This window comes from Cupressus sempervirens, chromosome 11, assembly GCF_028749045.1.
Source record: "Cupressus sempervirens isolate cs-2001-9-10 chromosome 11, ASM2874904v1, whole genome shotgun sequence".
NCBI lineage: Eukaryota > Viridiplantae > Streptophyta > Pinopsida > Cupressales > Cupressaceae > Cupressus > Cupressus sempervirens.
Window position 1 is genome coordinate 171,123,289 of NC_143128.1, and position 72,089 is coordinate 171,195,377.

The window sequence follows — 72,089 nt, forward strand, 5'->3', positions numbered from 1 at the left end:
AACAAGTTTTTTAAGTTTTGTATATATGTTGAATAAGATGTGTGTTATACTCATAGAGACAAGATCCATAATGCTTAGTTAAATGTTTTTGCCACTCATGTCAAAGGGGGAGATTTTTGGTCTCAGATTGGTTTTGACAATTGAGTGTCAACACACTTAACCAATTTCCAACATGATGACAAGTATAATATAGATACCGAGCTATGGTATGTGTCGAGTTAGAAATTCAATAGGTGCCAAGTGAACTTTAGATGTCGAGCAAGATTCAAATGCCAAGTGATAAAGTGATGTCAAGTCACTATAGGTGCCAAGAAAAGTATAGATGTTGAGCAAAACAGAGTTGCTATAGGAGTTGAGTGAGACAAAATTCCTATGTGTGTCAAGCATCAGCAATCAATAAGTGTTGAGTAATACATAATTAGCATATGAATTTGTGCCTTCACAAACTTAGATGTAAACCATTTTTGATACAACTTAAGATGAATCTCGAAGGATCTAAAAGATAAGATCCAATCTTTTACATTCCCTATGTACTCAGCATGCAAACAATAACAAAAATGGAGAAAGCATGCAACCAATAGGAAAAGTGTAAAGATTTGATCGAGAAATAAAGGATGAATATTGATCATAGATTCATACCTAACCCTAAGACTTTGAAGCCTTTAAAAGGAGGACAATGCCCCATAATTCATGCAAGTGTAAGAGAGTTATATGGGAGAATGCTAGCAAAGTTTAGAAGAGTGTAAAGATTTAGAAAAGTAATAGAAACATTATAGAATTTAGTTGGTTAGAACAGAGTATTAGCACTATGAGTAGAGACATATCGAATCGGGAAGGATCATATTAGATTGAGTAGAACAAGGATCTAGAATCAATAATTAAAGATTGTAAATTATTAGGTCAACACATTCTAATACTCTCTAGCCATTGTATTAGGAATGAAAAAATCTATGATGATAGTATGGTCTAACAGCTATGTTGTAAGCCTTTCAACAAGGTGCTAAATCCTTTAACAAGGTAACATTCCAAGAAAGTGTTTGTAAATCCTTTAACTAGGTCACTTTTAATAGGGTGTAAAGCCTTTAATAGGGTAGGCCTTTCACAAGGCAGACCATTGGAAGTGGTCAAACTTTGTAACCTTAAAATAGTTACATATTGTTGTAGTGATAATTTGTGGGTATCATCCCCACCCCAATTTTACCTGAACTCATTTTGGAGGGTTTCTAGGTATGGTAGATGCATATGAATGATCTCAATTAAAAGGTTTTAGAGGTTAAATACTATTACTTCTAATTCACCCCCCTACCCCACTGCCCCTCCCCCACCCTCAAAAGTTATAGTTCCACCTGTAAATTCCAAAATCTCCTTGTGGGAACTCTGAAAACTTTTATTTTTTGTGTATCAATTAGACTCTGAGACTAGAGGGGACTATTTTGCAATTCTAGATGGACCTCAGTTGATAGTCATGACTAGGGGTTAGAAGAATAAGAATCAAACCTCCAATTTTTTTCCCTCCAAAAATGATTCACCCTCAAATAAAGAAGGCAGAGATAGTGGCATGGTACCTTCAACTTTACAAAAGGAACACAAAGGTAAATTATCTAATTCATTTGATATAATACAATATTGTGAAGAGGTGAGAATTCAGATATCTCCACTAGATTATTTGAAGTCTAACCCTGATCAAGTCGAAAGACTTTTTTAGTACTATAATAATAAAGATGAAGTTCATGATAGTATGAATGCTAATGTTGATTATCACAGTAAAGCTAGCATGAATGGAACCCCTTTGGCTAATGAAGATCTTGTACTACCTAAGTTATTTCAAGAGGAAGAGTTGATTTTCTTAGCTACTTCTACCAATAAAAAACTAGACCCATTTTATATTTCTTTTTTTATTAATGAAAATAGGTTGAGTAATTGCATCATAGACTCCAGGGCTTCTGATAATGTGATGCTTGCCTCTATAGCTACAGCTCTAGGTCTACTCCTAAACCTTTTGGTTGTTGTTACTCAATAGATGGAAGACAAGTACCCTTGATTGGACAAATAAAGGATGCTCAAGTTTCTCTAGCTATGTATCCTTCTAAAAGGATAAAACTCACCATCCTAGTGGTAAACATCCCTGCAAGTTATGGATGTTGAAAATATAAGGTATGCTAGGTTACTAAGAGGGGAGGGGTGAATAAGGAACCAATAAAATTTTATCTTACTTCACCAATAAATCCTTCATATAATATTATGATCTAATTGCATGCATGAAATAATCAAAGCAATAAAACATTCATAACACTTTGACACAAGATATGGTGACCCAGAAACCTTCCAAATAGAAAGTAAAACTAGGGTGGGGATGATACTCACAAGCTTTAGTACTACAGTATAAAGTTAACTTGTTAAGGCTTAAAATTGACCACTTATTGTGAACTACCCTATTAGGAGAAATAAGGACTGTGAGGTCCACCTTGTTAAAAGATTTACAAACATACAAAGAAGTATGCACCTAGTTAAGAGATTTAGAAAAAGATTGTTAAGTCCACCCTATTAAAGGATTTAATTGATACACTTGTTAGGATGAACTAGCGGCTTATCTCTAATTTGCCTCTGATTTGCTGAATGAGATTCCTTGTATCGCAATAATCACTTGAGTGTGATAGATAAATCTTTGTTGTCCCTTATACTTCTTGTAGCCTTTTTTAATTCACACTCTTACTCATCATATTCTTCTTCACATAGTTATTTGGATATGATACAATATATTACATATATACCAATACAAATCACAACTTACTCAAGTTGGCTACAATACAAATTTTATCATAGTTCACAAAGTCCACCCAACTACTATGACTTGGGTTTTGAAGACAAACTCAATAATGTTCTGATACACCAAAAAAACTATCAATTCTTAGACATCTTTGGTACTCAATTGAACTTGAATCTCGGTCCATACTAATCACTTCCAAGTAGTTTGAACTTGGTCAGCACTGTGTGCCTCAATGAACACTAAGAAACTTGGTAGTTTCTAAATCACTCAATTGACACTGCATGACTTAGTCAACAATAGATTCACATTGTTAAAACTATGATATTAGTGGATATAGTATAACTACGTTTACATACCATAGCTCAGTTAACACTAGGATCTTCTTACTTCCACTGAATAGCTCGATAGCCTCTACTGTGCTCAGTTTGTACTATACATTGTCTTTAAAGCTCAAAAAATATTGTGTAGCTTGGGAAACATTGTAAACTAACTCAAGTGCTTGTTAGACACTAAATTTTGACTACTTTTCTTGGGAACAATTGAATCACTTGGTTAACAGTGAAAACTAAATGATAGCCTCGGTAGAAACTATAGAGATTGGTAGTAATGGAACCATTTGACTAAGTGTTGAGTCACTAATAGACAAGTTGACTTTAATGTAAATAATATAATGCTCCTAAGTAGAAGCTTTTGCAAGGACATGGGTGGAGAGATAAAGTTAGACTAGTCCTATACTATCATCTTAATTGGGAATAAAAGGGACAAATTAGAACTAGACAAAAAAGCAAAGCCATGGTTCTAAAATTAGATGATCCTATGTCTCAAATCCTATATCAAGAAACGTAGTTTAGTAACTATGTGCTATTTTATGATACCTCTGATATTCAAGAAGAATTAGATCAAACAAATGGTGAATAGTTGTGGAATTTAGAATTTGATGGTAGTCATGCCAATGTTGGTTCAAGTGTAGGAGCAGTTTTGACATCACCTAGTGGAGAAACAACTTGTTTGGAATACAAGCTAGTTTTCAAGAATACCAACAATACTATAGAGTATGAATCCCTTATCCTTGGCATAGTTGTAGATAAACTTAAAGGTGTCAATATGCTCAAAGTTTAAGGAGATGCAAAATTGGTGGTAAGGCAAGTGAAGAACCAATATGTAGTAAGGAACCAAAGATTTAAAAACTATCATAATAAGGTATGGGATGAAATTGAGAGTTCGGATAATTTCTCAATTATAGTAGTACCAAGGGAATTCTTTAAGAGTTGATTCTTAGGCAGTCTCTACATCTTTGCTCCTATGGCATCCTAACTTCAAAGATCAAATCAATAAAGTGGAAGTTCTATTCAGGCCTAATGTTCCTAATAATGAAGATTCTTGGAAGGTGTTTCAAGATGAAAAAAACATACAACAATTCATTGAAGAGGTCGAACCTTTTTCAAGCCTATATTTTGAAGGAAGCACTAATTCAAGTGGTGATCCATTAGCAAATGGAAAAAGGAAACCAAAGTTAGATATGATCCAGTTGAAAGGTAACAAGTTCCACCTCATCTCATTTCTTTGGAAAAGATTTTTTATAGACATGATGCATACATTAAGAGAGAGAGAGAGATAAGAAAAGAAAATCATATGGTAAGTATGATGGAATAAATATAGGAATAGAAATCAGTCCAAAAATGATAAACATAGGAAAGTGTTTCACACAAAAGGAGAGTGTAGAAATCAAGAAATTACTCACTGAATATCAAGATGTATTTTCTAGGACCTATGAAGATCTAAAAATTTTCATGAATGGGAAATTAAAACATGGAATTCCCCTTAAACTAGGAGTACCATCATTTAGATAGAAACAAAGAAACTACAACCCTATAGTTGAAGGAGAAATCTATAAGGAGATTGATAAAATGTTGAAAGACAGGATCACATATCCTATTTATCACTCTACTTGGGTAGCTAACATTGTGCTAGTTAGGAAGAAAAATGGAGAGATAAGGATTTGTGTGGATTTTAGAAATCTAAATAAGACTTCTCTCAAAGATAACTTTGCACTCCCCAACATGGATCACCTCCTACATACTATTGTAGGGTCAAAGATGTTGTCTATGTTAGATGACTTTTCAAGGTATAATTAGATTCAAGTAGATGAGGAAAATTAGTTCAAGACAACATTCACCACACTATGGGTTGCTTTTGCATATAACAGCATGCCTTTTGGCTTAATTAAAGCAGGTGCAACATAGTTAGGTGTATAGTAGATATGATGATGGGTAATAAATATTTCAAATGGAGTGATATTGGAAAAAGGGATTTTGTAGACATCAAAGGTGCTATTGCCAAAGCCCCTATTCTTGTTCATCCAGACTATACTAAAGAGTTTATCATATATTGTTATGCATTAGAGCATACCATGTCATCCATATTGATGTAGGGAAATAAAGAAGGAATACAAGCCCCAATTGCTTTCATCATTATGCCATTGAAGAATCAAGAATTCAAATACTTACAAATAGAGAAACATGCATATGCAGTGGTGAATGCACTTAAGAATTTCAAGTTCTATGTGTTACATTCCCATTCAAATATACATGTGCTAGATACTATAGTAGAGATAGGTTTGCGCCTTGACCTAGTGCTCACGTACATATTTTCTAAAAGCCTCCAAGTTTGTGTTAGAAGAACTACTTTCTTCAACTATAATTTTTTCCCTTTTACGTAGCTCCTAAGCTTTCATTCTCATTATATTCCCCTGCTCTTTTGCCAACAATTGTATAACAGCTCTCTTCACAACATGCTTGTCTACCATGTTGTCCATGTGGGAACAAATTCATTCTGCAACGCCCAAATTCTCTACCAGAAGCTTACTATTAAATGGTTGCTTTGCAAACATTAGCCATGTGCTCATGGGGACACCCAAACTTATACCCAAGTGTTCTAGCAGAAGCTTATTGTTGAAATATTTTCTCTAAAAGCATGGGGCATGTGATCTTGAGGACACCCAAACTTATACTCTCAAGCATGCAATCCCAGATCCATAGTGGCTTAGAAAAGAACATGTAGATGGATGTGAGAGTGTGAGGAGTTGTGGTGCACAACCCCCATATGACCAATCCTCTATCCTTAGTCTACTCTTCAAACCCCTCCAAAGGGCTATATTAGGGAGCCACTTGAGAACCCATATGAACATTTGTTGGCTCATTTCTATCCCCTTTGTCAAAAGCTCTGTTTATTGTTTGTTTAGAGATGATTGGCTTCTAGAAAGTACATACAAACTATTGAATTTAGGCTTCAGTTGTCCAGCCATTGTCAGCACTCTACCCTAGTTTATCTATGACCTTTCCTTAGTTGTCATAGGTTGTTCCTTCAACTCCCTTTTCTTTGAAGTTCTTTAAAGGGAGAATATGCCCAACACTCCAAATAAGCCTCTTCATCAACCTCTTAATATAGTTGATTCCCAACGAGTCCCACTCATAAAATGTCTTCAAAAACAACATAATGTTTGAAGAGGTCATTCTATAGAGGAAAATTATTTGAAGGAATGAACACTTCTTTTATGGGATTGGTAGGGTAGACATCATGGTAATCATTGAAAGGAAGAATAACATGTCATCAAATAAATGAAATGGAATATCTTGAAGATCATGAAGAAAACTTAACGTTAACTAGAAAAAGAAGATATAAATTCTATTGAAAAATATATATATAATGACTAGGAATGAATATTTTATGTAATACAAGAGTGTAGGATGTAGTTTTTAAAAAAAAAATCAGAAAGCAAATGAAGTAAAAACAAAATAGTTAATGAAATCTATATGTAAATAATGTAAAGAATGTTTAATGCAAAAGGATAGCTAACTAGATATGTACAGTAAAATCACACGGTTCTAGCTAAGGAAAGCAATTTAACACCCAAATGTTTAGGTGAAAATGGGAGAAATAAATTTGTTAATTTAAACTAGATGAGGCGAGCTCACTAGTTAAACATCTTCACCCTAAGCCATTATATACAAGAGAAAGAATGACTTCCAAACATAATTGTCAATATAACCCAAGTGAGATGAAGGGACATCAGTACTAAACCCCAAATTATATTAAGTACACAAATAAGTCCTCTTTCATGCAATGTTCATCACCTTAGATTTATATTGTGAAGGTAAATCAATTAGAGTGAATTGATTAGATTAATTGAGATTGCAAGAAGCATAAGTGGTAACTAAGGATGTAAAAGATCAAGTTTGAAATCTCAAGGTAAGAGTTGTGGAAAATTTCATACAGTTGGGAGGAAGTAGACAAAAGAAGAGTGTTGATTTTCTACATGTCTTATAATTCCCAAATAGATCTTTGTGAATTCCCATAGAAAACCTAAAACTTTAAATTGGACCAATCTCTGATTTTGCCAAGGTATTAGTCATATTCCACAACCTATACTAGTATAGGCTAAGTTTTTGGGTATAGGTCAACTTGATCAACTTATTGGCTCCCAAAATTTTTTAGATCCAAAAACCTCTCTAACATGTGAACTATAATCTATATCCAAAACATTGATCCTGAAAATCCATATAAGAGAAAATGGTTTTATTTGTTGGGGGAGGGCTTACCTTGGTTAAGCCCTAGATTGACAAATCAACCTTAAAATTGAAATGAAAATGATAAAAGAAATTCTAGCAAGTAGTAGAAATGAATCTAATAATGAAAAATATAATTACCAATGTAGATATAATCATACTAAGTACATGATCAAGTATTTAATGTAATAGCCTTGACTCAATAAAACGAACCAAAAGGAAACTACGTAAGTTAAAACTTCATGAATTTATATGCTTGCAATTTGTCTAGATGAAGAGTTGAAGAACTTTAGATGGAAGAATAGAGTATCTCCCCCTTGAAAGTAAACCTCCACTACCACATTGATAGAAGAAGTTTGATGCAAGAAGAATGCACGAAGACTTACACTTGATGAATGCTTGAGATCTTCAATATGTTTGATGTCCTTATTATTGATATCACTTGTGTGCATATGATTTTCTTATGTGTGCGCATGACGTGAAGATGAAATGTGCAACCTCCCTTAAATACTAGTTTTTAGGTTTGAAAATAAAGTAAGTCTGCCGAAACACCAAATAAACCAAATTAAACACCTAATAAATTTCTCGTCCCAAGAAAAAAAATGACTTGGCTATAGGTTGCCCATTTCAACCTATAGCCAAGGTTATCCAAACGAGATATAGTCCTAGGGTCTCAAGGATGATGTAGAAAGAAGCACAAAATGATGAATGTGTTGAAAGATATAGCCTGAAAGGTGATAAACTAACATCTATAAGGGTCGTGCATAGAAATGGGTGATGTCCTAGAGATTTGAGCAAGATTAGAAGAAGAGAAAGGGTTCAAAACCAAGATAATGAGGGCTAAAAAGTCTCAAAATAAGTGCTTACATCTCAAGATGGTACACAAAAAAAAACATGGTGCACTAAAGTCAAGAAAAGGACTATACTTTAATGTTTTACACTTTGACACTATTCTTTTAGAAATATAGATGTAAATGGATGGTAAAAACTTGATAGCCCTAACACTATATAAATTACAATTTGCATTACCATTGCACTTCTATTACAATTACTAATTTGTTTACCTAAAAATTAGACCATAAAGAGAATAAAGAAAAATTCAACACAAAACGTGATTTGAAGAAAAATCGTCAACTTGAAGTCTAAATTATATCCACAAAATACTACTCTATTCATAAAATATTGTGAATTTGATCAATATATCCTCTATTTGTATATAAGATTATATTTTATAATCACATTTTATAACATATTACATTTTATCTTATATAATATTTTCTACCTGAATAAACTTTACACCTTCCATACAATTACCAATTATATTTGCATTGCTAGTGCAATGCACAGCAAATCACTAAACATTCATAAGTGAATTCATGTGAGCCACAAAAAAAAACTCAAAGGTAAGTCTGCATCGTGGGTTAGAAAGGTGGATGTTGACATACTTCATTTGTCATCATGTACCAGACGTTTTTTTTGGTGTTGTTTATTTTTAATAAAAAAGGTCGAAAGACTTGAAAAATGAAGTATGCAGTCTTTTCCGAATAAAGCCATAGAAATAATTGTGCACAAACTTCGATGGAAACAAAGACTCATCAAGCGTTTCATGCAAAATACAAATTGTGATTGTCGACACTCCGAGATATTTTAGCTGAAACTAATCAATCTGAAAACGATGGTGTAAAGCTGAACATGTCATCCATTTAAGTTTACATTGCTGCCCTGCAAATTTGTACTTCAAATAAAGCGAATACATTTTCTTCTCTACAAAAGAGTGCATGACTTGTTCTTTTCTGACTTACCCTTTTCTTCATTCGGTCGATGCATGAAAACCCAGTTGTCATTCTCGCCTCCAAGTTTGCGTTAGAAGAACCGCCTTTCTCAACCGCCATTTTTGCCTTTTTGCGTAGCTCCTAAGCTTTCATTCTCATCAGATTCCCCTCCTCTTCCACCAGCAGCTTTATAACCGCTCTCTTCACGACATGCTTATCTCCCACGCCCTCCATATGTGAACATATTTGTTCTGCAATACCCAAATGCTCCACCAGAAGCTTATTGTTAAAGGGCTTCTCTGCAAACATTGGCCATGTGATCATGGGGACACCCACGCTTATGCTCTCCAGCGTCGAATTCCATCCGCAGTGGCTCAGAAAAGCGCCTGTGGAAGGATGGGAGAGTATCAGGAGCTGCGGCGCCCAACCCCATATGACCAGCCCTCTATCCTTTATCCGCTCCTCGATCCCCTCTGGGAGGGCTATACCAGGAAGGTGCTTGAGAGCCCATATGAAAGCCTGCTCGCTCGACTAGCCCCTTTGCGAGCGCCAATAGGGCCAATATGGCCAACGCTTCGAAAATCTTCCTGGGGAGAATAGGGCCAACGCTCCAAACAGGTCTCTTCGTCAAGCTCTTGATGTGATCGATCCCCAGCGAGTCCAGCTCGTAAAACGTGTTGAAAGTCACGCCGCTTCCTTCCGTGACGAAACTTTGCATGGGATTCTTCTCCGGGTTTCCCATGGCGAACGTCAGATCGGATTTACGCAGCTTGAAATCGAACGGAAGGTCGGGGACCTGGAAATATTCGTCGCCTCCGTTGACATTCTTCTGCGGGGTGTTTTTCATGAAGGAATGCATCACAGACATGGCAAATGCCCCCGATGTGTGGAAAACCACTGTGGGAAGCCCAAATTTAGCGCTGGATTTGTGAACCCAGGACGTAAACATGTCGCTTATTAAACAAACGGGAGGAGACGGAGAACTCTGGATCTGATCCTCTGCGATTTTAATTTCCTGCTCCAACCATTGCTCAAATTGTCCAGCAAGCTTGCAGGACGATTTCATGAGAATTCCACTCATATGCAGCGGAATGGTTTCGGAGCCTTTGATTCCCGTCTGCAGGCCTTCGATGGGAGGCATGGGAAGCGAGACCAGCCCTATGTCGACGGTGGGATTCGAATTCTTGACCGCCTGGTCCACCTGAGGCTGCAGTCGAGCAACATTGTCCGCTGTGGTAATGTAAGAAACAATGAGGCCATGGCAGGCGAGAAGCTTTGTAAGCTCCAGGAAAGGAATAAGATGGCCCTGCCCGACATAAGGAATGACTTGCTGCTCTTCTCACCACCATTCATTTTGCTGCACATAATAAAATCCCTCAGGCACTTCTTTCAGCCAGATCATTTCATATATGACTATTATTACTGGAACTTGCATATGCATTTCCTATCAAATTACTTCGCATGCGAAGATGGAGATGGACTCGTCACAACCACAAGAAGAGTTGAAGATAAGACTCTGTCGTGAGAGTTTTGAATTAGGAGCAACCCATAAAGTGACGCTCGCCATACTTAATTTGTCATCATGATATGATTTTAGACTAGTTATTTCTATTATATTAAATTACTTAAAAATTAAAATACATATTTAAATAAAATTTAAAAGTAACTATTTCGTTTCTAAATTATCCCTACTTTATTATTGTGAGATATCTTATAATAAGATAGAAAGATTATTAGTCCCTACCTTTTAAAAGATAGGGAACTTTTTTTTTTTTCGCCCCCCCTATTAATTTCTTCTAAGAAGCCTACACCATATTGTAAAGTTTGAGAGCTAAGATTAAAAAATTCTATTTATTAAATGTTAATTCCAATTTTCTAATTGGTTTAGACAAATTTGTTGGGGCTTTTGCCTATTTTCATATATAGATTAATTTGAAAAATATTAAATACTTTCATTGTGTTCTCTACAGAAAATTAATTCATACTCCATACTATGTCGTGATGTCAAGGTGTCAGTCGCCATTACCATCATTAATGTAAAAAAATGTGTCAGTGCTCCCGCATTTAATATTTATCATTATTCTTTGTGGCATCAATACTTTTTTTTATCTATTCATTTTACTTAACATTTATTATCAGTTTTCTATAGCGTCAGTCTTTATTAAACATTTAATATTAAATAGTATTCTTGTGGCGTGTGGAATCTTGAATTATTTATCAAAATTATAACTGTAGAATTTGACTTTGACTTGATAAAAGGCATACAAAAATGACCAAGTTAGAGGTTGAGCTAATATTAGTTAGTATGTGATGTTTAGATTTAGTAATTAATTATACTTATAATATAAAATTTAATACAACTTTAATATTAAAGATTAACAATATTATATTATTATGTATCTATAGAAGAAAATAAGAAAATAAGACTTAAGAACATATTAGTAATTAGTAGTTGTTTTCAAATAATAATATGACATGACAAATTATTCATTTCTCTATATATTTTAATTCTTGTATATATATATATATATATATATATATATATATATATATATATATATATATATTCCTTCTCCATTTTATTTTATTTTATTTTCTTATTATTATTTCACTTTTAGATAAATTAAATAAAAATTTTTAAGTTGTTTCTTAAATTAGAAATAGTTGAAAAATAAATATTATAAAAATTTAATCATATATTACAGTATCAATTTCATCACATACATAAGACAATTATTTACTATTTCTTAGTAATAAAAAATGTTATTAATATGGAGATTTGCAAATGCTACTCAATCTCTCTTGGAGTCCAACCATCTTAACTCTTGTACATATTACACCTTTCTCATTATTCCCAACCCTGCCTTCATAAAGGCGGGGACACCAACTCTACAAGAACTCTTGTTATATACATAAAAAGTAAATAATTCTTACTTAGACTATATAATAACTCTATTTATATCAGTTGAAAATGTATTCAAATATACACATATACAAGATCGAAGAACATGTCAACTCAAATTTATATCAATAGTTTAGTGCCAATGCTATAATTATTACAAAATATAATACAATACCTTCTATAATTTATGTTTTTAAATTTTTGGAAACTACTTTGAATTATTTATAAAATGTTGCAATAGAACAAAACTTTACGAGATGCATAAATAAGCCACAACACAAAAATAGGTGCATTTATCTTTTTCTATGTTTTGTTCTCCAAATTTCTCTATGTATATTTGTTATCCAACTAATGCAAAAGTCTTTGTAAATCAATCATTCTAATCATTTATTACCTTATGCTTTCCACAATAGGCAGACACTCCTACTCAAATAAAGCTCTTTTTCTCAAGTTGAAAATCACAATTTGTATGTTTTAATGAGTGACATTTTGAGTTGGGTGTACAATTCTTATTATGGCTTTATTTAACAAATATTGTTTAGAGGCTGACAAACTAATCACATGTTGTGTTAAATTTGATGACCATCTTAATCATGGAGTTTAGAAGCATAGGGCACCATCAACATTAAATAATTAGTTGTTTATGATTGCCTTAATTGAATTAAAAACAATATAACTCAATGTATCATTCATTTTTGAGTCCTTGCCCATATATAGGCAAGGGGCTAATGTTTTTAGTTGCCCCTATCAATTAAACTTCATAATCAAAATTATTCCATTTCTAAAGTTTTAAAATAGATTTATTTTTAAATTAATTTTTAATTGATAATTTCTTTATTTTTATTTTTATTTTCTTCATTGCTTGGGGTTTTTATTGTTTTCCTAATTCAAAAATGTCAAAAAAAAATCTTTAGAAAATCTCTAGAAAGTTCAAAGTACTATTGGAAATAGTATTTCAAAGCCATGTCTTGGTCAACTATAATAGTTGTAGATTTTCTACCACTTATGTAGGGTTGTGGGAGGCAAGGAAGGGGAAGATGGCAAGGGGCAAGTATGATGAGTGCTAAAAAAAATCATAACACCTTTCCAACATATTTTTGGGCAAGGCTTTTGGTCCATTTTTTACACGGACTTTTCTTTCACAATCATGTGAAGCAGGTAGTTATTTATATCCATTGTATTAATTGTTAATGAAGATGTTTTTTATCTATTAATTATCATATGATGTTTAGTAGTTGCTTGATTTTGGTATTATGGTTAATAATTAAATTCTTTTAAATGTTAATATGAAAATTATTATGGAACTTGTTATTATTGTGAAAATCTTTGCACAGGTGATTGCAGGAGAAGATGAAGGGGAGAAGCATTGCCAAATGAGATCAATGGAATGGGATACTAACTTAGTCCAATGCATAAAAAAACATTTTAAAACATAAAATAATTTAATTAAAATATAATACATACCTCAAAGGGTTTTGATTGATCTTTCTACCACATAATTATAATAAATACCTATGTACGTAAACATAGATATAAGAATAAAATGACACCATAATATTATTATTTCTTTTATAATAGTATGATGTCACCTCATAAGTATATCTACATGCATATAGATAGATATAAGCCATAGTTATTTTTTATTTATAACCTTCAAATCTTTTTCCATCTTTTTATTCTTCTTCTTGCTTGAAACCAATGAACACTTGGCATAATTATTTGGCGTCCAAGAGCCAAGTCATTCTTTTTATGTTATGGCTTCTTGGAAGCCAAAGAGACATAATATCTCTTTATATTTTGAAGTCAAGGGAGACGGAAGGCATCATTTTTTTCCATCACCCAACTTCTTTGTTAAACATTTGACTTCTATGTTCATCACCTGACTTCTTCCATATTATTGACTACATTTTTCATAGCATCGATATCCCTATTGTTATCAATTTTTAACCATTACATTGTTCCTTTCCATGATTTCTTTATTATACAATTATTTTGCTAGAAATCGTGAGAAATTAAGATCTTTATAGGCAAGATTGAGGCAAGTTGTTGAGCATCCAACAAGATTCTATTATCAGATTATTCCAAGTTATGTTGATATCCAAATCCAAATATTGCAATATGATTTTATTATTCAGATGTTATAGCAAACCCGATTTACATAGTACTAAGCTACAACATTTATCATGATGCAAAATATCTTGCTTAATATCGTAGGATAGACTTTCTCTAAATTAGAATGCTTCATGGTAATTAAAAGCCAAGTAACCATGTTATGAAATCATGATTTATTATGCCATTGGAGATGAGAATTAAATGATATTTTTTGCACGTCTTAAAGAAAACCTTTTTCAAATCATAGATTGTGATAAGCTAGAATAAATATATATTATTCATGAATTAATTGATAATCAATGGACAGAGTTGATTGCTCGAAGATCTAGGCACCTAGAACTCATTGATTGTAAAGCCATCGAAAAGGTGAAGAGGTGAGATGAAATCTGTAGTGACATTAAAATAAAAGTTAGATATGATGAAATAAAACTAAAACCATTTTATTAATAGCTCATGCTCATCCCTATTATTGTTTCCCTATTGTCAAGTTGAGCAGTGGTGACTAGGTCAATGAACCCATCAAAAAACCTTGTCCAAGGTCATTTAAAGGCATGTTCGCCATCTATGATCTTAGTTGATGTCAATGGTGCAAGTTATTCAAACATGTCTATCCATAGCTGTGTGGACATTCTAAATAGCAGAATGCTCATGTGACTGGACTAAAAGTATCCCAAGCCTGATCCTAGGGTAGAGAGGGCCTTTCTAATTCAATAGATTGTATGGGGATAAGTATGGTCTAAGGTTGGGAGGTTAATCCTAAGTCAATGCTTCTCCTCTTACCAAAAGCTAAGGCTTGCACAACCAATTAAAGACTCACCAGATATTATTTGTATGTTCTTCTTTTTGTGTTAAGAAATTACTTTACATGTATGTAGAGAAAGATAGTAAATTTTGATTCCAGTTATTATAGCTGATCGTTGTTATAGCTTTTTTAGTTAATCATTTAAATAGTTATTTTAGTAAATTTTAGTTAACTGTTATTATAGTTAGTACAGTTAATCAATGATACAATCATTTAAATTGATCATTAGTAGTTAAAAATAGTTAATGTCCTATGAATAGGAATTCAGTTGAGAAAAAACTCTTTATCAATCGTCTTTATTTTGTTACAAAAAACCATTTGTTATATATGGTATTAGAGGGGTAGGTTCAATAATAAACCTTGGGTACACTACCTTCCATGTAAACTTGAAAATTATTATAATGATTGTATAGGATGCAACTACATGAAACACCCCACAAGAAGGCATGACACCCCATCTTCGTGTACTTAATTAAAAACATTCCAAACTTTGATTACACTTATTGTTCTATGCTCCAAGACAATGAAACTCTGAACTAGGCCTTGCAACAAATGAAGAAGGAAAGAGTCAGATGGATTCCTACTAGTAAAGCAACATATAGAAACATATTAATTCAAAACTAGAACGCTTGTCAGGGAAACTCTCTTATGCATTTCCATAGATCCTGGATGGTGTGGGATATGTACAAATTTGAATCATAATTGAATACTGAGAAGCAAAATTTGGAATCCATAATCTAAACATCCTCAGTAGAGGAAATTTTTGTAAATAATTCTACCATGAATGCAACAAAAAAAGTATTAAAGTTAATTAAATAAATTGGTTTATTTGTGTATTATATTCACTTGTAAACTCTTTTAATTTGTTGTAGGCACACTTAAAATAATTTATACAATAAATTGACACAAATTTTTGTAAATTTTCAAGTTAAACTAGTGAACAAACAAAATGAACAATGATGAGAACAATGCAAGTTATGACATAGTCCATGAAAATACACAATCATCCACTAATTTATTAATTTAGATTTTTTAAGAAACACAACTGAAGTTGGATAATATGGAAAAAAGAATGAATGAGATGGCAACCTAGATGGAGAAAAACCAAGAGGAAATTCAATCCTCACCTCCTCCCAAAATAGAGACTAAAGTCTTTGAACACAACAAGGAAACCTCACAAGCTTTACCCATTCAAATTGAAAAACAAAATAAACAAGAAGTAGTGAGTGATCTATTCATAGATATTAAGAAGATCAAACCACCCAAATTTGTTGGTTCTAAATTTGGTTCAAAAATCTCAAAAGCGGTTTGGGGAATATACCAATTTACTAGAGAAGCTACTACATAGTGGGGAAACACCAAGGTTGAGCAAAACATTAAAACCACCGAGATTACCTTAAAAAAAATTGTAACCATTTTTAGGAATTGTTAATTACCCCAAACCTTTTATGGCCAACAATTGTTGGATGTCCAAAACCCGAAGCAAGGAGATTTAATTGTACACAAGCACTAGGAGAAATTTACCTAATTACTAAAGTATGTACCACCATATCAACAAGGTAGAAATCTAAAAGTGAGGCAATTCATTATGGGTCTCAAATATAGAGTATGAGTAGTAGTTGATGTTCTCACTCCTTGAACCATGGAAGAAGCTTTAGATAAGGTTGTCTAACAAGAATATAAAATCAAGAGAGATGACTCAATTCAAGGTAATAAAAGAAAAAAAAAACTGGAATATAGAAAGTACAAATACTGGATATTAGAAGAAACAATTTAGGGATTATAAGTTTAGCAAGCCAGAATCAAAAGGAAATGGAGTCAAGGATTTTACAAGCAATTTTAATACAAGTAAGAATAATAAGAGCAATGGAAAGAAAGGGCCACCTTCAGGATGTTACAACTATGGCAGGAATCATTATGCTAATAAGTGCCCTACTAAGACCAACACCAATCAGCCATACTAGCCACCCCTTCCACATCAGCAATACATTTATTAGTAGAGGATTCATGTAGCCCTTAACAATAGGCAAGCAGAACAACAAATAGGCTTGATCAAAACTCAAGGTAATATCTATGAAAAAATTGTCTCTATTTTAATTGATACTGTAGCTTCTAAATGTTTTATATCACCATAACTATTAAGTAGATTCTCAAAGAGATATAGTTTTATGGAAAATCCATGGACAATTTAGTATGCAAACCAGTCAAGGGCTAAGGTAGATCTCGGTTTGATTTTTTAAGTTTGTCCACTGAATTGAATCTATATATAGCACATCTTGGGTCTTACGATATTATTATAGGCATTAAAAAGGTGGATTGCCTTGCCAAAATTGTAGATTGTTTGGATGACCAAGGAAAACTTGCAAGCATTATATGGATTAAAAATGAAATTAAATCAAAATAGATATCTGTCATGCACCTTAAGAAATGTGTAAGAAAGGGCTATGAGATTTTTACACTAAGAGTTGAAGATATGAGAAATCCTATAAACACTACATATGGAGATGACTACATTTTTGAAGATGGGGCAATCAAAGAAAATTTAAAGGAATCTCTCGAAGAGAAATATCCCTACCTAAGGAATTATAAGGATGCATTTCCCAAAGAACTCCCCGATCTACCTCTATCCCAAGTCTTTGATTTTACAATAGATTTATTACCAGGAGCAGAAGCCATTTCTCAGGCACCATATTAAATGACCACCACATAATTAATTATCTACAAATATAATTACAAGATATGTTAAACAAGAAACTGATTCAACCCAGTATATCACCATGCAGAGCCCTAGTATTATTTTTTAGGAAAAAGAATGGAACTATGAGATTATGCATAGATTATAGAATGCTCAATAAGGTTACTATCAAGAACTGGTACCCACTTCCTAGAATTGAGAACATGTTTGATCAAATGAAAGGCATTACAACATTTTCAAATATTGATTTGAGGTCAGGATATCATCAACTTCATATTAAGGATGAAGATATTCACAAAACTACATTCAGAACCAAGTATGGGCATTATGAATTCATAGTGTTACATTTTGAGTTAACAAATGCTCCAAGAGCTTGTATGAACTTAAGGAAAAGCATATTCCAAGATTGCCTGGATAAGTTTGCACTAGTCTTTATAGATGATATTTTGATCTATTGAAAGAACATCAAGAACATCTGGAAAAAGTCTTACAAAGGTTAAGAGAACATAAATTATATGGAAAATTGTCTAAGTGTGCTTTCTATCAAAAGGAAATTCAATATTTAGGACATATTATATCATCTCAAGGAATACTTGTAGATCTATAAAAAGTCAAAGCTATTAAGGAATGACCTATACCTAAAAATGTGACAAAATTCAGAAGTTTCATGGGATTGGTAAGGTTCTATAGGAAGTTTGTTAGAAATTTCTCCAAGATAGTGTACTCAATTACATCACTTCAGAGAAAGGGAAGGAAGTTTGTATGGACTGAAAAATGTCAATCAGCTTTTGAATTCTTGAAGGAAAAGTTAACAGCAACACCCATACTAATAGTACTTGACTCACAAAAGAAATTTTTCATTATATCTGATGCATTTGATGCATTAGAACAAGGAGGAGGATGTGTGTTAATGTAGGATGAGTAGGTAATTGCATATGAATCTAGGAAATTAAAGAATTATAAGCAGAATTATGCCCCTCATGATCTGGAGTTAGTAGCTATTGTTCATGCTCTTCAAATGTGGATACAATAATTGATCGGAAAACCTTTTGATCTTCAATCTGACCATCATGGCCTAAAATATATTTTTACTCAACCTAATCTTAATGCTAGACAAAGAAAATGGCTAGAATTTCTAGTAGATTATTAATTTGACATTAATTACATCTAAATAAAGGGGAAAAAAGTAGCAGATTCCTTAAATAGGAGGAGACACATTTCTGCAATGGCTACTATAAATTTTAGAATAAAGGACCGAATTTTACAGCATCTAGAGCATGATGAATTTTATGTAGAGATCAGCCCAGCTCTCATCAGAGACCCACAAGACCCCAATTATTTAGAATTCGGGATAGAAGAGGATGGATTGTTAAGATATCATGATAGGATTTATATACCTGACAAATCTAAACTTCAAAGAATGATTTTGGAAGAATCTCATTTAGCTCCATATTAAGGACACCCTGGAGCAACCAAAATGTTGTCAGATATAAAACCCCTATATTTTTGGAAAGGAATGAAAAGGGAGATAAAAAAATTTGTGGTAGGATGCCTGGAATGCCAAAGAGTAAAAGAAAAACATTGTTACCTAGCCAGTCTTTTGCACCCAAATGAGGTACCAAAATGGAAATGGTAGATAATCTCCATGGATTTTGTACAAGGATTACCTATGACATGAAATAGACATAACATCATTCTAGTAGTAGTAGATAGATTAACAAAAGTTGCTCATTTTACAGTAAGAAATCTAACTGATGGAGCACCAGAAATTGCTCATAAATTCATAAAGAAATTTTTTAGATTGCATGGAGTTTCAAAGAATATTATCTCAGATAGGGATGCTAGGATAACTCCCAAATTTTGGAAAACATTATTTTAAGCATTAGGGACTAAACTAAATATTAGTTCAACTTATCATCCTAAGATAGATGGTCAAACAAAAAGAGTAGACCAAGTATTAGAAGATCTTTGGAGAGTTTATTTTATGGATCAACAATACCAATGGAAAATTTATTTACCTTTGTTAGAATTTTCTTATAACAATTCCTAACAATCCACCATTGAAATGGCCCCCTTTGAGGCTTTATATGGCCACAAATGTAGAAATCTCATGAGCTAGAATTGATTGGAAGATAGAATTATTGTTGGACTTGAAATGCTTAAGGAAATGGAAGATTAGATAATCTAAATTCATTAAAGATTGAAGGAAGCCAATGATGGATAGAAAAGTTATGTAGATGAAAAAAGAACACCTAGGGAATTTTCAATGAGAGAAAAGGTTTTATGTACTATCAAGTTTGGTAAGAATACCAAGCTAGCCCCAAGGTATGTGGAGCCCTTTGAAATATTGGAAATTATGAACCCAGTAGCCTAAAAAATTGCTTTACCACCAACTCTTATAAGGATGAATGATGTCTTCCATGTGTCATACCTTAAGAAATACATTACTCATCATGATCTTTTAATTGATTGGAACCTATTACATGTGTGAGAACCGAAGGTGATGGAAATAGAACCACTCAGAATACTCAAGGTACATAAGCTACGCTTACAAAATCAAAAGGTAACTCAATGCAAGGTCTAGTGGGATTAGTATATGGAAGATAATGCTACCTAGGAAGATTATCACGAAATTTTTCAAAAATACCCTCATCTTTTCTCCAGGACTAGAGCCTCAACCTTTAATTTCTTGAAATGATCTGAGTAGATATTGTTTTTTATTTTTATTTTTTTTGTGATATTCATTGAGGACGATGAAAAATTTAAGTTGGAGGGTATGTTACATCCCAAAGTTTGACCTAATTGTAAATTTATTCATAGTCATTAGACTATTGTTAGACTAAATGAATTTTTCTTTCATAATTATGTGAAGTAGGTAGTTATTTATGTCCATTGTATTAACTCTTAATGAAGATGGTCATTATCCATTAATTGTCATGTGATACTTAATAGTTGATTGATTTTAGAATTATGGTTAATAATTAAATTCTTTTAAATGTTAATATGAAAAATATTATGGAACTTGTTATTATTGTGGAAATCTTTGCACAGGTGATTGCAAGAGAAGATGAAGGGGGGAAGCATTGCTAAACAGGATCAATGGAATGGGATACTAACTTAGTCTAACCATCAGGTTGACAGGTATGACCTTAAATTGCCTTGGTAAGGACCTAGCAACTTAAACTTTAGGATACAAATAAAGGACCACATGAGCTATTAAGTAAAAATTTTAAAACATAAAATAATTTAATTAAAATATAATACATACCTCAAAGGATTTTGATTGATCTTTCCACCACATAATTATAATAAATACCTATGTGTGTACACATAGATATAAGAGTAAAGTGACACCATAATATTATTATTTGTTTTATAATAGTATGATGCCACCTCATAAGTATACCTATGTGCATATAGATAGATATAAACCATAATTATTTTTTATTTATAACCTTCAAATCTTTTTCCATCTTTTTATTCTTCTTCTTGCTTGAAATCAATGAACACTTGACATATTTATTTGGCATCCAAGTGCCAAGTCATTTTTTTAATATTAAAGCTTCTTAGAAGCCAAAGAGACATAATATCTCTTTATATTTTGAAGTCGAGGGAGACAGAAGGCATCATTTTTTTTTTGCATCACTCGACTTCCGTGTTACACATCTAACTTCTTTGTTCATCACCTGACTTCTTCCATATTACTAACTAAATTTTTCATAGTGCCAATATCCATGTTGTTATTAATTTGTAACCATTACATTGTTCCTTTGCACGATTTCTTTAATATATAGTTATTTTGCCAAAAATTGTGAGAAATCTCATACTAGGATTAGTGATCAAGATCTTTACAAGAAAGAGTGAGGCAAGTTGCCAAGTGTCCAACAAGATTCCATTCTCAGATTATTCTAGGTTATGTGGATATCCAAATCCAAACATTGCAATATGATTTTCTTATTCAGATGATACAAAAAACCTTATTTACATAGTAGTAAGCTATAACTTTTATCATGATGCAAAATATCTTGCTCAATATCATAGGATAAACTTTCTCTAAATTAGATTTGTTTATGGCAATTAAAAGGCAAGTAACCATGTTGTACAATCATGATTTATTATGCCATTGGAGATGAGAATTAAATGATATTTTATGCAAATCTTAAAGAACACCTTCTTCAAATCATATATTGTGATAAGTTGGAAGATATATATATATATATATATATATATAATAATTCATGAATCAATTGAAAATCAGTGGACAGAGCCAATTGCTCTAAGATCCTAGCTCACCAATTGTAAATCTAAGGAAAAGGTGAAGAGGTGAGATGAAATCTACAATGACATAAAAATAAAAGTCAGATATGATGAAATAAAGCTAAAATCATTTTATTAATAGCACATGCTCATCCCTATTATTATTTCCCTATTGTCAAGTTGAGCAGTAGTGATGGGGTCAATGAACCCATCAGAAAGCCTTGGCCAAGTTCATTTAAAGACATTTTTTCCATCTATGATCACTTGATGTCAGTAGTGCAAGTTATTCAAAACATGTCAATCCATAACTGTGTAGATGTTCTAAACACCATAATGCTCAAGTGGCTTGACTAAAAGTATCCCAAGCCCAATCTCATGGTAGGGAGGGCCTTTCTAATTCAATAGATTATGTGGGGATAAGTATGGTCTGAGGTTGGGAGGTTAAGCCTAAGTCAATGCTTCTCCTCTTACCAAAAGTTGAGGCTTGCACAACCAACTAAAGACTCACCGGATACTACTTGTATGTTCTTCTACTTTTCATGTTAAGCAATTACTTTACATGTATGTAGAGAAAGATAGTAAATTATTATTCTAGTTATTATAGTTGATCATTATTATAGTTATTTTAGTTAATCATTTTTAAATAGTTATTTCAGTTGATCATTGTTATAGTTAATTTTCAGTTAAACATTATTATAGAAAATACAGTTTATCAATGATATAGTTATTTTAGTTAATCATTTTTATAATTATTTCACTTAATCATTGGTAGTTAAAAATAGTTAATATCCTACGAAAAGGAATTCAGTTGGGAAAAAACTCTCTTTATCGATCTTCTTTATTTTGTTATGAAAACTATTTGTTACAAGTTAGAATGAAGCTTCTATAAAATTAAACCTAGAAATATTTAACAAGATAAAATTGTCCTTGATGAGCATTGGTTTCAACATTTATGTCATTAGTAGACACTTACAAAAGATCTCAAGAAATACTAAACTTAGCTACAATGCTTTCTAAAATTAAAGGAAAAATGGTTCTCAAGCTCACCATTGAGAAATTTTACAATGAAACATCAATAAATATATTATAATAAAAACCTATAATCATAGTGATAAGTGATATCTAGGTCACACATTCTAAATATTCAAATACAATCTAAACTTAAAATTCTCACTTATTCAAATACAACTCTTTTACAAATTCTTGTAATACATCTCAAATCAAAATTATAAAATTTACTATGGCAAGATTTCAAATCATATCAACCTTTCATTAATATTTTCAACCTTATTCAAATTATTGCATAAACATCTTAATTTAGATTGATGAATAATATTCAAATTTGATTTCACATCACTTTTATTATTGATTTAAACTCTTCCTAATACAATTTCCCTCCAAGAATTCAAATATACCCACTTACTCCACATATTATCCTTAAACACCTCTAAGAACTATACAACTTATGTTTTAAAAACATTTCATGGTTTTAGATTGCACATTTCATATTTCCAAAACCTTAATAGAGACTTATTTCACACACCTATTGTAACCTCCAAGATATGACATATATTTGAGAATTGTGAACATAAAAAAATTGAATAAATTGTTGGATAGATGTTAATAATTGGGTGTACAACATGTATTCCATAAAGAATATTAATATACGTATTTTTCATTCTAGAAATCCCTTTTATATGAAAATTAAGGGTTTAAGTTTAAATATAATTGACATTAATGGGTGAATAATTAAGTTGTATTCGCTTTCATATCACTCTTGATTATATCATTTTTATCATTAATCTTAGCCATGCCTAATACAAATTCCTTGAAAGAATTCAAATCTATCCACTTACTACGTAAATTACCCTAAGATGTCTAGTTTTACAAGTTAAATTTTAGACAAGACATTCATGGTTTCATATTGCACATTTCATAGTTTCAAACACCTGATATATACTTTTTTTCACATCCATATTGCAACTTTCTAAGTATGCATATTTGATAGTTGAGAACATAATATAATTGTCTAAATTATTTGATGTATGTTTATGACTATTATATGCCATGTTTTTCTACAAAAATATTAACATACTTAAATTTCACTCTAGGTAACATTATTATATGAGATTTTGTACAAAAGTGTTTGCACTAAAATGAAATTGGAATTAATGATAAAAGTATTAGGCTAAAATTTGACTTGAATATCATATATCATTATCATTTCCTTGTTGTAAGAATCTATAAATTAGAATGGATTTGCAGCTAATGGATATTGTTCATGGCATGAGAAGGCTATAGACATCTTCAAGGATTATATATTACTCTACCACCAATATACTATCATAGCCTATGACACCATCTAGCTTTCCACCCTATGTATATGTACAATAGAATTGGTATTTTTAACCATTTTATATCAATATTAAAGATGTCAAACCTATTGTATGCTTTAACTATATGAATCATAAACATGATGTAATGTCCCCACTACTAGGGTTAGTTTGGGACAAGGAATCTTGGAAACAATTACTCAAATTGTATGTTTCCACTGATGTTACAAAATGTCAATATTAACCAAGCAATGAAGGGTTCACAATATTAACCGAGCATATTCATCATTGACCAAGAAGTTGGGTAATGAATAACATTCAGTGTTAAGTGAGTAGTTGGTTAATGAAGGACATCCATCTTCCAGTGTTAACCTAGCATTGAATCCTAGTATTGATCGAGTAACAACAAAATATAATTGTCGAATAATTAGCTGATTGAGGCTAACTATTTGGATTTTTAATGATTATTTGAAAGGGTATTCAAGTTGACTTCTCAAAGCTTGTGATATATAGAAAAGGTCAATTAGTGAGGATTGAAAAAAAGGAAGTAAGAAGAATGTGGAATAAGATGGATATGTGAGTGAAAGAAAAGGTGGCGTGGAAGATAAGCTGCAAAGAATATTTTGATTAGTAAGATCCATAGGTCAAGCCATAACAAAGATATGAATCTACAAAAAAAGTTAAATCAGGTCAAATTACTATTACCTTCTAACCATTATAGTAGTAAAGAAATCACTTAATAGTCATATTGTAAATCCTCTACGAAGGTGGCATTTCAAGATTGAAGTGTTTGATGACCACTAACTAGGCTACTCCTAACACATGTCCCGATTTCAAGTTAATTTAATTATTTATATAAAATATTTTTTATATATAAAAATTATAATTCATAATTATAAGTGCTTTCCACTCTGCAAAGTTGATATGAATAAATGAAGGAAAGATGTGAAAAATTGTACGTGGCAAAAAGATGATTTGGAAAGTGGCACACATGCAATTGAAAAAAAACCCAAACTAACAAACTAAGATGATATCCATATGCCAAAATTATAGAGACCATAAGTCAGATTATGAAGTAGGAAACTATGTAACAAGTCACTATTTTTATATATACTAATAACGATATTTACATATCAAAATTGTATACAAGATAGTTTCAGGTAGATAAGAGGACTACTTATAAAATGTAGCCTTACTACAACTTTTTGAATAAGAAACTATAACTGGAAACCAATTAGCAAGAAGTAAATAATATATTTAACTGGGTCGAAATAGTACTGCCAAAATGACCCAGAATTATAGCTAAGTATGTCAATTCTATTTCTTAAAAACCATGATAATCTCTAAAGCCTCATGCAGATTTGTGGCCTTTGAACTCAGAGGAAACTCATAGGCCATCCTTCCCCTGATTGATTTATCATAATTTGGAATGTGGAATGCCACATTGTCCAAATCAGAGAGATTTGCATCCGAGTGAATGTATGCATCAAAAGCCCTCAAATAATTCAGGAGCCAATCTCTACCAAGATCCTCAATTATACCTCTCCATCTTAGCAGGAAGTTAATGCTTGCTTCCATCCTCAGCCACTCTTTGAAGAATTGAATGTTGTTCTTGATTACCAGACATGGTCACATAGGGCATCTAGCTAGCTCTGGACTATCCAATTCATATTCCATGTATGCTTCTAGAAAGGGGATCTATTGCCTCTCATTGATGTTAGCTACCACTATCTCCAACCCTAGTAGCCAAGAAGGGTTGAAAAGGTTATAGCTCAGCCTAACAATGTCCCATTTCTCCACCCCTGCCCTAGCAAGGCAACCTACCCAAAGCCTTATAATATCACTATTAGTCCTCCATGAATACTCGTAATCAAAAACTCCCTCACCCAACACTTTAATAACTATAATTTAGCTCATATCATCTATTGACCGAAATAACCTATTCCATCTTTCTTTCTTGATATGGCCACAAAAGACCATAGTGTGGTTTTTGAAGACATGATATAGGTAGATATTTTTATCCTTGGAGAAGTAGAGTAACATTTAAGGGCTACTCTGAGAATAAACACTTCCAAGTTGAAACCACTAGTCATAGATTTTGGAAGGAAAAAACTAGAATCAAAATGATGACAAGGATGCCCTAATGGGTTTAAAAATGTCACTTCAAATCATAATTATGCAGATTTTCATTTATGAAGAGAGATATGCTTCATAATCTAGTACAAGGCTCAATTTAATGATATTTATGATTTTGAAATGGAAATGAGTTGGGCAATAGAATAAATAACTAATAGGAAAATTTATCCTATTATGTTTTAGTTATATGTAAGTAAGTTTTCTCCATTGGTACCTTTATTAGATGAGCTATAATTTATAATAATTATTATAATAATTATAATATAATATAAATAAAAGATTTTCTTTTCTATTATAGAAATGATTTTCTTTTCTATCATAAACTTTTTAATGAAAAATTCAATGAACATATATTAAATTTTATAAAATAAAATTGGTGCAAGATATGAAACAAGTGCCACTAGTACTTGTCTTTAGTTTTTATATAAATCTAATTTAAATTTAATAAATTTATTATAATTAATAAAAATGTAATATAATTATATTTTTCTGTAATGATGTTAATTTAAATTTAAATTCTATTCATATATATAATATATAATCATTAATATATATGTTCTATTATATATATATATATATATATATATATATATAGTATGGTTATAATTATATTATATTATAAATAATTATATTATATGTTCTATTATATAATAAATAATATAAATAAAAATAATAATATTTTTATAATAATAATAAATCTTAAATTATTATGTAATATATATAATATTACTTTTAATTGAATGACAAAAATGTATTATAATTTATAAATTAAAAAATTATTAGAATATAAAATATAAACCAATGCACTTACATTAAAAAATAAAAATATTAACGGTAATAAATCACATTGAAAATGAAATATTTAGCTCTTAGCCCTAAGCCTAGTACCTACTGACAAGTACTAATAATTATTAATAAATTATAATGACAATAGTTTAATTTAAATAAAATAAGTAAAAATTATAATTATAATTATAAATGTTATATTTTTATTCATATTTATTATTTAATTTCAAAATAAAAATGTAATATAGTTCAATTATCTATAAATTATTAACATATATTGATAATTGTGATAATTGTTTATAAACATAATTATTTATAATATTAACCAAGTCTTCCAATTGGCAATGACCAGACACATGTCATGATTTTCGATGAATCTAGGAACATGGGAAAGCATTCCCTAAATTGGCCTAAAATTTATCTCAGGTTACCAATCCTTATTTTATGCAATGGTCAAGATTTCATGTAGAATATCTAAGTACACGTGTCCTGGTTTCAGATAGAAATAGACTTTATCTTCAATCTTTTAAAATTTGGCCCAAAATTAAGGCTTTGAGCCGCGGTCATTGAAAACAACTTACATAGCATATTAATTAATATAGAGAAAAATAAAAGAAATTGCTATTAATTATTATTATTTTATTTTTAAGCTTGAGCAATGAGCATGTCAAAATCATGATGTTAATTTAATTATTTATATAAAATATTATATATAATATAATTTATAATAATAATTATAATAGTTTTAATTTATATAAATAAAAGATTTTCTTTTCTATTATAGAAATGACTTTCTTTCTATCATAAGCTTTTTATTGTAATGATGATATGAAAAATTCAACGAAGATATATTAAATTTTATAAAATAAAATTGGTGCAAGATATGAAATAATAATGATAATATTCTAATGTAAATAAAATAATTACAATTTAAAAATATAATTGCAAATGCTATATTTTTATTCATATTTATGATTTATTTTCAAAATTAAAATATAATATAGCTAAAATATCTATAAATTATTAACATATATTGAAAATTGCGATAATTGTTTATAAACTATTCTTCATCATTTAAAAGATTTCATAACGAAGAAAAAGTTAGGAATAGGTGACAAGATAGACTGTATGAAATAAAACATTTGACATATAAATTATCAAAATTATATTTAACTTTGTTAAGGTTATAATCTATTAATCTTTAGTTTTCCTTGAAGCTCCATTTTTTTAACCAATCAGATTAAAGAAAAATAGTTAATTATTAACAATTAACTATTTTTAACAAAGTCGCAAACTAACAGTAACATTTCAATAGTGCATTGAGAATCAAGATATCAAAAACAAACTCACAAAGTCATAAACTAACAAGAATAATGATTTGAGAAGCCAAAAACTATTGTTTTCATTGCTAATATTTTAAATTGTACAATGTACATAATACTGATTCATAGCATAGATATTCAAAATAGCTGATTAAATTAGCCTAGTTTTACTATTTCGTAATTTATAAAAAAGGGCAAGGCCTAATCCAAAGAAAAATACAAATATCTTAAAAACATTTTTTTTCCCTAAAGGCAATGGGTAAGGAAACAATATTCAGGAAATAGGGAATAGGGAACTAGGGAACTAGGGAGGCTAGAAGCATCAACGGGTTGAGGGGCTGAGGACTTGAAGCCTTCAATTAGAAAGGTCTTCAAGTCTGTCTGTGAGGAGTCTGTTCGAGAAGATAATCTCACTGAACTCATCCAGCCATGTAAAGTTGGTCTCACTGACATTGTCCAATAACAACCACTTCCATAGAAAATCCCTTTCGAGTCATGTCCACTTTCGATGGTGAGTCAATTGCCATTTATTCATGCTAAGTAGGAAATGATGCTTATGTATAATGCACCCTATGCCTTCCTCCCAACACTTGTCTGCTACATCCACAAAAGTGATGCCAATGCCTGACCCTGGTACCTGCTCAGCCAATACAAGAATTTTGACATCATTTTCTTAAAAAATTCCTTAAAAAAGTTATGTAGAAGCATCAGAATGTCTATTTGACTCCCTTCAAGGTCAAGAAGAGACACAAGGAAGCAGGAGGTAATATTCATGGACACATGGTACCTCTTATCGCTTCTCATGAATTCATGGCCAAGTGCCATGAATATAGCATGGCCGATAAAAGGACTTCAAGCATCTAGCTTGCAAACCATGGCAAGGACATTGTTAGTAATCTTGCCCAAAAAGGGCTTTTGTAGAGCCATTGTAGTGTATTTCAAGAAAATTGGCATATCCATGACTAAGATTCAAAAATTTTTGCAAAGTGCAACTACAAACTAAATTCAAATTGAACAATGAAGAATATGAGAAATGATAATGAAAGAGGAATTGAAAAGGCTATTTAATGATAGTTGCATTTAATTCTTTGGCATTTGCAATTTTTCATATCTTATTTTTTCCTATTCCTATTAATTTTCAAGTGTGTGAAATGTCGAAATGTACTGGCATTAATGTCAGACAACCCATAATGCTTGACATTGAGTAATTATTTTCATATAAACATTTCCACATGTCTCCATTCTGGAGAATTTCATGCTACTCTAGGTCTTTTCAAGCGAGTGGCCCTGAAATGCATCTTCTATCATTGATCTCTAATTAATCAATGGTCAATAAAATAATTTTATTTACTATTAACAATACAAAAGTTACAATAGCTGACTTGGTAATAGTGACACTAATATAACGATGTTACGACACTAATAATAATAATAATACACTTCAGATAGTACACAAGTCAAAACTTGAAGTGACTACTCAACAATCAATACAATCAATAGCCAATATATGTGCAAATTTCACTTTTAGATTAAACAATTTTTTAGTTTACTGTTGAAGATTAGCCAAGACCATTATTATTCATTTTCCTACAAAACAAGTAATTCACCTCTAACATTATTAATTCATTTTTGGCAAGGGAAAAAATGGCCATTATTTATTTATCTGTTAGCAAAAAAAACACTAATTCATCACATTTAAAATTATTTTTGCTAGGGCAAGAAAAAATCACCAACATATAATATTTTATTTCCCTATATAGAACAAAAAAATCACCCTCAACATTAAAATTTTCTTGCCCACAAAATGTTGGATTCGACAGCATTTTAGGCAATTTTTTTGAAGGAGGGCTTTCTTAAAGTTATCACTGGTGGATGTGCTATTAAAGAACTAAAGGTAGTGGTTAGACAATTTTTATGACAATGGGATGGAAAGAGGAACTCAAATTGTAGGAAAATTTAGTGAATTGACAAAAAAGATGGTGGAAGTTAGATGTATCTGTGGAGTTACAAAGAGAGGAGAAGGTGAAGGTCCAAGTTAATTGGTGGAACTGACATAGGACTGGAACATGACATAGAGTCTTGGGAATGAATTTTAAGTAGACATATATATAAGAGAGGATTTGATTACATGTGCTCCACGAACCTCCATACTCTTGGGTACACATATGATAATCATATGTAAAAAATTGATTTTTGTAAACCTCCATTCCTATTTAAGTGGAATTGGAATTCATTTTCCAATTGGGCCTTTTTAGATGAAAGATTAGAAGGCTAGGGTAAATTGGGAATTAAAAATTTCCTATTCCATTTTCATGTTTTGAAAATAAACATAGGATATGTCAACATTTGACAATGAGAATGAATTTGAGCAAAGGAGAAGCTTGTTTTGCACCAGGTGAAAGTGTGAGGATAATTGTTTGTTAGAAATAGGGAATACTAAGGGGGTGGGGGTTGGCGGGGAATCAGTGTTCCACAAACCTTTTCCCAACTATGGATATTATAAACAATCTTTAAACTTGCATATATGATCATATTGAAAATCAAACATAAGCATAACAAAATGCAACTCATAACAACATTAATTGTTCCTTTTCTCCATATAGTGGTGAGTTTCATCAACTCCAAACTATTGCAACTCTATTCAAATTCCCCCTTTTTCACTTCTTGTAAGTCCCTTCCTCTTTTCTTCTAGTTTGAGGTTGCTTTTTTTGGGGTTTGTTTCATCTAATCATGTTTTATCGAATTGCAACATAAAGTACATCATTAAATTAATTTTCACTTATATTAATATATTCCTTTTCTATAAGGTGACATGCAATTTTCTTCCATTAGGAATAGTCAAAAGGAACAAGGCTCAACTTTATAAAATAATAAGTAGGTAATAGTTTCCACAACATGCTAAACTATGATAATTTTATCATGATTCACATGTGTAATTTTTGAATCAAACTTATTGACCCACATTTAATGAATTGTGGTTCACAGAAACCCATCTCTTATAAAAAGGTATAGAACACTTATCACTCACTGCATCTAGGTGATGCTCATAGAGGTGAAGCATTAGGACTTACTAGGAGGTCAACACACCCTAGTACTAAATCAATTCAAGTGATATTAACCATCAATTTTCATCCAAAGTTAGAATTTATTTTCTTGCAACCCTATTTGTAAAATCTTCAAACAAAGTGTGCTTAAGCTTAGAGTAACTCCATGGTTAAATGCACTTGAGTTGTAGTAGTACTAAGATGAGTCACCTCTCAAGAAATCTCATTGCTTCACCTCTATGAACATGACCTAGATGGAATGAGTGCTAAGTGTTCTATTTCATTATCATGATAGACATGTTCTTGTGAACCACTACTCATGAAAAATTGGTTGATAAGTTTGGCTCAAACATTAGAAAGGTGAATTGTAATAGACACATGAGAATATAAAATGATTCTCCAAACACAATGATGTAATGTGATGCTCCAAAATGAAAAAAACCACTTGTAGTCCATGTTCTATTTTCAACAAAAAAGGTTTATGCATACCCCTTTCTTATGTGTAGGTGAATTTGTGAATGATGCAAATAGAGAAGAGGAAGAATCACCCATACTTTGTGTAGGGCAGCCAATTTTTTCTATTTAGAACACTCTGTTAGGATTAACCATGGATAGAAATAACAATTACATACAAATATAGCCAATATTAGAAAATAATAAATCACACAGAAGACACAAGGATTAACTGTGGGTTTGATCTTTCATCAACTTCAACACACAAGACACACAATTTAACATGGTTCACCCAATCCCTAGGCTACGTCCACCAATAACAAGTCCAATATTATTATTATCCAATGATTACAATCTACAATCCCTTACAACTCAATACCATCATGCAAGAAGCTACAATATCACCATACATTATAAAATCCCTGAACCTAAGTCATTTTATACAAGCTTTTACTACTTACAAAATTAGGGGTAGAATAAGTCATCCAATAGGAAAATAGTAGTCGATGCCAACATTGCCCTTCAATCCCACCATGTAAAGTGACATGGAGCGCACCTAGGACATTTCTCGAGGACCCCAGAAGGGGCATTGCCCCCAAATCCCCATAGAAATAATCTAGGGGGAAATTGCACCGAATATACCTTTGAGTTTGATTAGGCTCCACATCAAAACAATCTCCCACTTGGAGACTTATGAGACTCCACAATAATAACACATTCTTTATATTATTGATTTCCTTTTTATAATATTATTAATTTTCATTCTATAAATTTTTACAATAAATATGTGTGGGTTTGGAGTCTCTACTTTGATACCCTTATTAATTACTTTTCAAATTTTTTTATATAATTTTTTATTTGTATTGATAATATAAAAGATAAAAATAACAAAATTTTAACATTTCACTTAGTTACAAATAAAATTAATTATTTAAAAAATTCATATATAGAAAGAGAGAAACACACTATATATATATACACACATACATATATAGTTTTAAAATTGTAAAGAGGAAGAGATTCTTTTTACTAAAATTATTTCAAAGTATTTAGTGTGCTTCTAGTTAATCATTACAATCAAGATTTGAAGGAAGAAATTAGTAAATAGCAATTCATGACTGTTATAATCTATTTTTAATTTTCCCCAATTGTTAGTTTGTGGTGACACATCTGTAAGTATTGTACACTCGCCATGCATACTTGCTAGAGTTTAGAGTTAGGATGGGCCTCGAGTGGAGGTTGCCCTCAATGAAATTATCTTTTGGAGTTATTTATAGAGGTCGACCTGTTGTAATCAAATACAACCCTAATTTTGTAAGTGATAAAATACTTGCATAAAATGGCTTTGGGTTAGGGATTTTAAGTGTGATGATGAAAATAGTAGCTATAGATTGTAATCAAGTTGTAATCAGTAGATATTAGGAATATAAGGACTTGTTGTTTGGTGGATGTAGTCTACAAATTGAATCAACTATACTAAATATTTGTGTCTTGTGTTCTTTTTATGTGCTTTGTTTATTTTTGATATTGATTATATTTGCATGTATTGTTATTTCAGTCTTCTTAATTTAAACACATATTAAAAGCATCACTAACTATCTAACATCTCATTTGATTATTTCAATAAGTGTTCAAATAATTTTTACTTATTGTTTCTTTGAAAAAAAGGATCTTTTAGCTAAAGAAAATTCTACAATTGAAAGAATTGCAATAACAATTAATTGTTTTATTTATGGCAAGACATCCCATGAATCTAAATAGTAATAGTAAAATGGTTTGACATTAGAATACATCATCAAACCCAAATAGGTAGTCCATTTTAGAAGCAAAAGTAGAAATTAAAAAATTAGAACCACCATCTTCCAAAGGATTATATAACCAGAAAAGGAGAAGATAGCACGGTGGTAAAACTAGGAAAGATTATATAAAAAAATCACACTGAAAACATCTTTGAAACATAGAGAGGCAACATTCCACCATGTACGGAGTAGACCATGGTGTTATTATTTTTCAAAAACATACTAAAATGTTGGTAGCCTTAGACACAAAATCCATGGTTTCACATAGCTGAAACCTTCTTCCATGTTGGTCTAGAGGAGATATCCTCCCACCATGCATTCATATGTTTCCTATTTGTAATCAAATATGTGTTATTAGTAGCACTCACTATATAATGGATAAATGGAAGATGTGTCGGATCAGCAAGGTTGTAAAATTGTCCTGCCAAGTACTTGCTTTTTGACAGCCTCTCTTTATACACATCCAACACTTTACCCACCTCCTCAGCACTACTCTCAATCAGTGCCAAGTCCTGAGGCTGACCAAGCCTTGGGACAACCAGCATCTGAGCAACCAGTGAATAAGCAATAGAATGAAGTATTGCCCTTCTACTTCTACCCACTGCTCCACCATTGCTCTCTCCTCCAATGTCTTTCCTAGTAGAGATGTCCCCTTTCCCTTCATATTTCTCAGCAAAGTACCTTATGATGGCCCTAGATTCTAGACATGTCCAAAAAAACAATTACATTCTGTATAGAAAGGGAATGGATATATTCATGTAAAATAGTAATGTAAAATAGTAATTGTACAATATTTGAGTAAGTGTTAAGTAGGGGAGAAGATATAATAGTTGAACATTGTGACTTTGTGCCTTTCAAAATCTGATGACATATTTTCACCTATAAATAATTGGCACATGTTATAGGTATATGTAAAAATTTTGTATTTGAAGATGAAGTGAAAAAGCTTTATACTAATGTAATGAAGGGTAAAATGAAGGGGTAGAGTATGTTTCCAGCTCATTGAAATTTTAGCACTTGTGTTATGATACAGAGTTATCTTAAACATGTTCAGAAAGGAAGTGAAAGGTTATTCATGGGACAAGCCTGGGCATGAAATAAGGCAAAATGGTTACAAGCAGTCAAAGGGGGTATTATCATTATGTGTCTACAATAACGAGTATAATGTGTCTACATTATATTGTGTTATTTCAACGGGTCATTTTTAGCAAGTGAAATGATTATTCAAGTAGAGATAATAGAGTGGCAAGAAAAGAACAATCAAACAAGACGTGTGAGTACAACACAAGAACCATCTCTTTAGTTATGGATTAGAGGGAATACAATGAGGGTTATCAAGTTAGTGGAGCATATTTGTGTTGGAGTTACTATTCTAACATTAGTCAATAATAATTGTTGCACATATGAAAAATCTTGTTGAGTTGTTGGCGACTCGACTTTAATTTAGGTGTGAATCAGAGAGTTCTAATTTGAATAAAGTTCTTATTATAGATGCGTTTGAGTTAAGTGTCCATAACTTTTAGTTAGCTATCAAGTTTGTGTGTTTTGTCAATCATGAAGTAGTTTGTTGTCAATCTAATTAATAGTCATTTAGGAATATTGTTGGGTCAAGCTATTGTATAAATTTGCATCTATTATTTAATAAAAATTAAGCTAGAAGTTTTTTCTTTCTGTTTCAATACTGTTGTTCTATTTTTCCAATAATTTGTTCAAATATAATGAAAAGAATGGAGATATTTTTCCTTGAAGGTCAATCGAGAAGGAGGAGGATACTCATCAATTACTAATTATATTTGGAGTCACTTAATTTTCTCTATTGTAGAGATTTTAAAAGTTTTCTTCAAAACTTGTATATAGTGTTTCTTTCAATTTTAGATTATAGATTGAATGTACTTATTAAAATATAGTTAGGTTCTTGGTAATGGTAGATTAGTGTATGTAGGTTAAATGTTGTCATTATGAGTTGTCTCCAATTTTGTGCACTTAGATCACTTTGGTTGAATACATACAACATTTTCAATTCATCTTTGCAATTTATTGTTAATGTCTTGTCTCAACGGTGATCGCTTTCAAGGAAAGAGCTAAGTTTCTTTTTTAGACATCAACTGTCTCACATTGAGTGTATCAGATTCATAGAAATTGGGAATATCAAGGATCTTAGAATTTGTTTCTATATCCATCTTTGTTTTATGACACTTGTTCATAGGACTCCTTGTTTACAGGACTCCTTTAAGGGAAGAGTAAAATTATGTTAGAAAGTGTTTATGATTTTGAATATGCAGATTGGAATCATAAGTACAACTTGGTAATGATATAAGTAGATTTTTTTAGTGTTAGGCACCGAAATTTTGTACCTTATTGATTGACTTAGTTGTTCATAAGTGGTACAAGAGCATCTTTGTGTTGTTGGCAATCTTGCATCAACTAAAAATATATTTCTTTTCTATTTATTTGTTTACTATTCATTTAGATAGTTTTTCTATTGTATTAGCTTAGATCAATCCAATTGGCTCATTTTCTTATGCAATAGACTTATGGTGTAGTCTAAGCATCATGGAGATCCTATGTCTAGCTTTGCATTTTGTTTTGATATTTCCAAATGATTTAATCATATGATTGGTCCAGTCTTATACTAGCTTTCCTATTCTAACACCGAGGCTGGCAAGTTTCAATTTACAATGAAGATTCATTCCATGTGATCTGTAGTATCGTATTATTCTATGTTGAAGTATGTTTGATCAACTCTCTCTTATGTTTGCATGACATGATCTACTCATTTGAATTTCTTTTTATATTTTGAGTCCAGACCTATCTATTTGTAATATGTTTTCTCTGTCTTAGAAATGAATGATCGAAAAACCTGACTTGTGGGTAGTGGTCCTAGTTTAGGTAGTGCAAGGTAGTATGAAGATGCTAAATGTTTAGAAGGTTGAATAGATTCGGAGAAGCAACTGGGATAACGCTATTCTGTTTGTAGTTGCATAATTTTGAAGGATGAACATCTGCCAACATGTAATAGTTGTATATTGACAATGGTGATGTAACGTCTATATTTGCAAGACAACTTTATGACAACTCAGTGGTGTTTCTTCCAATTGTGTTCTACGCTTTCTAATTTATTTGATGGTTTTTAGAATCAAAGGTTGATATTCAGTAAAGGCAATAGACAACCATGAAAAATGTTGCATCCGTTGATTTTCCCTCCTTTCTCACTGTACTGAGACTTTCTCGTGCAGTTTCCTATTTAAATAGTCTTTATCATCTTCGTTGCTCAAACTTAGCCATTACTTACTTCATTCATATGTAAGTGGCTACACCAAATTCATACACGTGGACTACGGTCACCATCTCAACGAAAGTTTATGACAGCGTGTTGTTTATTAAGAAAAATAATTAGCCGATAGGCTACCTTGTGCGAGGACGCTCGTCTGTTTTCAATGTTTAAGCATTTATTAGCCGATAGGCATTGGGAATACGAAAGAAGGAGACCACAATTGGCAGGTGGAGAAGAGATGGCCGGCCACAAAATTGGCATGTGCAGACGGGACAGCCAGCCACCATATTGGAACATGTCATTCGCATTTGGAACGTGTCATTTGAATGGAGGTATCTTTCATTCAGATCCTCGTCCCCTTTTCTATGCCTCTGCTTCATTTTCGTCACCGAATTACAAAGATTAGAGCTTTGTTCGGTCATCATGGGCACAGGTAGTTCGATTTCCTTTTACCATCTGTAAAATTTTATGCAACCTATCTTCCATTCTTGTTACAGTCCAACGTAGATTAATTCTTGCATACAAAATACTCAACCTAAAATCTAAATTAGGATTCTTCAATGTTCATTAAACTCAATAGATTTCTGTACATTGAGGTATCACAAAATTAAAAAGAAATGTCTTTTTTGTGCTCGGCTCTCCTTCTGGCTTGTGGCAACAGTTTTAAGTATCTGAGTTTTATTCAGCAGTAATACTTTCATGCCAGTTGACCATATATCTACTGCCTAGATTCTAATTTTCATCTTTGTTGGGGTTCAGGGGCTACTTTTTCTCTATAATATTCTTAGTGTTTACTTCCTGCAAATTTTTCATCTCACTATACAAATGGCCAATCCAACAAAGAATGGATTTTTTCATTGGCACCTATATTGTATTTTATTACTATTTTTTAGTTTCAATCATTTAAAAATACAAATTTTCTGATTTTCTATTGGTTACGGTAATATTTTTAGTCTATTGTAACATATAAACCATGAAAAGAAAATTATTCTACATTGTTGTTAGGAAAACAAGTATGTTTTACTCAGGATGCTATTGATTTCAATATCAAACCAACTATGAATCGATCATGGGAATACATGTATATATTCGTGTTTCCATTGAATATTGGTTTCATTTGAATGTTGAATTGAATTTAAATCACTGGGTAGTTTAATGGCATGGTATTTCTTTAACTATTGAATTTAAAGGTTAGAAGTCTTGAAGCAAGAAAGATCCAAGATTTCTATATAATGTTGAGATTTGGAGCAAAAGAATCTTCAGCCACTCCTGCCTAAGTTGCACAGGCCGTACGAAAATTCCTAAAAAAGCACATAAGCTAGTTCAAAACACTATAGCGATCAGAGGAACTTGCTCTCAGATGGGCCATGACAACTAAAGACTCGGCTCTTGTGGTAGTGAAAGGCGCAACAGTACTTCTATAGCTTCAATCTAGAGCTCTTTGGTTCAAATTCTAGTCCATACTTTTGTGAAAAATCAAACTATTGCAGTCACTGATTATTAATCTCCTATCACAAATGATTATTAAACTACTGAAAATAAATTCCCAGCTAATATCGAAGAATAACACAACTGCAACTTCACTTATAAAATACGGAAAGAAATGCGCAACACAATGAACACAATATTTTAGGACAAATTGTCCTTGGAAAAACCCCTAAGGGAAAACCAGTTCTACAGATGAGGAATTATATTAAACTTCAGCAAATCAAGAGATACAAAATTCCTTGCCTCTCACTGGCAGAACTTTGACAACCTCCTAATTTCTCCCGCTGATATTCCCCACTACTATCCCCATGCTAACACTGCGCCCTTGCTAACACTGCAAGACTGTTTGCTAACACTGCAAACTGCTTCACAAAAACTTGTTCCTGTGCCCTTGCTAACGCTGCAAGACTGTTTGCTAACACTGCAAACTGCTTCACCAAAGCTTCCTCCTGTGCCCTTGCTAACACTGCAAGACTATTTCACAAAAACTTCTTCCTGTGCCCTTGCTAACAATGCAAGACTGTTTGCTAACACTGCAAACTGCTTCTCCAAAAGCTTCCATCCCTGTGCTAACACTGCACCCTTGCTAACACTGCAAGACTGTTTGCTAACACTGCAAACTGTTTCACCAAAGCTTCTCACTGTGCCCTTGCTAACACTGCAAGACTGTTTGCTAACACTGCAAACTGCTTCTCCAAAAGCTTCCATCCCTGCGCTAACACTGTGCCCTTGCTAACACTGCAAGACTGTTTGCTAACACTGCAAACTGTTTCACCAAAGCTTCCTCACTGTGCCCTTGCTAACACTGCAAGACTGTTTGCTAACACTGCAAACTGCTTCTCCAAAACCTTCCATCCCTGCGCTAACACTGCGCCCTTGCTAACACTGCAAGACTGTTTGCTAACACTGCAAACTGTTTCACCAAAGCTTCCTCACATCCAAATGACCCAATGACCCCTTTCTATACTACTCCTGTTGGTAAACCAACGACCGAGATTAAATCTAACCAACGGCTGAGATTAAGACAACTCGACAACCAATAATAGAATTGGTTGCAAAGTGTCCAAAAGGAATCACTAAAATTAGTAAATAATAACCATTTACTAATTTTTGGCAAGTGGACAAACAGTTGTCCAAACCACCCATAAATACAACCGCTATTCATAGATAAGGACGAACAACTATCCAAGCTACCCATAAATAGTGCTGCTATTTTCGGGTCAGAAATAACAGCTGTCCAACTAACAATAATTAACAACTTTTGGCTCTGGTGTTGAGGAAAGCCTTGCTTGGTGGTAAGATGCATCTGAAAATGTTGAAGGTGACCAAGTTTCTTTTAGCTTATTATATTAGATTCCTACAGGTTATTGTTGAGAGGCTACCAATGATATGTGGTCCTGTGGTGTAATTCTCTTTTTTCTATTGAGAGGATGGTTATCGTTTAAACATCACACATTAAGAAAGAAATTAAGCTTGGAAAAGTAAGTAAGAAATTAAGCTTGGAAAAGTAAGTATTTAACACTTCTACACTAGGAATCAAGCCTTAGTGTGTGATGTTTAAGCCGCTGGATTGTTTAGTGACAAGGATTTCATTGATGTTAACCCAATTGGGCAGTTGGGTGTGGATATTAGTTTGTTTTATTATAGGAAATCTTTATTGACTGATGGTGATGCTTTGATTTAAGAGCGATTCGGCAGTTGGGCATGGGTGAATAGAGTTACAGGCCAGGCTGTAAGGCATGGACATGTTGAGAAAGAAAGGGTTTGTAATTTTTCCCAAAGCCAATGTTTTCTATTATCTGTTGTTAAGGAACTATAGTGGGGTTTGAGGGATTTGGTATAATTGTTTGTGTGCTTGGATGGTGCAGGTGTCCTTGGGTCCATACCACCCTGATGATTTGAATGAGGCTGTTCTGTTTACCCAAAGTGTTGAGGCTATTCTACTTACCCAGAGTGCTGATGTGCGAAGAGGGTATCAGTGCATCAGGCCATTAAATGACATTAAGCTCAATTTGGAAGCCAAGCTAGAGGATGATAAACATCATGGCGGCCTTAGAGAAGGGGCAAAGGTTCTTCTCTTCAAATGGCACAAAAAAATGAGCCAGAAATGGAAGATCAACCCAATCTGTAGGTTTCCTATTTAATTTCATTGTGTAGAAATGTTTTTCTTGGGTATGGCAAGATGCAAACTGATTGATTGTGTGGTAAAAGTCAAGTTTTTATAAAGGGTTTGGAGATTTATCTCACAATTCACATTGCTTGGTGTTATATTAATATAATTTTATTTTTTTAGTGATCAGATAATATTGGAGATCTTGTTACAAAAATGTAAAAGTCGGTTTTGAAAATTTCTCAACTTACAGAGATCTACTAATGGATTACTTCCGATTTCACATTGTTTAATCCTCTTTATCATTTATAATGTTTGAAACTGATAAATGACATCGGCTACAACCTTGTACCAGCCGGTACAAGTGCTAGTATAAATAAAATCAACTGTCTCAAAGCACAAAACACAGAGACACGGAAGACAGTGAATTTTATAGTGGTTCACCTATAAACAGGCTAGGTCCACTCTTCAACATGGGATTCTCAATTTTATCGATTAACTGTCATTAAATGATCTATTTAGCAGATGTTCCTAGTCTCTAGAAACATAATCTTGAAGATGAAAAGGTTTTTAGTTACAACTAAAAATCTTGATGTTGAGTAATTTTATCTACAAGAAAACTGTTACATGTCAGTGAAATGGCATTCTCAACCAACAACAGCTGTTACATAGTGATTGGGCTTCATACACCTAACGATATCCCCACTAAAGACCAATGACAAAAAATGAGAAAAAAATCTCACAGAGATATCCCAGGGTTAAATTCCTCAATCACAGAGAACAAGCAGATTTTGAGAAAATCTCAATAGCGCCAAACTCTATTCTTGCACTGCGAATGAGTCTTTGCCAAGTTTTATCAGACTTGATAGAACTTCAAAAAAAAATTTTCTCACTACAGAGGGAACCTAGGTCATCCATAAAGACACCATGCCAAGTGAAATGCACAATCTCAAAAATTTCCTTGAAGTCTTGAAAGTTGGGTGCAAGAATCTGACCACACCCCTCTTTCCAGCACCCATTGCTCCCATGTTCCTGTTGCAATCCACTGAACACTTTAGATGTCAAGATGGGAACTAGGCAACTCACATCAGCAATGCACTGAACATTGCAATGATTGATTTCATAATGCCCTAGTAATTCCTGCAAATGCTGAGCATCAATAATACATGAGAATAACAACATTCTCTTGGCTACATCTATTGGAGTATCCTCTGGTTCTGCGTGGTTTGAATTTGGTGGCAAATGTGTGGGTGTCCTCTGCCAATTTCTTGAAACCTCGAAGCATTCTTCTCTGTCTAGCAGTATGTCCCCAAGAAAGGATTAGGACCCGGTGAAGGTTGTTCATCCAAAGACCCGTTGTTTGTCGACATGCTTCTAATTTGAAGTCTCATGCAGGGGACATGGACTAAACGATCAGGCCCCATAAAAAACATCGGGTCAGCCCTAAACACACCCATTCTATTTAATTGTATATTGTAACCAGATTGTGTAAGATATCGTGGACTAGTAATTTGGTCTTCCATAATTGCATCATGCAGAGAATTCAATTTTTCCTCACCAAAGCTGCAAAATCATTCAATATAAGGGGATCATTGGTGAACAGACGAATCATCAACACCTCCATTAGGTGTTTTGAAATTATAGCTCTCCCGTGTGTTGAACCACTTCACACGCGTATGCCCTTGAGCCATTTCTTGGTTCAAGTATTTATTATGATCCTGATCCTGCTCATATTCTTGACCAAATTCCTTTCTTTAGTGGTATTTCCCATACCCACATTGTCCCCTGGTGTTGTTGCCTACCCTGTACATCGTTCTCCTTTTGCAACATTTAGGAGACTGCATCTTGCTCGCATCCTCCCAATTTTATTTTCCAGGCAGCAGATAGTTAAAAGTGTTATGTTGATTGCCACGCCTGACAATTGAATCCCCAATATTGTGAGTAAGGGATTTGACACTCATCTGCAACCTCCTTACTGCCAGTCTTTGCGATGGAACAGATTGCGCATCAGGGTCATGATTAGAATGAAACCGATGGGAAATGTCTTGGTCTGTGCAACCCAAGCTTGCGGTATCTTTGGACATGGTATGCTAGTCTTTGGCAAATATTTTTTGAGGATATAATTAATGATTCAACCTTAGAATTCTGTGAAATAAGAAACCCACTTCTTTCAACCTTTGCAGTCATTGAAGTATCTTCTTCAGTCTTTCTCACTTCTTCATCTATGCCAGCTTCCACTACTATAAGAATATCACCTGCACCTACGAGAGACTCTACTCCTCATCCTATGACCTCCTTCGCACTTTCTAAGCTCTCCTCAGCCCTTTCACCTTCTTCTATAGAAAACTTCTTGATTGTAGTTTTATCTCCTTCTACTATGAATTTCTTTGTCTGTCCCAGAGTTCTGTTCTCTAGGGACATATGTACAATTTTTCAACTATAACATTTTGTTCACTTTGAATGCAAAAATATTTGGATCATCTAATTTTAAATTAAAAATAAGAGAAGTCATGTTATAAAATATCAACAAGTAGTGTTTTACAAACTTCCTAGTCATATCTTCCAAAAATTTCTTATGCATGTCCTCAAGAATTGCATTAAGCTCAGATTTAAGAGTTTTAACTCTTCTTAATTAGCTTCAGGCTTATTTTCCCAGCCATCGCACTAGTGCATGTGGTGGATTTTTTGGCTCTTAGTAGGCACAACCTCATTCACTATGGAGCCCAATTTTCCAAGAAATTCATTAATGATAAAATCAAATTCACCTTCTTCCATCTCTACTCTAGCCTCAACTTAGCTCTGATACCAATTGATGATTAAGAAAAATAATATAAAATAAAATCAAAAGTCACAAAACACAAAACACATACACAACAGACAATGAATTTTATAGTCATTCACTTGTAAATAGGCTACGTCCACTCTTTGACCTGGGATTCTTAGTTTTATTGATTTCTTAGATAGTAATGCAATTGCCTTTGCATGATCTATTTAACCAGATATCTAAATAGTCTCTAGAAATGATTGGGCTTCACAGTCATGTGAAACCATTACAAAACAAAGTCATTACAATCTCCGACTTGCAATCATATCCTTAATGCGAGGAGTTGCGCAGAGATGTACCCCACTTTTCAAATTTATTGATCATCAGTAAATAGGCCTTGAGAAGATCTCAATGTTTCCAGGCTTTGTTCCAACACACTCGAATAAGTCTGCTCCAATTCAAATCAGAGTAAAAAATAACTTCTCATGTAGATACCAAAAACATTTTTGTTTCATTAAAGTCTATTATGTCCATATCTGAACCATACCAAGAATCATGATATACAATCCCACAAGAACCTTTCCCTACGTGTTCTCTAATTTTTAATTCTTTCCATCAAATTTCATGGTCATCTATTTCCAAAATTTTCTTTTTGTTATGTTTACTCTTATTGCAACCATACTCCTCCACAAATGAGCCATTTCCCCCACACGTTGACCATGTGATTTGCAACCAAAATGTATACGCTTGGAAATTAATGAAAAATAACAAATTCGGTTATGTGGGAATTAAATCCCCTAATCTTTAATAGGAATAATATTGACAAATTCTTTCAGCTGATAAGGTCAATTCAAATGTTGTTTTACCCAGGTTGTGGGCTCTATCTCCTTCATGCTCAGACAACACATGTTTTTGACCCTATTGGTCAATCACTGGCTACGCCATTTATTTTCCGTCATCTCCCTTCATTCTCTTCTCTACCGCTAGCCATCTCCTACTCTGACATGCTCTCGTAGTACTGTTAGGTGGGGTTTCCACACTTAATCTTATTGTGAAAACTTATATATATATTACAATGAGTCTAAATTTAAAGTTTCGGCTTTAGCAATATAAAAGTATTATATTTTATAAATTGTTTTAAGGTTTAATTTTATTTTTTAATATTAAATATTTTTTATAATTAATAATTGTAATAGGTCATTATTAATATTATTAAATGTTAAATTATTATGATTACTTTGCTTTTCCTAAAAAAATTAAAACTAAAAATGAAATATTTATTTTAAAAGGTTTTTTTTGTTTGAAGTTATCATTTGTAAATTTTGAAATTAATTGTAGTATAATTTTAATATCACAAGTCAACAAAACCAAACACATTAGTTTTAATTGAATCCAAGTTAATAAATTTAAAAGTAAAATAATAATTATAATAACCTAACATTTAAAAATAAAAGTGATTGTTTACAATGATTTTTAAAAAGATTATTTCTATTAATTTTTTATAAGTAATTAAAATCATTTAGTTTGATAATATTATTATGAAACTTATTATTTTATAAAAAAAATAGCATATGAAGTTTAAATTAAAAATGTAATTAGAAAATTTATTTACTCAAAAATCAAGCCATCACCTAGTGCTTATCATTGTTCCCTCAACCTTACAAACATCTCACATCCCCACCACCTCATTACACAATATCATGGAATTGATATGCACAAACTTGTAATTGTTGTTCATAGTACCTCAATTTGAACAAGATCAAATCTATTATATTATAAAATTGCTTTAAGTTATATATAACAAATGGGCAAATGGGCACTAAAAGTATGATCAAATGGATACATACATGAACAAGGTCAATATATCTTTTGTTTGGTTAATGACAAGTCATGGTGCTTGTATGTGGTTTAATTAATGGTGTAAGCATTTAGGTTTGAACTAAATTGATCTCTTTGAGTATGCAAGCATTACTTATCAATGTGGAGATCGATCTAAACAACTATGGTTTTATTAAGCATGTAGGTTTGAACTAAAATGATCTCTTTGGATATGCAAGCATTTTTTTTTATTAATGTGGAGACAATGGTTGTAAAAATTAATTAGATTTTATTCAATGGATCTATTAATATATTTATCAAATAGATATACATTTGGACAAAGTTAATATAAGGTTTATTTGGTCAAGTCATTAAAACATAAGAAGATAGTAGTTAAGCTTATTATTTAATTTTTTTTAGATTTGATTGTGTATTTTTTTGGCATTAATGTTCTGAGTCACACTTCATAATCTATCATCGTAATGTTGAAAAGTTTAGAAATTATTAATAATCTATAATTTCTTGGATTATTAATAAAGTATAGTGAGGAAAATATCACTCTTCAATTGATCTCAAATTTAAAAGTAAAATAATATAAATAATTATAATAATCTAACATTTAAAAATAAAAGTGATTATTTACAATGATTTAAAAAAGATTATAAATAATAATAATAATCTAACATTTAAAACTAAATCATTGTAAATAAAATTTACAAATGATAACTTCAAACAAAAAACTTTTTAACTAAATAAAATCTATGGTTTCTAACCAATAATAAATATTTCATTTTTAGTTTTTATTTTTATTTTTAAATTATAATAATTTAACATTTAATAATAATAATGACCTATTACAATAATTAATTATAAAAATATATATATATTAAACCTTAAAACATTTTATAAAATATAATACTTTTATATTCCTAAAGCCAAAACTTTAAATTTACATAGATGATAATATATATAAAAAATTTCACAATAAGATTAAGTGTGTAAACCCCATCTGACAGTACTACTGCTACGATAGAGGAAGCATGCATGTCAGAGGATGATATAGGAAAGAATGAAGGGAGACTAATGGAAAATAAATGGAGCCGGTGCCCATTGGTCCTACCCTCTACCAAAGCATTGTGAACTCCCTTCACATCAATGTTAAAGAACCCATTGACCTTCAACACTTCCATGGGTACCTTGACACCATAAACAATTTTTAGAATACTTTCATCAAGAGATCAAACAAGTGATTTAACATGCTCCATCACAAGAAGTGATTTCCCTTGCAAAAGGTCAAGCACACAACCTTTTTCATATGCGACATTCATCTCTAGAAACACATCCTTGCAAGGTCATTCTCCATGCAAGAAATAAGGACCAAAGGTTTTGGCCCATGAATTTGCCATATTTTGCTCACCGCCCCCAAAAAAATTAATAGGTTTGAAAGAAAGCACACAAACCTCTATGGAATGTTGGTAGACTCATGCCACACGCTTTCCACCATGAGATAGACTATGATCATTATAATCTCCATCGTGTAGCTCAACATCCCTTGTATCCTCGGAAAGAATAATAACTTTAAGAAAATTCTCATGATTGCTTCTCTGCCAGATGGTGTTGCTAAAGCAATGTACATTGCCCCTCAGAAGAGTGCTCTACAACTAGAGAAGTTGTTGGTATGTTTTTGGGAATGATATATCTCCTATCTTGGAGTGTCAAGAGGAGGAATTTATGAAAGTTAAAACACCTCAGACTTATGCAAAATAGGCATGGCTCTTCTAAGGCTTGGATCATAATTCCATGGTCTTTTCTCTTTTTCATTTGCTTATTCACCTTCTTACACATATGAAATTGTAGTTTATACATTTCACTCTGTCTCTACTATCTCTAATCTTGTACTCTATAACAATAAATCATCTAGAACTTCACTCTCAAACTCAACAACAGCTTTTGGATCACAAATAGCCTTGAGCCTAGGCCTCTCTCTAGCCTCTTTTAACTATGTAATCCCTATGCTCCTAATATCTCCAGTTGCTAGGTGCACTAAATCCTCTTGTGGTTTCTTTCAACCAAGGGCAATCATATCTACTAGAACTTGTACTTGTGAGTCCAAGATTACATTGATTGTTATGCTGAAGATTGTGTGCAAAATAGGATATCGAATCAACAACAAATGTGGACAATATGTTTCAATATTTATGAGAACAAATGTTATTGATGAGTCTTAGGAAACTATAACAAAATACTTATCAGTGAAATCCAAAGTATCAAGTGCATATGAAGCATTGTAAATTCTATAGACATAATTAAGCGACATCAATAATAATGTAAGGAATCATGTTTTGATGCTATGATAAACAATACTACTTGTGTAAGTCTAGGTAATCATGACATATATTATTTGAATTGCAGATGTGAAAAAGACTTACAAATATGTAAATGACATGGTTGTGTTAAGTACATAGATGGTGTGTCATGTACATAGCTGCTGATTGTTTAGCCAAATGGGCTTCTACTCATGATCCGAGTTGGAATATTATGGATAGGGGGCAACTTTCCTTTGAGATGGTGCAAGAATTTGATAATCTTGTTGCTCAGGATCGAGCTCCTTGTTGAGCTCTCCTTGTTGTATTCCTTTTTGTCTTAATAAATTTTTACCCCTCTTTTTCCGAAGTACATAGATGGTGTGTCATGTTATATAGACAAAATTCTATGATTTGTTGATAGATTACATAAATATAGTTGTACCTCAAAGTATAGAAAAGAGTGATATAATTAAAATACATCAAATCCTTTTTAAATCAAATCAAATATATGTAAACCTTATAAGTGATATATAGTTTTAATAACAAATAAGATGTAAATCTAATAAATGAAATCACTGTGCAAAACTGAAGCCGGCTGTGTATAATTCCAATCATCCTACAAATCAACACTGCAACCACCATCCAAAAACAGTGGATGAAGATACGAGTAACCGAAGAAGGGCGTTAGCTTGGTATTTAGGGAATTATCTATTCACTCTTCCACAATAGCCAAAGCAGCTATGCGTCTCACAAAAGGGCACGTCTTGTCTCTTTTGTAATCTGCTTCAACAACGACGAGCAACAGTGTGTCAAGTCAGCGGACCAAAAGCACAAAGTCTCTACAACCTGCTCTAGGAGAATGGACGGGGAGGATGATTAAAGATGAAAATCACTTCATTACTTGTACAATTCTAACATTCAAAATTACTTTTCTCCAATAAAATTATTTATATCAATATTTTAACATATAAAAGGTGTGCAATCTATAATGATTCAGATTTTTAAAATTTCAAACATAAAAAAATGCAAGGTTGACGACTGGTCAAATTGTCTGTACATATCCATGTGACACAGCCGAATTACAAAGATATTGTGGACAAAGCAAGGAGAACATTGAAATGTTTGATTGTATTATAGTGATTTAATCATATTTCTTTCTTATAAACTTGACTCGTACTATACTCTTCTCCAAGTTTATTTGTTTTTCAACTTAAAAAATGATGGCATTGAATAAGGAGATTCAAGAAAGAGTCACAGTATAAATATCAAAGAACCCATGAATACATTGGGGATTCTCCCCACAGACACTATTACTGTAAGAATCAAAACCCATGTATTTTTAACTACAAAAATTTAAAAAACAATAATATTGAGTTGGATGTGGTTTAATAAGTTATTTCAAATTGTAAACATTTCTGTCACTCTTTAGAGAAATAGAAATGCACTAGGGCAGGATATTTGATATGTGCAAGTGACGGAGTTAGAGCCCATAGGTATAAGATCAAATCAGAAATTAATAAATAGTATTGAATGATATTACAGATGCAATATAATACTGTAAAAGGCATTTCAACATGGGAATGATTTGTACCTGTCTTTAATTTAAGCATCAGTAATAAAGGAAGAAACTTAAAAACTTGAATACATTTCAAGAGTAATTTATAGTACAAAACTAAATTAGCAAAGAGTGAAATTTCAATTAAAAAAGGATGAGATGTTACGGAGATAACTAACAGAGGTCTCTGTAACGTCATAGAAACAGAAAGTGTTTTTTCAAATCAGTGAATGCCAATTGTATGTGTTGATCAAGGTCAATTATGTGCACAAGTCTCTGCAGATTCATAATCTGATTCTAGAGCCCTACCTCAAGTGTGTTGTTTCTGTGTATATTCATTTGATATCAAAAGGAAGATCCAAAAACCAAAAGCATGCAAGACTGTATTGGAAGGATATGCTAACCCCACTTCTTCATGAAATTGAAAACAACAAGGTTGCACCAGAATTATATAAATTTGGAGGAAGGGGTCCAGTTGGTGCATATTATCTTGGAGCCAAACATGGTGTTAGATGGGCTGATGACTAGTTCTGTAAATATGCAAGCAAAAACATTACACCAAATCCTTCCTTTACATTTAATACCACCAGCAGCATTGCAGAAGAGCCTATGGAAGTTGGGTTTAATGCATTTTTGCTTTCTGCCACGGAGCCTGCTACTTGAATGTACTAATTTTTATGTGCTTAGAATTTTCAAATTACCATCTTCTCGGCTTCCTTTGAAAATATTACATTATTTATGCCTCTAATGTGGCTTCTCAAGGCCAATGGTGCCAGTCAGCAGAGGAGGAAATCAAAGGGTAAAGTTCAACCCCTCTTTGATATTCCTTCGCAGGAGGAAGAGCCCGAAAACCCAACTCAGCCCCTATTTGTTGTTTGTCAAACCCTGTTTCAGGAGGGGCAATTTGTGGCATGAAATAGAGAAAACAATCCAAGTTGGAGACCACATTTTAGCGTTAATAGGAACATATATATATATATATATATATATACACATTGTAAATTTACACTTGCCCTTTCTGTTGTGCTTCTCTTGAAGAAAAAGAGTAAAGCTAAAATGGAAATGTAACTAAAATGGAAATGTAACATTAGATGTAATCCCTATATATGACCTTAAATATAGACATTGTAAATTTATAATTGCCTTGTCTGTTGTGTTTCTCTTGAACTCAAGTTTATTCTAACATTTATATATTCATTGGATCGAGTACATTGTGTTACGTGGCTGTCATAGAAATCATTAGATTCATTCCCCCGAACAAGTTACATTCCATTGCAGCCTTCACTTCATTCTCCAACACCAATGAACTATTACTAGATGTTTGCTGATAGTGCTCGAAATCCTTCGTAGGAGTGCCACTGTTGTGGCAGAGGAGGCACAACAAAAGCACAACAAACACATAATGTTCACTATAAATAGAATAATTGGATTCACCATGATATGGTTGGGTATTTCCATCTAAGATTTACCAACATCGAGTACACAAGAGATGAATGGAGAGGCAGTCCAGAGGCAACAGCATTCTTGGTTTTCTCCAAAATCCTAGAGATCATAATCACAACATATATTACTAGAATTACACATGGAAGAATGATTTAAACATATGCAAATGACATGGTTATGTACATAAATGGTGTGTCATGCTACACTATCACATCTAATTCATTTGCTACAACCATTGCTTCCTTCATTTGAGCTCAGTTTCCTACAACAATTTCAATCCAAGAAAACCCTTCATCATGTTTCCAAGTGACAAGAAATAACAAAGAATATTTTTCTAACCTTCCAAATCACAACAAAATCAAATCATTTCAATTTTCTAATTATACAAGTGTTGTTCACATTTCATACGTTAGATGCAACCCTGAGTTTCGGGCCTAAAAATATAGCTGTTACTTATTAACATATTCATTTCCTGACAACAAACTTATAGGAAATAAAACTATTAATCCTACATGAAAACATAGAATACATGAATCCAAAGGAAGCCATGATAGAAAAGGGCACAATCTAAACTGCATAGGAAGTGGTTAATCATTTTGAAATGGTTACAGAGTCAGAAGCACTGCATAATGAAAATTTGCTCGCTATGTATTCATTAAGTTCATAACAACACTTGGTTCATGCTAAGAGGTTAAAGACAACCATTTCGATCTTGTGACTATTTCAAACCTTTCAGCCTTCCAAAATCAGAAATCAACCCGATGGAAGGTTTTATTGAATGACTCTCCTTTATGATTACATCGAAAATGTTCTGGTCTAGTTTCCAAATTTTTTTTTCTCTTAGGTACATAGATTTGTATGTTGAAATCTACTCGATGGAAGGTTTTATTGAATGACTCTCCTTTATGATTACATCGAAAATGTTCTGGTCTAGTTTCCAATCTTTTTTTTTCTCTTAGGTACATAGATTTGTATGTTGAAATCTCATTTCACTGCCAATATGCTCTTTTTCTATCTAAGACACACTGGCCTACATTATTTATTCCTGCACACTAATATATATTTAGTGGTACTCTATTCTTATTTACATGGTTCCTAAAATGCATAGAGTTTTCCTAGATACTGCATAGGCAGTGGTTAATTAAGGCCTCTGCACCAGAAGCCCTGCATCGCAAATCAGTGCAACGTAAGTTGCTAAAGAGTTGGGTATATCCCCTACAACGATAACCTACCCAAACAGATGAATTTTGATGGAATTAACAAAAATTAAGAGGCAACAGATCAATACCATATCTGATTTCACGAAAGCTCTAAGAGGTAACTTTCATCGTGCACAAGTACATATGTTTACGTAATGTCCAACAATTAATTAAGAATAACTTGTGCAGCTGCTGGTTATAGATAAAGCAAGGGGTTACCTACTTAAGCCAATCTACAAACACCACTCCCATTTAAGGACTAGACAATGTCCTACTGGAAAAAGGTTATGGGTTAAGAACTAAGAACTCAGCACACTGTCTTAAAAAATGCAGAGGTTCAGTAACATCAGATGGCCATCTAATCCTATGCTGAAATACCAAAATTACTACCAACAAGTATTGTTGCAGCAAGGTTATTGGATATAAACATATCTAGTAAGGTTCTTGAATATAAAAAACTAAATTCTAAAATGTTTCACTAAATGTGTCGATGTTTTTAGCACAAGAATCCCAGTCTATAAGATATTACAACTCCAATTTTGTTTGTGGACAGATTCAGGGAATAATTCAACTATAGTTTCTATGAGGGAATTTGAAGCAACGTTATTGAATATAAACATATCCAGTCATGTCTTACATTACAGTCAGCAAATATGAGAGCTCAGTTAATAATATGGCCTAAATTCAATCATTTAACAAAATCAAGTGGGCCCTTCCATAGGCAGGCAAAAAAATGAATAGTCAAAGAAATAATAGAGGAGGAAAACATCGATCACAGTTTATAGATATTACTGATTAATGTTTGAAGACTCTAAATTGGATGCTGATATCCAGATGCCCCAATAATCAATCGAATACACAAGATCAGTTAACCATCTTCATTGTCAAAGTAAATACAAAAGAGAGTTATCTATAGCAGGTTCAACAATGCAAAAAAATCATGAAAACATCTAAAACCTGAAATGTTTCATTGAACGTGTCAATGTTTTTACAACAAGAATCCCTGTCTGTAAGATATTACAACTCCAATTTTTTTCGAATAGATTCGGGGAATAATTCAACCGTGCTTTCTGAGAGGGGATTTGAATCATTGTTTTCCATTATAATAGTATTACTAACTTGCTGACAGAGTTTCATGAGAAAGACTTGACTTGACAAAAGTTATGTTCCTTCTCTCTCACTGGATTACCAGCTCACCTAATTTTTTTAAGGAAAAATGTACGATTGATTGGCACTTTCAAAGAAGTGCATAACCACTAAAAATATAGATGATCAAACAAATGATGGTATTCCTAGTACTCAGATGTTAGTTACTAACTCCACTGAAAAAATCCAAAAAAAAATCATTGTCAGTACCTGAAGGAACACAGAGAACTTGATGGTTGTACCCAACATCAGCAAGTCCCCTTTCTTGCTTCCTATGCTTCGGGCTCAGTATTACAGGTTTACACGAATTTGCGAAATAATTCACCACTGGTCATAATGATGCAATTCTGAAGACAATTACATAACACTTCTATTGAAAATAAATCTGCTAGTGGATTAAGAGAAATGATACCCAAAGACATCAAATTTAAAGTTGCAAGTTTCAATAGTAAAGTGTTCAATATTGGTGGGACACTGGTGAGAACAAAAAAAAATAGCACCACGTCGAAAATTGTTAGGGCGACTGAGAAATGTCTCCAACACCAAAAGGAAAAGAGAAAAAAATCAGACAATCCACACATTCGTAGTATAAATACAGCAAGGGAATCCGGAAGCATGTAGAATGCATCCTGTGCAACCATGATAGTCATAGAACAAGCATGAGGAGATGCCAAAGAAGGCAGCAAAAAGACTTGACTGTAAAAAGCCAGTGTTGAATATGTGGGACTTGACTGACATGTTTAAAGAATGGAATGTTGAATAATTAGCAGATTTTTTATTATTCAAACAAGATATAAATCCCACGTCCGTCTTCAATTTCAAATTAACATTCTCAATACTAAGCACATGCATACTTCAGCAGGCCCTACGATCTAATAATCAAATAATTTTGCAAAAAAATCTTTACATACAAGCTTATAGAATATGACAAAATCTGAACCTGAAACCTCCATCTAACTCCACAATATTCAAAATTCATGACCAACAGGCATATTTCTTACAAGAGACAGTAATGATTTTTTTAGATACATTAAGAAGGGATTAAAATTCTAAAACCTCCTTTGCATTCAATTCATCCCAAGCAATCCCACGGATTTATAACCTCCTATGGTTTTGTAACTCACACCCAATAACAAAGGAGAATACATGACTCGCATATTACCAAGGTAGTAGGGCGTAACCGTTGTCAGGAACCTAAACCCATTATCTAACCCCTTCCTGTCTGCTTCTGCTGCCATCTATCTAACCCCTTCCTGTCTGCCTCTACTGCCATCTTTTTGATAACTACAAACAATAGTGCAAGCAGTAAAAAATAATACTCTAAAACACGAATAGTTCAAACAAAAGGGAGAGAAATGACAAGCACACCTGTCAATTTGTAGCAAAAGAGCGATCCCTTACCGTAGCACCAGCATTGACCAAATTTATAGGAGGCTCTAGCGTTACATACACAATACCTACAGAGGCAGTGACTGAGTGTATAATGTCGCATAATCTAGCATCCACCCTAACCGCAGACCCGTGGCCTCCAGTCATCTGCAAATCGAGTGTCTATGGTGACACTTGTGGCCCCTCCATCCTTCTTGGAAGCAGTTGTCTGTTGACATAGTTGTAAGCAGGATTCTGACATGGACATCCTGGCAGTGGGAGAAAATGTCCAAACGTCTGGCACCCGTAATAGGCAACTCCATCTAAAGCAGCCCCATGTTGAGCCCTTGCCTTTCAAAATCTTGGGTTGAACCATTTGCCAGGCTGAACAAGACACTTCCGGCAAAGGAACCCTAGAGAAGTAGCCTATCGACTAATCAACAAGACATATGTTTTTGTGAGAAAAGAGTCCTCTATCAAGATCACATAATTTACCTCTTCTTTAAACAAAGTCTGTTAAAAAACTCCCACTCTTTCCAAAGTTGTCTTTATCAATATCCATTATGTGATACAAAACTTTCAACTTATGATCCATACAAAAAAAACATGTTGTGAGTAGAAAATTTTCTTCCTTTAGCCTCAATTTTTTTTTTCTTGTTGGTAATCCTCCTCATTCTTATAAGCCTTGGCTTCCTCAACTTTATCCTCACTTGCTTCAACATCCTCCTCTTTAGCCAAATCCAAATTTCAAGAAATTCTTCAATGAAAATATCAATTTCATCGTCCTCTTCCTCCATCTTTGCTCAAACCAAACTAGCTCTAATGCCAATTGTTGATTAAGAAAAATAATATAAAATAAATTCAAAAGTCACAAAGCACAAAACCCAGAGACACAAAAGATAATGATCAATTTTATAGTGCTTCATTTGTAAACAAGCTATGTCCACTCTTCAACCTGGGATTCTCAGTTTTATTGATCTCACAAAGAGAAATGCAACTCTCATTACATGATTTGTTTAATCAAATATGAAACTAGCCTTTAGAAATAGAATCTAGAAGATGAAAAGGTTTTTAGTTACAACCATAAATCTGGAATAATATTATCTACAAGAGAGCTGTTACTTGTCAATGCACTAACATTCTCAACCAATAGCAACTATAGCAACTATTACATAGCTTTTGGGATCCATACTAAATAGTTATTGGGCTTCAAACACCTAACACATATGTGAAACTTTTGTCTGAAAGCTTTGCAGAGTCAATGGTAAAGCATTTTTGAACTATGATTCGTGCAAATATTTGTAAGAAAAATTATGATTATAATCTAAAAATAATAGAGTCGTCGACAAAAGAAAATTTTCATTCTCTTCAATCTCTCCTCCTTCCAAGAAGACATAAAACACGTACCTCTCACACACGGTTTCTATTATAGTTGCACTAGAGCATGTAGTGTAAATTTGCATGAGATGATTTTACATGTTTGAAATAGACATTAAAATTTCTACTAGATCAAAAACTGTCACATTCTTAACAATCTTCTAATTGTTGTAGCCAGTGCCCATGTTTCTACTTAGTTGGAAACTAAGGTAGAAAATGTTTATTAGTCATAAAGAGTTTTCAAGGTTTTTTCAAGTTAAAAGCATAGTTGCCAGAAACGTGATGGGGAGACTATGTTTCACGTTTCAATGGACAAAAAAGGTTTCCCGTCACGAAACCAGTGTTTCAGTCAATGTTTTAAATTTTTTAAAAAATGATCTTCATAAGATTTTTTTAATTCAAAATATCATAGGATCAATTTAAGTTAGACTAAAGTTTAGTATGAATTTTTAAACATTTTTTCAAAATACCATAAGATCAATTTCATTAGATTGAAGTTTTATTATTATATGCTATAGATATTCCTCTTTTGAGGTTGAGTTAACAATTAGTTTAAAATTTAATAATTAATAGTGATAATTTTTTATTATGAAGTTAAATTTAAAATAGTAGTTTAACAATAAGTTATATATAAATATTATAGACATTAAATTTTAATTTAAAAAATTTATGTTGGAAATAAATTTTATACACACACACACACACACATACACACACACGTTTCTTTTACGCAACCTTTAAAAGTTTCATTTTTCGTCACTTTGCCTTATGGTTGCATTTCCCGTTTCTCATTTTTCTTAACTATAGTTAAAAGACAAGCCTTAGGAAAAACAAAGAGGGTCTGAGAAGCTGTATAGATAGCAGTGGCAAGTTGGGATGTGTAGCTAGATTACATGGAAAATAGAAGAGAAGGGATGACTTATTAAAGTGAATTTTATCCATATTTATGTAATTCTCACATTTCTCGTTTAAATCTAAATGTATTTCCTTTTTCTCTATAAGATTGACATATAGTTTCCTCAATGAAGTAAAAAAAATAAAAGTCTATGAGCTTCAACTTCAACATCCCCAATGATAAAACTTTTAATGCCACCAATGGGATCTAAAACCCAAACATAAGCCATGCAACTGGAAACATGGATTCAAGCTTCCCATTACTGCAATTTAGATGTTGCGACTATTGAAATTGCAAGGATCTTTCTTGTTTTTTTTTTTTTTGTGTGTGCGTGTGTGTGTATGTAATAGAAGAGTGCATTTTCTTGTAGTTGATGTCAATTTTGTTAAGGGATTCAAATAGTGGGAATGTTATTGGAGAATTCAAATAGTCGAGAAGGATACTGAGAAGCATACAGAGCTTCATTAACAATGGGATAATGACCAAATAATAAATGAAGGCACACCCTATTAAGGCTATCTTGAGGATGATGGAAGTGTTATCTTTAGTTGCAAGCAAACTAACTCCATTATATTGGGCAATGAGTGTGATGACTCTCAGAGGGCGAGCAATCTAGCTTGATAAGAATAGCATCTACACACTTCCTTCTATGGAGTGAACAACATATTTCATAAAAGATCCTTAGTTCATCAAGGAGTAAATCTACCCAAGGCCATTTGAGAACATAGTAAATGTAAATATCATCTGGGTGCTAGAATTAAAAAGGTAAATCACAAATCACACTTATTGAGGGGCTTATGAATTGAGTTAATTAGGGTTTCATCTACAGTAGAAAATTAGAAAACTAATAGTGGTCAACTTCCTCTCGCATGTTGAGGAAGAAGATAAAGGCATGAAACAATTGAAGCTTCATTTGAGTGAATATTGAGAAAGTTTTTAGAGTTACAAATCTCTATCATTTTGATTCTGGCATTATAATAAATATAACATTTATTTATTATAAAAAAGGTCACATTATATATTATAAATATGATTCAAATGTAATTATTTTAATAATTTATATTATGTAAAATTTGGAAAAATAAAGACAATTAAAATATATTTATATAAATATATAATTATATAATATTATGTTAATAATATCATATGTATGGATTTATGTATATCTTATAATATATATTATGAATAATAATACTTATATAATATCACATATGTATAATTAAATTAATAATATACATATATGCATATTAAATATCTCATTTTTCATTATTTCTCTTATCCTATATTAAAACATTAATCATATTTGAGAACAAAGTACTCTATGTCATTGTGAGACTAGAACTAGTATACTTAACATATATTAAATTTACAATTATAGATCACAATTCATCACACATTCTTTAAATGTGTAAAAATTGATCATAATTAAACATAAACCATAATTAACATATGACAATTCATTTCACATACTTAAATTTTGTAATTGCGAGTCAAAGTCAAATTTAATGCATAACAAATTTTAGAGTTGTTAACATGAAACATGGTAAAATATAACCTATCATGAATATTATATAACTTTCATCTACAAATAGAATTTTAAGTGTGGATCATGTGAAAAAATGTATTCCATAATTGATACACTAAAACTCATCTTACATTCCATAGATTTGTAAACATTTCACACAATCAAGCATGACCCATAATTTATGTACAAAATGACCTAACATTTTTGAACAAAAAAATATGACAATATATGTTATGTTCTAAATTTTGAGAGAGGAAAGATGTAGAGAGAGATATAGCAAATAGAAAGAGGTAGATATAGAGGGGGAAAGAGTGAAAGAGAAAGAGGTAAGAAAATATGACAATATACGTTATGTTTTGAATTTGAGAGAGGACAAATGTAGAGGGAGATATAGCAAATAGAAAGAGGTAGATATAGAGGGGGAAAGAGTGAAAGAGAAAGAGGTAAGAAGATAGCAATAAAGAGGAAGACAAATATATATGAAGATGGATACAGAGGAGAGGGATGCATAGAGAAGAAGAAGGGATATACAAGGAGAGGGGGTAGGTAAGGAGAGAGGATTAAATAGAGATGGTATAGATAATTATATATAGGGGAGAAAGAGGAGGGGCACTTGAAAAAATTATTGAATGCAACTTCTTCAAACAACATGATTTAGTTTCAAGTGCTTCAGATTTTTTCTAAATTATGTAAATTTATAAAATAATACATATGTTTAATCAATTTTCGTTCACTATAAGTTGCTGATTTATGAATTAATAGTTATGTTATACATGCTATAGGGTTATCTTATTAAGGATAATTTAAACGCTACTCCTTCCACAAAAACTAAATATTTCTCTCCCAAATTAATATGTATGCATCTTGCTTACATTTATTTAAAAAATAACATTTATGCTAGCTTTCGACATCTCTTTGTTGCACCCATTGCACACAAAGGTGTTATTACTAGTTTAACATATTATTTTATATATAATTTATCTATCCAAATAAAGTTTACACCTTTCAATACATTACAAGTTATATTTGTATTACTATATTGTAAAATAATTATACTGACAGTGCATTGCACAACAAATCACTTCACATACATAGGTAAATTCATGTGATTCATAGAACATCAAAGGTAAGTGTACAATGTGAGGTAATAAGGTGGATGATTGACATACTTTATTTGTCATCGTGTAACATACTTCATATTTTATTTTTTTATTTGTTATAAAAAAAGGTCTAAAGTCTCTAGTAAGATGAAAAAAAATATTTTTTTATTACGCCAAAGCCGTCCCCTATTTGAAGTTTTCAAACTTGATTTTCCAATCAATAGCATACGATATGTGAGAGAGGTTGTAAGACGATTGGAGTAATCATGATTGTTGATTATTTCTAGCCACACCTACGTGAATTTGGTAGCATCTCAAGCTTTTGGAAGTTGTAAAGAGTAGTCATTTATTAGGTTTTCCACCTATTTGATAAGGATGAGTCAATAGACAATTATCACATCTCAATAAATGTGTCAAGGTTTAGAGGAATACAGTTATATGAACAACATTAATTGAAAGTACATGAAGAAACTTATAAGCTTTAGGTTGAGAAATCATTTCATTACATAGATCCCATAGCCAGAGGATGAAAGGAATGTTATGTTGAGATAGAGAGGTTATTAGGTAATCCCAAACCTCCACCCGCCTCGACCTAGACCTTGATCTCCCTAGTGCTTTTGTTGAAGAGCCCAGAGCTTGGGGAGAGAAGCATTTTCATGGAATTTTTGATAGTTTTGTAAAATAAAATGTCAAATAGTTTTTCTCATTCATGTCGTAGAGCTCCTCTACTACTACTCCAATGTATTTAATTCTTTTCTTTGGACACAAGCTTTAAAGCTACCTCCTGCCATCAGATATACTCTAGAACCTAGTATCTTTGATAGATCCAAAACACATGAGAGCCATTGGTCCACATTAGAGAGGTTTCTTGCATTGGAGAAGAATCTTTAACAAGAAGTTGGGGTAATTTCTACTCACAAGTTTTCATAGATGATTTTAATTTTATTTTGAGATAAGATTGATACTAAAGCATGCCTCTTGGGTCAATTTTCTTTGAACTATAATTGGTTTATTTATTTTCAATCTCCACAAAATCTAGACTATTTGAAACTTATATTCTACTATAGAAAATCTAGACTTCCCTAAAACTTCCATTAGTTTAGTGTGCACAAAATCTAAACTCAATTGTAGAGTGTAAATGTAATCCTAAAATCATGTCTACGACCATACTATGAAGTTGTGTTTTAAATCAAATTATGATCTCTCAATTGAATTATTATCTTCTACCAAGTCCACTCCAATTTCTAATTCTTATATTTTCAATTGGTTTATTATCTCCAAATTCTTAATGGTCAATTGTTGTTTCCGATTTCTGAATGGGTTGTGGTTTTTTTAGAACATCTTAGTGAAGATGGATAGCATGATGGACATGACTTGGGGTAGAGACAATAGTAGATCCAAAGCTAGTCCCAACTACAAACACATATATGAGCTGCAAAACATTAAAATCAACATTTTTTGTGTTTTTTAATTATCGTTATCATAAGTACCCTAGCACCAACAGAAGTATCCTTGCTAGATTCCAAACCAAATTTGACCACCACACTAGAACTACTATTAGAAGCCACCTCACCATTATCAAAAACCATGAAACCAACACTAGTGCCCTTGCTAGATATAGAAGCCTCAGTACCAAAGCTAACACCCACTGCACCATTTGTAGAAACCCTAGCACCATCACCAACACCCTTGCTAGATTCATAAACTATCACACTAGTCTTGATCCCACCACCAGAGCTAGTTACCATCGTACCATTGCCACAAATCCTAGCACCATTATTACTACTTTCACAACTAACACCCTTACCAGATTCAGAAGCCATCACACCAGTCTTGATTGCACCACTAGATCTAGCAACTACCTCACCATTGCCCTTCTACAACCAGCACCCTTGTTAGATTTAGAAGCCATCACACCACCAGAACCATTTACCACCACACCATTGCCAGAAGCCCTAGCACTATTTTTACTGCTTCGACAACCAGCACCCTTGTCTGATTTAGAAGCCATCACACCACCAGAACCATTTACCACCAGACCATTGCCAGAAACCCTAGCACCATTTTTACTACTTCCATAACTAGTGCCCTTGCTAGATTCAAAAACCATCACACCACCAGAACCAGTAACCATTGCACCATTGCTAGAAGCTCTAGCACAATTTTTGCCACTTTTGCAACCAGTGCCCTTGTTAGGTTCAAAGGCCATCACACCACCAGAACGAGTTACCATCACACCATTAGCAAAAACCCCAGCACCATTTTTACTGCTTTCGCAACCAATGCCCTTGGTAGATTTAGAAGCCATCACAGCACCAGAACTAGTTACCACTGCACCATTGCCAGAAGCCTTAGCACCATTTTTACGACTTCTATAACTAGTGCCCTTATTAGATTTAGAAGCCATCACACCACCAAAACTAGTTACCATTGCACCATTGCTAGAAGCTCTAGCACCATTTTTATTGGTTCTGCAACCAATGCCCTTGCTAGATTCAAAAGTCATCACACCACCAGAACCAAATTCACTCTAAATTTGAGTGTGATTCTTTTCATAGTTTAGATCTACTTGAGTTTTTCTTGGAAACTAATTTACAAAAATTTATTAACTCTTGGTTGTAAGCACTACAAGCTAGAAGCCCCACTATTTCACCAAGGGTGAAATTAAGCAACTCTTAACTAAGAACAATAGTAGAGAGAAACCTTATGGAGATTTGAACATTAGTTGTAGGCCCTGCAAGAAAGAAGCCCCACCATTTCACCAAAGGCACAAGCCTTAAAATTTTATTGAATCTTGGTTATAAGCACTATAGACAAGATGCCCCACTATTTCACCAAGGGTCAAAGTAAGAAACTCTCAATTAAGAACCACAGTAGAGAGCAACCCTATAAAGACTTGAATCCTAGTTGTAAGCCCTATAGGTTTGAAGCCCCACCACTTCACCAAAGGCACAAGCCTTTAAAATTTTTTGACTCTTGGTTGTAAGCACTATAGGCAAGAAGCCCCACTATTTCACCAAGGGTCAAAGTAAGCAACTCTCAATTAAGAACCACAATAGAGAGCAACCCTATGGAGAATTGAACCCTAGTTGTAGGCCCTACAAGAAAGAAGCTGCACCATTTCACCAAAGGTGCAAGCCTTTAAAATTTATTGACTCTTGGTTGTAAGCACTACATGCAAGAAGCCCCGCTATTTCACTAAGGGTCAAAGTAAGCAACTCTCAATTAAGAACCATAGTAGAGAGTGACCCTATGGAGACTTGAACCCTAGTTATAGGACCTATAGGCAAGAAGCCCCACCATTTCTCCAATGACAAAAACCTTAAAAATTTATTGACTCTTGGAGATAAGCACTACAGGCAAGAAGCCCAACTATTTCACCAAGGGTCAAAGTAAGCAACTCTCAATTAAGAACCATAGTAGAGAGCGACCATGTGGAGACTTCAACCCTAGTTGTAGGCCCTACAAGAAAAAAGCCCCACCATTTCACCTAAGGCATATACCTAAATTTATTGACTCTTGGTTGTAAGAACTATAGGCAAAAAGCCCCACTGTTTCACCAAGGGTCAAAGTAAGCAACTCTCAATTAAGAACCATAGTAGAGAGCAACCCTGTGGAGACTTAAACTCTAGTTGTAGGCCCTATAAGCAAGAAGCCCCACCATTTCACCAAAGGCACAAGCCTTTTTCCAAAACCTTAGTTGTATTAAGTGGTTTTATCAATTTATATTAATGCTACTTGGTACATTAGATCTCTTGGATCAAGTCGCTTACAAAATGGGCATTAGGTGATTGAAAAATAATAGACTAGCAAGATAGTGATGTCTCTTAACACTTTGTAGGTTCTTAAGAAAGAAAAATTAATGTTAGTTAGAATTTGCACCTTCTTTTTTTTGGGTGCACTAAGATGGAAATCGTTAGACATAATTTGGAGGCTCAAGATGAGACAACTAAACTCTAAGACCATAAATGCCTTTGCTTTTAGAGATGCATAGGGATAATAAGATTTCTATGAATTTCTTGAAGTATTGGTATAGTTACAGTGCTCAGTCATCTTTATGAGTATTTTAATATTTGTTGATAGATTTTAACTTAAAATAATTTTTAAAAATGTCTTATATTGTGAAGGTGACATATTTAGTATGAAACTTGTGTAGACATGTGAGAACTCCATCTTGGTACCCACGCCACTAGGGGTTTCTCTTGCTCTTGCCTCCCCCACCCTCTCACATGTCTATCAGTCAAACTATATTAATGGATATTACAACACTCATATTACTTTCAAGATCATGCAACAAAAGAAAAACTCAAATTGAACATAAAGTGCAAAGTAGATTTCTAAGAGTCAATATCTTTTGTCCAAAGCCAAGTTTGAAATAAACACCCTCTATATATGTCACTATTAACCTACACAATATTCCAATTACAAAGGAATGATACAAAATGTATTGAATTAACAATGATGGGTTTCCTTCAGGCTCTCTACATAATGTATTAATGACTTGTGTTGCTTTACATTTGGTCATTACAAATTGGCTCTTAACCACTAGGTAGTTGATGGTTTGCACTTATTGATATTAAAGTGCTTCAACAAATCAAATGAATGTATAGGTTGGGAGATAATAATTCCACATGAACTTACTTCTAGCACAAATTGGAAGAGGTCTATGTCTGAATATATATTGAACAAGTAAAGGATCTTAGCAATTAGTTGCCAATTGTTCATAAAAAAAAGGAAGAAGATAAGAAAAGTTAAGGTCTTGTGAAGCTTGGATCTATGGATCATGACAAGGGAATTGCAAAAGGGATCACACCAAAAAAATATTGCTCAAAGAGGTGACATGTGATTTTCCATTTTGTTTAATTCAGATATGGTCAACTAAGTCTACAACTTCATATTTTAATTCAAGTGATTTCAAATATTATACATCCTGTAGAAGCTAGTATATGAATTGTTTTTAAGAAGATAGTCGAAAATGAAACTATTTCACTAGGAGATCTGCCATTTTTCTAACTACTCTTAGGGGTCAAGTGAGGGTGAGATTCAATATAAATGCCATGACCAAAGGTTAATCATTTTTATTAATTTATTTGGGACTTGTAAGGTTTTTTTGTGGTTTGCAACATCCAGTGCTTTGCATGTGGGTAGAAGCAAGAAGTTGGGTCTCAAAACTATGGAAGTTTGTAGATTGAGATCATGCTCTTTTAGAAAACCAACACCCATTTTAAAAAAATAGGTGTCTTTATCAAGCTCAGATGCCCAATCAGAATTTCAAAAAATTGGCACCCATTTTTAAAAAAATTGGTTGGCCATTTTCTATTATCAAAAAATAGGTGCCTTTATTCTGAAAAAAAATAAATTTAAATTTAAAATTAAATTATGGGTACCCATTTTTCAAAAATTGGGTGCCCATTTTTCAAAATTCAAAAAAAAAATTTATTTTTGGATTTTACATGCATTTTAAACACTAATTTTACATTTTCAAAATAGACACTCATTTTTTGAATTTCAAATAATGGGCGCTCGTTCCTTACATATGGTGAGATTTTTTTCTCCTGCCTTAGATTTTGGTTCAAGATAAGCTTGGTGAGACCAAGCCTATGCCTTAACCTCTCAAGATTTGGTTAAGGCATTGAACTGACAAACTTAAGCCTTGCCATAATTTTTAAAGGGTCTTCCCGATCAATTTTTTTACAAAACAAACATGCATTAGAGTTCTCATTGTCCTGATTTCATAAATATAACTTTTACAGTGTTATGATTTTATTTACTATTTTTTCATTATTTTTTAATCAAAGGTGGTACCTAAATGTAAAATAGAGAGGTTTACTAAAACTTCAATAACTTTTATGTTTTATTGTTTTTCTTAAATTAATGTATATGCCATCAATCTACATAAAATTCTTTTGAAGTTTCAAAAAAAATTGAAAAAAGTGAATTTTTGATCAAATTATGGCGTCCGTACATGAGAGGTTTTAAAATTTACCTTTATAGCCAATTAAAAATTAATAATATAAATATTATTCAATAAAAAATTAAGGAAAAATATTTTCATCTATCTTTGGTGTGTTAGATAACTTCCTTTAAACTTATTTACAAAAAGTCATTTATTTGTGTCAAATTATTGGTCTCCGCACACAACTGTGGTCTGGTTCTGAAACAAACCCAAACCAAAAAACAAATCTATCATATGGGTACACAAATAAATTACATATTCAAAAAGTAGATTCTGAGCACTACAATTTTTATTTTTGAAGTTTCTTTATATAGAATCTCTAAATGCCTCAAATTTTGACATCAACTGACATGAAATTTAAAAAATACGAAAAACACTTCCACTTTTTGCCCAAAAGTGAGACCCAACTTTTTGCATTTACACATGTGGTATTTTTCCAATTTCAACAGTTAAACTTTATGATGTAGCTAGATTGCTACAAGCCCTTTTCTTCACTAAGGACTCACCTAGGCTTCTCTCCTAGCCTAATAGGGCTCCCCTTTTGTCACCCTAACCTCAAGAGGGTTGCTATCTTATCCTACACACTTCACTATCAAGTTACACCAATGTTTTTACAACTTGCATCCATCATAGAGACATTTAAAGTTATTATCCAAACTCTCAATTTCAACCAACATGGTCAGTCTACCTTCAACATGGAGTGAAGGTTTCAACTTGAGGGATTTTAGACTTCCCCTGGGCTGAACCCATAATAATGGGTACCACTTTTGTGGCATGAAGGATATCATGAAATGATGCCAAATTTGCATATCCAATTTAATGTATGTTCAGGTGAACAGACTAACTATGTTTGCATGAACATAACAAAATTAGATGTTCATGCAAACACGTTCAGTTTATATAAGGGGTGCTTGGGCAAACATCCCTTATTAATATGTTCACTCAAACGTATTTTTATGGGGATTTCGCATTGAAAACCTTATTTTCCCCATTTTCCTATTCATTTTTATGGTGAGGTGAATTAGATCTGGATGTTGGAGTGATGTATTAGATTGGTAAGTGAGCTTACATCATTCTCCTCTAGATACTCATCGTTGCTCTATTTTGGGTATGTTTATATGTTATTATGAGAATGTTTTTTATGTTTTCAAGCATATTTTCATGTTAATTTAATATTTTTATTGTTTATTTATGTTAGTTAATTCTATTAATATAACATTTATAACTTTTTTGTATTTGTTAGTTATATATGAGTGTTATTAGAAATTATTGAAGAATATTAGTGTAGAATATTAGATAAATATTAATTTAGCATTAGAAAAAAAATTTAGAAAAAAATTAATGTTAAATTAGATAAATATTAGAAAATATTAGGAAAACAATAGTTTAGAATATTAGAAAATATTAGAAAATATTAAAAAAATGTTAATCTAGAATATATTAGAAAATTTTTTAAGAAAAATATTAGTTTTATTAGAAAAACATTAGAAAAAATATTACATTTATATTAGAAAATATTAGAAAATATTTTTAAAAACATTAGTGTAGAAAATATTAGAAAAATATTACAATATATTAGGAAATATTACAAAATATTAAAAGAAAATAGTGGACTAGTAACATAGAATATTAGAATTTTTTTTATAGAAAAATATTAGTTTTATTAGAATAACATTAGTTTAATTAGAAACAAATTTAGAAAAATATTAGTTTTATTATAAAAACATTAGAATTTTTTTTTATAGAAAATTATTAGTCTTATTAGAAAAACATTAGAAAAAAAATTACATTTAAATATTAGAAAAACATTAAAAAAAATTAGTTCGTAAAATATTAGAAAAATATGAGAAAATATTAGAAAAACATTAGAAAATATTAGAAAATATTAGAAAAAATATTAGAAAATATTTTAAAAAATATTAGTCTTGAAAATTAGAAAATATTAGAAAAATATTATAAAATATTAAAAAGAAAATAGTGTAGAATAATTAGAAAAATATTAAAAAAATATTTATCTACAATATTAGAAAAATAAATTAGTATAACATTAGGAAATATTAGTATTTAACATTAAAGAAAATAAATTAGTATATAACATTAGAAAATATTAGAATAAGCATTACAAAATATTAGGAAACACTATAAAATATTTGAATTTTTTTTTACAAAGTACTAGAAAAAACATTAAACAAAATTTTAGGAAAACATTAGGATACAAAAAATTAGTGTAGAAAATTATAAAATATTAGACCTCTATCTCCAACCCTTTAAAACTAACCATAACCCTAACCCTAACTCAAGCTCTAACCCTAATTTCTAACCCTAACTCAAACTCTAACCCTAACTTCAAAACTCTTTAACCCTAATCTAACCCTAGAGTTTCATAACTGAAATGGGCTAATGTAACCCTACAACCGTAACCCTAATCTAATCCTAACTAAAAATTGAAACCCTTAGATCTAAATCAAACCCTAAACATGAACCCTAATCTAACTAAAAACCCTAATCTAATCATAAGTCTAGAAACCAAACCCTAACCAAAACCTAATCTAACTCAAACCCTAATCTAAATGAAACCCTAGAATCAAACCCTATAATCTAACTCAAACCCTGATCTAACTATAACCCTATAAATCAAACCCTAACCAAGCCCTAATCTAAATAAAACCCTAATCTTTAACTCAAACCCTAATCTAAATATCAAACCTTAATCAAATCCTAATCTAATCCTAACTAAAAACTCAAACCCTAATATAACTCAAACCCTAATCTTTAAATCAAACCCTAATTTAATTGTAACCCTAGAAATCAAACCCTAATCATGAACCCTAATCTAATTGTAACCCTAGAAATCAAACCCTAACCAAACCCTAGAATCTAACTCAAACTAGGTAATCTAAATCAAATTCTTACAATCAAACCTTAACTCAAACCTTAAGTAATGTACAACTATAACCCTAACCAAACCCTTTAATCTAGAACTCAAACTCTAATCTAAATCATTTGATCCCTAATCAAACCCTAATCTTTAACTCAAATCATAATCTAATTGTAACCCTAATCTAACTAGATAACCCTAACTTAACCCTAATCGTAACTGAAACCCTAATCTAACTCAAACCCTAACTCAAACCCTAATATAATCCTAACTTCAAACTCAAATCCTAATCTAACTTAAACTGTAATATAATCCTAACTAAAAACTAAAACCCTAGAATCTAACTCAAACTCTAATGTAATCTTAGAATTGAAAACTCAAAACCCAATCTAATTTGAACCCTAATTTAAATGAAATCCTAATGAAACCCTAAAGTAATATAAACCCTAATCTAACTATAACCAAGTATAAATCAAACCCTAACCAAACCCTAATCTATTTATTGAACCCTAATCACACCCTAATCTTTAACTCAAATTGTAATCTTTACCCTAATCTAATCCTAACTAAAAACTCAAATCCTATGTAACTAAAACCCTAATCTTTAAATCAAAACCTAATCATAAACCCTAATCTAATTGTACAACCCTAGAAAAAAATCCTAACCAAACCCTAATCTAACTCAAACCCTAATCTAAATTAAACCCTTTAAATCAAACCCTAACTCAAACCTTACGTAATGTACTTGCCATAACCGTAACCAAACCCTTTAATCTGGAACTTGAACCCTAAATCATTTGAACCCTAATCTAACTAGATAACCCTAACCTAACCCTAAACATAACTATAACCTTTATCTAACCCTAAGTCAATTTGAAACCCTAATCTAACTCAAACCCTAATATAATCCTAACTTCAAACTCAAAGCCTAATCTAACTCAACTTAGGTCCTAATATAATCCTAATTGAAAACTAAAACCCTAAAATCTAACTCAAACTCTAATGTAATCTTAACTGAAAACTCAAAACCTAGAATCTAATTCAAACCCTAATTTAAATGAAATCCTAATCAAACCCTAATCTAACACAAATCCTAATCTAATTGTAATCCTATAAATCAAACCCTAACCAAACCCTAATCTATTTATCAAACCCTAATCATACCCTAATCTGTAACTCAAACCCTAATCAAACCCTAATCTAATCCTAACTAAAAACTCAAACCCTAATCTAACTTGAATCCTAATATAACTCGAACTCTAATCTAATCCTAACTAAAAACTCAAACACTTAGATCTAGAAATGAAACCCTAATCAAACCCTTAAATCTAACTCAAACTCTAATGTAATCAGGTAATTGAAAACTCAAACCCTAATCTTTAACTCGAACTCTAATGTAATCCCAACTGAAATCTCAAACCCTAACTCTAACTCTAGCTCTCATGTATGATCATATAAATTAAAATAATTATTAATGTGTTATAGATTAGACATGATGTGCGTGATTACATATCTTTTAAATAAAAATTTGTGTACTAGACTAGACATGCACATATATGTATATGTGTATTTACAATATATATTAGCTCCATCATTGTAGATATGACTTCACACAATTATCTTGCTCATCATCTTGAGGGTGATGAGGCTCCTATTGTGACTCCTCTTGTTGCAGCTCTTACTGCAGCTCCTACTGCAACTCTTGGTGCAGTTCCTATTGTAGCTCTTAATGTGGTTCTTACTGTGGCTCTTGGTGTAGTTTTTCGTGTTTCTCTTTATGGAGTTCGTGTTGTGGCTTGTAATTGGGCTCATATTGTGGCTCATCTTAGGGCTCATGGTGGGGCTCATGTTGTGGCTCCTGGTGCAGGTCCTCGTGTGGCTCCTGTTGGAAGTCCTAGTGTAGCTCCTACTAGAGGTCCTACTACAGCTATTGCTACGCCACCTCCATGGATAAATATCAATGCATTATTGGAATTTGTAGAGTAGGAGGTTGTTAGATTACATCGTTCTATATTGTCGTTCGATGATGGTCTATATAGAGACATGTGTGACCATATGTAGGAGTTTATAGGATCTTACTGCTAGATTTAGAGCTCATCATTCATTTACCCCTGATGTATTAGCTGCCATATCTAGGGAGATTAGAGCTGAGATTTCAGGAGATGCATCTTTTGATGAAATCAAGAGGGTGGCCCCCAAAGACATCATGAAATGAGATCTCTTTCCATCATATGAGGGTACATAGGGCAGGTTGAGAGGCTATCGAGTGACACGATGCAGAGATCCTATTATTGCTAGTATGATCTATCCTCATTTTTTAGCTGCACATGGTCATTATCCTTATAACATTCAGATACCTCTTTATTTTGCACAACAATTGTACACTGAGTTCACATGGAGCTCAACATCAATTACTTAGATATTCTAGATTATTGCAGATAGAGGCATGGTTAGATCGTAGATCGTGACCAGTATCACAATGCATAGTGTCCACGACCTCCATATGTGAGGTAGTTCATTGGATAGAAACTTCCTCCAGTGACTCTAACACTAGCGCCTATTGTAGATAGAGTTTTCATTGCTTCCTAGAGGGGAGCAATTGACAGTATTAGACACATTGCATCTTTGGCTGCTAATATCAGATCTGATTCTCTTGGTCATTATATTCACACTCAACAGAGTCGTCTAGGTTGACCATCTTCAAAGGCATCTAGTATCACTTCAGGCACCTCTCCTGATGAGGCATATAGAGCTGCTAGACTACCAGTACTAGGCAATGTTCATGCTCTTTTAGGACAACACACACATATGGATTTAGTGCTATATTTTTTGGAGAATCTATTGTAGAGTATTAGTTTTATTTCTGATACATAGGGGATGCCAGTTCACTTAGTGATGGATGCCATTAGAAACCATCAGAGCCCCATAGTTCCACAGGAATATACCACACTAGTGATAGATGCTTCACAACATAACTCATAGCATTCTACACCAGGCTCATGATACTCTATAGATGACTTGGGCATATGAGTTGGAGATGTTAGGATCATAGCTGAGGGCCTTGAAGATTTTGGTGAGTAGTTATGAGGGCTATCTAAGATTGATACTAGTCTAAGCATGGGATTTTCATTGTACATGGACATGTTATTCTAACCCAACACTGATTCTACAATATTAACCAACCAGTTGCACACTCCACTTCACTCATCATTACTAGCAATTGGAGATTGTGGCACTGAGGGTGGTTTAGTAAGTGTTGGAGTTTCAGGAGATGATGCTAGAGTATTAGGACATGATGTTGACAGTAGAGGTGCATTGATAGATGATATGATGGAGTTTGATGATTATTCTTTACCTCTTGAGACCCAGGTACACACACACACACACACATACACATAACATTTTTAAATTTAAATATATGAAATTAAAATTTTTAGTTCAAATAGATATTTAATTTAAGTTATAATAAATCATGTAGGCACAAGTTGTCAAGCACATGATTACATCTAGTGTTGGGTCAAGGCATGTATGCCAGAGAGATGATTATATTGAGACACCTAGTAGTGCTTAGGTACAAGTTTTAAATAGTTTGCAAAGTTATTTATGTTTCAAGCTAGATATGCACTCGTATAATTCATGTACACACACACACGTGTGTGTGTGTGTGTGTGTGTGTGTGTGTGTAGGGCTTGATTGATGCACCTTGGCCATAGGGTGTATAGGAGACTCGATTAGAGGGTTTTTCTGTTCATATGCGTCTTGAGGAGTCTCTCTAGTAGTAGTAGATTTATATATATTTTGATGCATTTACATATTGGAGACTTTGTATATTCTGGAGACTTACATACATGTGTATTTTAGTACCTCGATGACATGTACATTTCACTATTTATTTGACTATTTAGTACTATAGTAGTTGGATGGTGACATGTATATGACTTTTTATATTTTGCTACATACATGTTTCTTCAAGACTTATAGTTTGCATATGTATACATTTCAATAGAGATATTAGATGTAGGTATTTATTCTTGAGACATACATGTATGTGTATTTTTTTGTATTTTACTAGAACATTCTTCATGAATTAGATTATAGATTTTAAACTTTAGATTTTTTTGTGATCATTATAAATAATCAGA

At 32.4% G+C, this 72,089-nt stretch overlaps 1 protein-coding gene and 2 pseudogenes across 1 annotated transcript; 1 reads left to right on the plus strand and 2 right to left on the minus strand.

The window, feature by feature from the left end:
* Nucleotides 1–8,906: 8,906 nt before the first annotated feature.
* LOC149528740 (putative UDP-glucosyl transferase 73B6) lies at nucleotides 8,907–10,547 on the minus strand (annotated as a pseudogene).
* Nucleotides 10,548–34,005: 23,458 nt separating this feature from the next.
* Nucleotides 34,006–37,399, minus strand: LOC149528741 (glutathione S-transferase F9-like). Its single transcript, XM_089808064.1, has 3 exons — nucleotides 37,289–37,399; nucleotides 37,155–37,173; nucleotides 34,006–34,445 (listed from the first exon to the last, which is right to left on the minus strand). The coding sequence occupies exons 1-3, from the start codon at nucleotides 37,397–37,399 to the stop codon at nucleotides 34,006–34,008; spliced, it is 570 nt and encodes a 189-aa protein (XP_089664190.1).
* A 43-nt stretch (nucleotides 37,400–37,442) lies between these two features.
* LOC149528742 (ricin B-like lectin R40G3 pseudogene) lies at nucleotides 37,443–40,651 on the plus strand (annotated as a pseudogene).
* The last annotated feature ends 31,438 nt before the right edge of the window (nucleotides 40,652–72,089 follow it).

Coding starts and splice junctions, on each gene's coding strand:
- LOC149528741 (XM_089808064.1), bottom strand. CDS start 37,399: ATGAAGCAGAGGCATAGAAAAGGGGACGAGGATCTGAATGAAAGATAC.